Consider the following 72,089-nt stretch of genomic DNA (forward strand, 5'->3'; position numbering starts at 1 on the left):
GTTCTAGCGTGCCTAGGGGGAAAAGACATGGTCCCGCGGGCTCCCCTACCCGCCAACACCAGAAAATATAGCCAGTGGGTGAACATTAATGGGCGCCGGGCCGAAGCCCTACGTGACACAGGGGCCAGTGTGACGGCCGTCCGCTGTCACCTGGTAAAACCAGAGCAGATCCTGCCGAACATTCTCTGTCCCGTCCGCTCAGCCGACAATTCCGAGAGTCTATGTCGGATGGCCTGCGTCCCCTTCGAATGGGGAGGGGTCTCCGGCATGTTGAAGGTGACGGTCCGGGATGATGCCCCCGTGGACTGTCTCCTGGGGAATGACCTTGAGAGTTCCCCGTGGGCTGCCGTCGAAAGAAGAGAGCACCTGGGGATGCTGGGCCTCCCGGACTGGGCGTGCGTAACCACCCGGTCCATGGCCGCCCGTGCCATCCCCCGACCAGAAGAACCAGAATGGCCAGCACCTCCTCCCCCGATCGCTCCAGTAGAGGACACCGACTATACCGACCCCCCAGAGCCAGCCCCCGAAGGGGTCGCCCAGCCCCAGGACCTGCCCGGCCTGGCTCAGTGGCGTCAAGAAGGGGGGCCCACCCAGGAACAGTTCCGCCAGGAGCAGAAGACCTGTCCCTCCCTCGAGGGACTCCGCCAGCAAGCCATCGCCCAGAGCGCAGGGGACTCCACCGGAGCCCATTGGGTCTATTGGAATAACGACCTGTTATACAGTGAACAAAGAATCGCGGAGTTAGGGGCCAGTCGAGTGCTGGTGGTGCCCCTCCGTTTCAGAGACTTCCTGCTAAATTTGGCCCACGATGTCCCCCTGGCTGGACACCTGGGCCAGGACAAAACCTACAGTCGCCTGGTGACCCACTTTTTCTGGCCGAGGATGCGAAACGACGTCCTCAACCACTGCCGGTCCTGCCCCACGTGCCAGGCCAGCGGGAAGAGCGGCCGCAAGCTCAAAGCACCTCTGCAACCCTTCCCAGTGGTCACCACCCCGTTCGAGAGGGTAGGAATAGACATTGTGGGGCCCCTGGACCCCCGCACAGCGCAAGGACATCGGTTCATCCTGGTACTGGTGGACCACGCCACCCGCTACCCCGAGGCTGTGCCCCTGCGAACTGTAACAGCTCCGGTGGTCGGCCGGGCCCTAATGGGGATCTTCTCCCGGGTGGGCTTCCCCCGACAAGTCGTCAGCGACCGAGGCACAAACTTTATCTCGAAATATATGAAGTCCCTCTGGCAACAGTGCGGGGTCACCTACCGATTCACAACCCCCTATCATCCTCAAGGGAACGGACTAGTTGAGCGATTCAACCGCACACTCAAGGGAATGATTGGGGGATTGGAAGAGCCCCTCCGTCGCCAGTGGGATGTACTACTTCCGTGCCTCCTCTTCGCCTATCGAGAAGTTCCCCAGAAGTCCCTCGGTTTTAGCCCTTTCGAACTCCTGTACGGGCACCCTGTGCGAGGGCCCCTCAGCCTAGTCAAAGAAGGTTGGGAGATGGCCCCCCTAAAGAACCCTCCAGACGTCTTCAAGTACCTCCTGGCACTAAGCAATCAGACCCGGCGATTCAGGGAAATGGCAAAAGCGAATCTTGAGGCCAGTCAGGAGGACATGAAAAAATGGTACGATCAGAATGCCTCCTCCGTCGAATTCGAACCTGGTCAACAAGTGTGGGTGATGTCCCCCACCGAACCATGTGCCTTGCAAGATAAGTGGACGGGGCCCTTCAAAGTGGTCGAACGCAAGAGCCCCGTCACCTATCTCATCGATATGGAGTCCCCCCGGAACCCCCTCCGGGTCCTCCACACCAACAGACTCAAACCCCACTTTGTGCGCTCGGAACTCAGCCTCCTGATGGCTACAGACAGTGGGGCGGAAGAAGACTCCGAGCCTCTCCCTGATCTCCTGAAGACTCAGGAGAAAGACGGTTCCGTGGACGGGGTCCGGCTCTCCGATGCCCTCACCCCAGAGCAACGCCAGGGCTGCCTGGACCTCCTGCTGCAGTTTGCTACTCTGTTTTCCCTCACCCCAGGGATCACCCCCTGGTGCTTGCACGATGTGGACACTGGGGACAGTCCCCCTATCCGACACCGGGCCTACCGCGTACCAGATCGGGTGCGGGCCTGCATCCAAGAGGAAGTGTCCAAGATGCTCACGCTCGGGGTCATCGAGCCCTCGGACAGCCCCTGGGCCAGCCCGGTCGTGCTGGTCCCCAAAGCCGCTGCCCCCGGCACCACTCCTGAACTCCGATTCTGCGTCGACTATCGGGGCTTGAACGCTGTCACCAGGACCGACGCTCATCCCATCCCCCGAGCGGATGAATTGATCGACCGCATGGGGGCTGCCCGCTACCTCAGCATCTTCGACCTGACAGCGGGCTACTGGCAGATCGGTCTCACACCCCGGGCCCAAGAATGGTCCGCCTTTTCTACCCCCGATGGCCACTACCACTTCAAGGTCATGCCCTTCGGCATGAAGAACGCCCCAGCTACTTTTCAGCGTCTAGTGAACCAGGTCTTGGCGGGGCTCGAAGAGTTCAGCGCCGCCTACCTGGACGACATCGCTGTATACAGCCGCCACTGGTCCGACCACCTCCACCACCTCCGAGAGGTCCTGCAAGCCCTCCAGCGGGCCGGCCTCATGATCAAGGCCGGCAAGTGCCAAATTGGTCAGGGATCCGTGACCTACCTCGGACACCAGGTGGGAAGCGGTCTGGTGGCCCCTCTGCAACTCAAAATTGCTGCCATCCAGTCCTGGCAACCCCCAGTCACGCAGACCGAGGTCTGAGCCTTCTTGGGACTCACCGGCTACTACCGGCGGTTCGTGTGGGACTATGGCAGCATTGTGGGGCCCCTCACGGGTCTCACATCCAAAAACCACCCGAAGAAGATTAACTGGACCCCCGACTGTCAAGCGGCCTTCGAGAAGCTGAAAGCCGCCCTGTGCACCGCCCCTGTGCTCCAGGCCCCCGATTACAGTCGGGAATTCATTGTGCAAACGGACGCCTCCGACCACGGCATCGGGGCGGTTCTCTCCCAGCTGAACCCCGAGGGTCTTGACCAGCCGGTGGCCTTCATCAGCAGACGCCTCCTGGCCCGAGAACAGCGCTGGAGCACAATCGAGAGGGAGGCCTTCGCAGTAGTGTGGGCCCTCAAAAAGCTCCGGCCCTATCTCTTCGGTACCCACTTCCGGGTGCAAACCGATCATCGACCCCTGCAGTGGCTAATGCAGATGCGGGGGGAAAACCCAAAACTATTGCGCTGGTCCATCTCCCTGCAGGGGATGGACTTCACTGTGGAACATCGACCGGGCCAAGACCACGCCAACGCAGATGGCCTGTCACGCTTTTTCCGCCTCGACGAGGAGAGTCCCCAAGAGGATGGGTGACTCTCCCCACCTTCAGCTGGGGGGGACGCATGTTGGACAGGCCACATGAAGGGCTTGCCCCCTCCCCGCATGACAAGGCCCAAGCCCCGGACTCCCAGGTGTTACCCACAAGGGCAACCCGCACCCCGTCTCCCAGCGGAACTCCTGCCCCCGGACAGCCATGTATCATGGGGCCGAACCACTATCGGCTCCCCCGGCCGGATCAGCCGCCATCTTGGACACTGCGCCACGAGGCCGCGTGGCCTCAGCTCGACCCTAACCCTGGGCCTGGCCGGCCCCGACATCCCGGCACCACCATCCACCCAGGAGGTGAACGGACCACTTGGCAGGTCAATGGGAGAAAGAAGTGTCGATGGCTCTCCCCCGCTAGGTGCCGATCGCCCTCCAGCTCCCCCAGGCGCTGGCTCCACCCCCTGCTGGGTGTCTGGACTCCCTCATCCCGGACCCCCCGACCTCCAAGTGCGAGGGTCCGGACATCAAAGGGCGCCAGACCTATAACTAGGGCAGCTCCAGAGCAGGAAGGCAGTTGTATCCTGGAGTCGAGAGACACCGAGAAGAACTCAGCCTTGACGGACTACTGGCGCTGCCGTAGCCCTGCCTTGTGAAATATCGTCCTGCCTGCTGGCGCTGCCGCGGCCTTCTGCATCATCCATCCTGGTCGGGACCTGCTGGCGCTGCCGCGGACCGTGTAACGACCACCTTCATCGGGACCTGCTGGCGCTGCCGCGGACCGTGTAACGACCACCTTCATCGGGACCTGCTGGCGCTGCCGCGGACCGTGTAACGACAACCTTCACCGGGACCTGCTGGCGCTGCCGCGGCCCGTCCAAGCTAGAACACCGAGCTCGAGGATTGTGAGCTATCCACCATACCATCTCAGCTACCCGATTGGTAACCAGACTGTCCCGCTACCCCCTTTTCCCAAACCAAGAGACTGGAATCGAGGGGACCCCTGAGTCCAGACTTCCTTGTACCATTCCATCGTACCTTAAGAAATCACCTATAAAGAACGTTAAATCTTATCCTTGTGTGGTGTATATCTGTGGGGGGGAAGTTATTCATCTGTACGATCGCTGGAGACGGCTCTCCCCGGAGACCTCTCCCCTTGTCCTCGGCCGACCCTCCCGGTCCGTCTAACAGTGCCACACAATCAATGATCCTGGATCACACTGTGCATCACAAGCTACACAAGGATTATGGACAGCACCTCAAAGCAGTCACATGCCCCAGCCCACTGACGCAACCTCAGCAGAGTACACAGACACACACAGGCGCAGGACAATCACCTGCCATTGCCAACTGCGGGTACAAACCTCACTCTGCCCATGTGCCACTAGACTGGGGGGTGTCACAGGTGTGGGGATGGCTCAGAACAGCAGTCACACAGCACTGCTCCCTGCTCACATCACATGGGCAGGGTATATCCATCCCTCATGCAACTGGTGTGCAACACTCCCCATATGTACTCACCCACATGACAGGGGACTTACACACACACACCAATGTCCAGGGGATGAACACATCATTTGGACACTCACAGCACAGGTACACTAAACAAACACACATCTATGGGTACTGTCACCTGTCACACTGGGGGGACCACAGAATCACATCAGGACTGTAGCAACAACATTCCCAGGAGGAGTAGCCAGGCAGAATGTGGCATGCACCATGCATTGATTGTCACAGTAAGCACAATGTAAGTGAGGAGTGCACACAGGAACTACAGCATACTCTGCATGGGAGACATGAGGCCTTCCCCACCCTGGGACCCACTCTAAACAACATTGCATGTCTGTCACACAGGGACACAATGCCAGAAGTCACAGTCACAAAAAAGGGGCATAGTCTAAGCTAGTGGAGTCTGCACTCACCTGCTCCCCTGGTCGACCATACAGCATGGTGTACTGTGGGAGGATCACATCCACCAACGCCATATTCTCCTCCATGGTGAATGGCTGGGCCCTCTCCACAGACCTGGACATGGTGCCAGAGGAATCACGAGCAGCAGCAGTGTTGTGGAATGAAAGGATGTGCAGGCAAGTGCTCTCTCATGGGACCTGGCTGCCTTGTATCTGCCTTGCTGGCCTGTTTCATTTACAGGAGTACAGAGTGATTGGTCAGTCACATTAGCATCCTACGTTTCCTCCAATCCCTTTAAACCTACCCCAGTGAGTGGCTTTGCATGGTTTAAAAATTGAGCATGATGTCAAGTCAACAACCACTTTGCAACAAAGTATATTGTTTCCAACCGACTTCTGCTTGCCACCTGATGCAATAATTCAAACTTTAAACTCGGTCTCCATGACAACCAGCATGCATTTAGGCCCTTATACTTGTCCCTCATGTGTCCCCTATGTTATTTCAATATTTATTTACACACAGGTACTGTCCGTTCTATGGCCCTAGGGTACCCCAAATGCAGAGATACGGACCGTACACGCGTGTGTAGGGTCCCTATCACTATGGGAGTGCTGGTGTATGCGTACGCCATAGTGATTTGGACCGTACACGCGTGTGTAGGGTCCCTATCACTATGGGAGTGCTGGCGTATGCGTACGCCATAGTCATACGGACCGTACATGCGTGTGTAGGGTCCCTATCACTATGGGAGTGCTGGCGTATGCGTACGCCATAGTAATACAGACCGTACACGCGTGTGTAGGGTCGGTCCGTATCACTATGGCGTACGCATACGCCAGCACTCCCATAGTGATAGGGACCCTACACACGCGTGTACGGTCCGTATCACTATAGTGTACGCATACGCCAGCACTCCCATAGTGATAGGGACCCCACACACGCGTGTACGGTCCGTATCACTATGGCGTACGCATACGCCAGCACTCCCATAGTGATAGGGACCCTACACACGCCCTCAGAGCGTATGTACGGTGCGTTTCACACCTGACAGTGGTGACAGGCGGCACACAGACAGGAATAGAGCTGTCATACTTGGTCAAGGCTGGACATCAAGGCATTGTCTGTGCAGTACTACATGTGTCGGGCACAGGTGGGTCAGGCTGTTATGTGGCACTTTACTCCTGAGGTGTGAAGCAAATAAAAGTATGATGAGCTGTGTACACATGTCATGTGTGATGGTGCCCTATGTGCCACACATCCCCTTCACTCTTTTGACATGTGTGCATGTAGTACAGACTTGTTGAGCCATGCCTCAATGGCATGGCACAGTCACCGACACCCGCAACTGTCCCCTGATGCCAGGTACACGGAATATTACCCCTGACATGTGAATGCCCGCGTTGCACGCTGTAACTATGTCATGTGTGTGTCATGTGTTCCCATAGGTTTGCTGTAGGTGTTTGGTCAAATGCATCTGCAGTTGCTGCAACCAACATGTGTCTGTGTGTAGATGGGCATGGCACACTGTTACGCACACCAGCCCACATGTGTAATCCGACGTAAGGTGTGTATGTATGCATCGACACGGAGTTTCAAAACAAGGACATATCTGCATACTCTCAATGTATGTGTGATCAGTCTTGACATATACTCCTTCATGGCAAGGTGTGTGGTCTGTCCTTTTTCTATGACATGTGACCTGTGCCTCTAGTGTTCCGCAACCTGTCTGTACAATAAACATCCTTCTTCTGCACATATGTGGATGTCTGTAACTCCTGTTATCCGTCTGCCTGTTCACTTACACTGGCCCACAGCTAGTTCCATGGCATGGCATATTGAGGTTGAGAATCAACGTTTGTAGCTGGCTCTTGGTAGGAGTGTCACCTGCCTGGCATACGTGTCCAGGGCATATTGCACAGACCTGACTCTGTATGTAGCATATGTGTATTGCCTGTTGAACATGTGCTCAGTACATTGACATTGGTGGTGTACTTTACTCACTCTTTGTTGTCCCTTCAAATTCACAGCAGGGCTCAGCCTCTCCATCGACCAATTCCGGACTTGGCTAACCTGAGGGAACATGACTGTATACGCCGCTACCGCTTCCCCCAACATTTGATTGAGAACTTGATGACACGGCTGGCACCACACCTCCAACCGCTACACAGGTATCCTACTGCACTGACACCCAAGATGAAGGTGATGGCAGCCCTACATTTCTTTGTCACGGGTACCTTTCAACACACCATTCCTTATGTTGGTGGCATGTCCCAAACCATGTTCAGCCGTGTTCTGCATGATTTTTTAGAGGCCATGTTGGATCACCTGGATGAGTTCATAAAATTCCCAACTCCTGAGCAGTTGACAGGTGTCAAGCGTGAATTCTATGCCCTGGGAGGGATGCCCCATGTCATTAGGTCCACAGATGGAACACATGTGGCTTTGGTACCACCACAGGCACAGGAGGTAGCGTATAGGAACCGCAAGCATTACCACTTCATTAATGCCCTTGTGGTGTGTCTTTCCAACATGGTGATTTCACATGTCTGTGCTCGTTTTCCAGGATCAGCACACGATGCCTACATCATGAGGCATAGCAGGATGCCTGAAATGATGCTGCAGCTGCGCAACGAACGAGCATGTATTGTTGGTGGGTATACTCTGGCAGTCTTGTATTTAACGTCATCTTCCTGTCTTACTGCTTCTCCTGACCCACTTTTGTCCATGATGTTTCCATGTAGGGGACGCTGGCTATCCCAACATGCCATGGCCTCTCAGCAACCCCAGCACGGCTGCCGAGCACCGCTACAACAACGCCCATGGGCGGACCAGGCGAGTGATAGAGAGGACGTTTGGCCTCCTGAAGAGCCGATTCCGTTGCCTCCACAAGACCGGTGGCACACTCCCATATGCACCGGTGAAGGTCTGCAAGATCTTCCTCATGTGCTGCATGCTGCACAACATGGCAGTGGAGAAAGCTGTGCCACTCATCCTGGATCCAGATGAGCAGGACCATCCACCCGTGGAGGATGAAGGGCTTGGTCATAAGGCAAGTGATGTGGAGGAGGAGGAGGCGGTAGAGGACATCCGGAGTTGGCTCATACGCAACTTCTTTGCTTAGTGGTGAGTTCCAGTGTCTGAGTGTGCACGCATTGGGCCGTGTTTGGCATGTGTTGCAATGTGTGTGTCCATCTGCATGTCTGCCGAGTGAGTCAGAGGTGTGTTTGGATGTGTCACTCGAGTGATGGTGCAATAGAAGAATGTTTTTCCAGTCATCATTGTCACCTAGCATGTTGACAACCTTATACGTGTCGAGTACATGCACATGCATGCGGATGTGCTTCTTTTGGCTGACTTCTGGTGTGTCTCTCATCCACAGGTACTTGCGCATGCTGTCTGCTGGTGGCATTGTTGTGCTCCTGCTATTCCTCATGAACACAGCAACATGTGCTGAATCAGCGTTACATGCACGGACAAGTTTGAAAATCTCCTTAGGGTAAGGGATGCAGCACGGCTTTTTGGTAGTGGTATTTGTTTTGAATGTGTGTGCACTGCTCCTGTTCATGTTTGGATACTTTACATACATGTAGAATCACCATGGGGCACATGACATGGAGCTGAATTCACCTGAATTGATGGTCAGACTTGGTGACAGTCATCTGTAATGGGATTGTGGATTGTGATGAAGCCATCGATGTGTGTAACACTGCCCTCGGAAACATACGGGTAGCACCGGGTTGACATAGTGTGTGAATTCCCCATTAGACGCTCAATGGTGTATAGCAGCCTCTCCGTGAGCAGCAGGGGGTGTTTAGCTGTAACCCATCACTTGTGTGCCAGTTCTATGGATTTCCAGCATCTGTGGTGCAAAGGGGGGTGCCAGTGTTGGTCCCACGTGTTCATCCACATGACCTGTGTATGTGTTGACAGAGTTGCATTAGCATTCCGACACACATGACCAATAAAGGTGTCCCTCTGCCTCCAAGGTGCCTCATCTCTGTCAATGGTGGTCTGTTGCCACTGTGCATGCGGCATGTCTGGCATAGTTCTCAGAGATGGTGCATATGAGTCTATGTGTAGAGTAGCAAGATGCAAGCTGTTTGTCAGGGATTAGAATCTGTATTTTGCATGATGTCCATGGCTGTGTAGGTATTGTTGTATGTCAGTCTCCACGACGGCCACTGTGCTGCATGTGCATCCATTGTGTGTGTGTGTGCCATGTTGAACCAGACATTCCTTCCTTGACATACACCTTTTGCATAGTTCCTTCCTGAGATCCTTGTCTTTGTGTGCTACTTGTGGCATTGTTTTCTTGACATGGCGCATGCTGCTGCAGGCCCTGCAGCAAGGGCACCCAGTGTCCACGCAAACGAGCTGGTGTTCATCATGGATTGCTTGCTGACATGTGCTATGCTGATCAGCAGCATCTGTGCCTCATGCTGCAGCACACTCTGCATTATGCACAAGATCCCCAGTTCCATCCACCTCAAGGCAAGAGAGACCATCCCCCAGGTCAACTACGACATCCGTGTCTAATCCTACCCTGCACTCTACGGACATGTGCGTTACAACTCCCATGATACTTGTCCACATCCAGGGTGCATCTGCACAGCTCTGCTTCTACATCCTGTGACCAGGCCACATCAACGTCCAACAGAGATGGGGGGAATGGATCACTGCCAGCTGCAGGATGACCTTCTCAATCCACGCACACACTCAGGATGCAGCCCACAACCACAACACAACCTTGTGCCACTGTGATCCAACACCCCATTGTGCCATCTCCATGCATCCAACCTTGGCCGGCCCACCATTCTCCACATCCACCTGACTCAAGCATGCAGGACATGGTTCTGCCACGTGTCTACACATACCTGGGAGTAGCACCCCAGGACACTCCACATGATCCCTGACCTCTGCGCATGACTGTTGCTCTTCTAAATAGGTCTGTAGGCACAGTTGTGCGGGCACCCCCTCAGCTGGTTGGGCCCATCACGGCTGAGTATGGTGCTCCATGTCTATATTGGATGATACATTGTGACCCATGTGTGTCCTGTGCCAGACTCAGACCCCAGGGTATGGATGGTTGGAGTTACTTCTGAAATCAGGCATGGTTTGACTTTACAACACACACATGTAGTGGAATAATGCAAAATGACGGCATCATCTCGTGATTGTGATGATTTTTATTTGTGGTGGGGTACGTGTTTGGGGGGATGACAAGAGGTGCTTGGCGGGAGTGTAGAATCCAAAGTTCACAGAGGGAGTTGGTATCCTTGCCATTGGAAGTCATCAGAGTCTATGCCACAGTCTTTGTCAACATTGGTCAGACTGTGGCCAGCAAGGCCATGTGGCAGAGAATGTCATTTGCTGATGTGCTGCTGTTGGGCCACAGGGCCAGGTGCCAGTCCAGGTGACCTGGGAGATGGTGATGTTCCGCTGACTCTCACGGTCTTTTGCGTGGACGACCCACCTTCCTGCGGGGACCCTCAGAAGCAGGCCGTGACGATGCTTGTGATGCTCCGTCGGATGAAACCTCCTCCTCCTGATCCCTCCCTGTGGGTGGTGATGTTCTTCGTCTGGTGGCACAGGGAGGGTTGCCCATGTTTTCGGCAATCCGATGGAGTACACGGGTCATGTCCGTTTGCACCGCCACGAGCTCAGCCTGTCTTGCCTCCATCCGTCCTTGGTGTCGCTGTTGACAGGCATGTTGCTCGGCCTGCAGGGTCTTCATCTCCTCGAGGGTCCCCTTGATGTCTGTGAGGGTGGACGCAATCTGGACCATGCCCCTGGCGTCACGCCGGTATGTGTCCAGGATGTTGCTGACGTGTGACATTACCGGTTCCTGAGCCAACTGGTCAGGTTCGCGCCTCCGCCGTCCTCCACTCCCACCACCCCTGCCCACTTGTGCCTGGCCTGCCGTTGTGGGCACATCGGGTCTCCGGGACCCCTGAGGGATGGCATTTGCGGTGTCGCCTGCCTCCTCCTGGGTGCCCGGAGAACCTTGTCCCTCCTGGACAGACTGGCTGTGTTGTTGTGTGCGGGCAGGGCTCCTGGGTGTCTCCTGGGATGTGGCAGGAATGGGGGTGGTGGTTGGCACAGTTGTACCTGACGCAGGTGCTGCAGGTGGTTGGACACCAGAGGGGCCAGGTTGGTCTGGGTCATCCACGGAGTGGTGAGAGTCGTCGCTGCCGGTGGGGTCCTCTTCACGCAGAGCCTGGTCCTGTGAGTCTTCCCCCCCCAGTGTTGGGGGGAGATTGACGACGTTGACCTGTGTGTGAGAGAGACAATGTTAATTGTGTTACATGCGACATCCATGTTTCATTCATTTTTGAGTTGGCACAGTTCCTCTGGGTGGTTGGATTTGGCTTGCATTCCTCTCACAGTGCACTTGTGCATGGGTATGTCCCTTTGCCACAGCTTTCGACACTTTACCTATGTGTGACACTATCTTAGTTGATGCATCTTTTTGGAACGCAGTCAGCAGTGTAGTGAGCGGGCGTAGCAAGCCATGCAGAGCCGCCTTACGTGTTGCACTGTACGTGGCCAAATGGTGTTTTTTCCATGCTATTTGAGAATGCAGGTAGGTAACTTAAGCATTTGTGACAGGGTTCTGACAAACACAGTGGGTGGGTATACTGGGTGTAAGGTAGGGGTGGGCGGAATTTGCGGAATTAACCTTCGCAAATTATCGCGAGAATGTTTAAAATTATCGCAAACAAGCAGAAATATCGCAAAGATGCGGAAGTTTTTTTCCGGCATGTTCGCGAGATTTTCTGCATGGTTGCGGGTCGCCAACTTACCCATGTGGTTGCTTGCGGGCGCGGCCATCTTGTTTTGAGTTGTTCTCGCGGTGCATGATCGCGAGAAGAAAGACGTGATCGCGCGACGCATGACGTCACTGCGGGCGCGAACTGTCGCGAGACAGCGCAAATGGCTAAAAACAATACAACATCTCATGGAGAACGCGACCGGATCAAGAAAACTTGTCGGCGAACGCAGGGATTCAGGTAAGGCGATCGCGCGCGCGCGAGAATGTATCATTTTACAGCGCGAGCAAGAAACAAATTATCGCCAAGCTGCGGAAACCGGAATTTTTGACATTTTCGCGCTCTCCGCGGAACGCAAAAATGTCAAATTATCGCAATTTCCGCGAACGGAACGAAATTATTGCCCAGGCCTAGTGTAAGGTTAGGTTTGTGCCTGCAGCACGGATGTACTCGTGCACAGATTGACACATGGCCCAGTGTTTATCAAAGGTTGAAGGGGGGTTCACGCACTGCCAAACCTTGTCTACATGCACACAGTCCACCTGCTGACGAGCAGACATGGCCTCACCACCCAAGGGTGATTTGGTCTCCCTCTGTCTCCCTTTCTCCCTCCCTCTGTCAGCCTCCTCCCTCTGTCCGTCTCCCTCTGTCTCCCTTTCTCCCTCCCTCTGTCACCCTCCTCCCACTGTCCGTCTCCCTTTCTCCCTCCCTCTGTCAGCCTCCTCCCTCTGTCCGTCTCCCTCTGTCTCCCTTTCTCCCTCCCTCTGTCACCCTCCTCCCACTGTCCATCTCCCTCTGTCTCCCTTTCTCCCTCCCTCTGTCAGCCTCCTCCCTCTGTCCGCCTCCCTCTGTCTTCCTTTCTCCCTCCCTCTGTCACCCTCCTCCCACTGTCCGTCTCCCTATGTCTCCCTTTCTCCCTCCCTCTGTCAGCCTCCTCCCTCTGTCCGTCTCCCTCTGTCTCCCTTTCTCCCTCCCTCTGTCAGCCTCCTCCCTCTGTCCGTCTCCCTCTGTCAACCTCCTCCCTCTGTCCATCTCCCTCTGTCTCCCTTTCTCACTCCCTCTGTCACCCTCCTCCCTCCTCTGTCTGTCTCCCTGTGTCCACCTCTGTCTCCGTCCCTCTCTCTCCCCCTCTCCCTCCCTATGTGTGTCACCCTCTGTCACTTCAGCCCAGCTTCCTGGGCACACACAGTTTGCAGGTCTTTCAAAGGCCAATGGCTTGTTCATGTGGGTTTGTTTCTTATCTCCGGGCACCCATTGGGCGGAGTGTCTGAGTCTGCGCTGCTGCTGTGGCGGTGTGTGCTGACACTCTTTCAGAGTGATGCGTCTTCATTAGCTGCTGTTATGTGCAAATTGTGCCTTCATACCCATGTCATCCTGCAATGCTGCCACCATTATCAGGCAACACAGTACTGTGTGGGGACACACTGTTTGTATGGCTGTGCCCTAGGCCATATGGGCTGAGGGCATTGTTGTGTGCTTCAGAGTTGCTCTATGTTAGTTTTGAGGCGCAACCTCCCGGCTTCGGGGACATCCTGTCTTGTGTTGGTGTTTTGTGTGGCCTGTGACTTGGCATGGCCTTGCTTGGGGCATGGGGCATGGAGGCGCTAGTGGCATGTGTGTGTTTTTGGAGTGTGGTTGTGTACGGTGCTGGCTTTGGGGGGGTTGCGTGCATGATTGGTATTTTGGTTGTGTATGGCGTTCCCCCATGTGAGGTGAGTTGTTTATGTACTCACCAGGCTCTCGGACTCCTTCTACTCCGTCTACTCCCACCGGCGGCAGCGTGGCCATCACCTTCTCCTCCCAGGGATGGTAGTGTACCGGTCTGCGGGGCGGCCCTCCTCCAGTGATGTTTCCCTGGTTGTGATCATCCGTCATTTTGCGGTGGACCGTCCTCTGCAGATCGTACCACCTGGCTTGGCACTCATGCCTGGTCCTTCTGGTGGACCCAACAGCATTCACAGAATTGACAATCCTCTCCCACATGGCTGATTTTTCGGCTATGCTGGTCCGTCTGGCCAATGTTCCAAAGAGCTGTGGCTCGACTCTGACGATTTCGTCGACAAGGACCTCCAGCTCCTCCTTTGTGAACTTTGGATTCTTGTTAGTGGGCATGGTGTAGGGTGTGGGTGTGGATGGTTGTGGGGGTGTGGGTGTGGATGGTTGTGGGGGTGTGAGTGTGGTTGTGCAGGTGTGTGTGTGTGAATGTGATGGGGGTGTGTATGTGATGGTGGTTGTGTGAAGGCGTGCAAGTGTAAGGTGTATTGATGGATGTAGTATGGTGCAGTGCGTTGTCTCTGTGGTCTGGCAGTAGTGGATCTGTTGCAAAGGATCATGGTTTGTGTGTGCTGGGCCTTTTTATTGGTCCATTTGTGGGTGTGGCTGTGTTTGAACTTTGGGTAGGTGTGTTATAAGGAGTGGTTGTGTTTTGGGCCTCTGTTTAGCTGTTTGGCAGTTGCAGGTCAGTGTATAGGATGTATTTGGGCTTGTTGGACATATTTTGTGGTGTTGTGTGCATCGAATTGACTCTCCTTGTGTTGTTTTGGTTTGTCCTGGTTCAGTACGAGTGTTTTTAGCGTCTGTACGGTGCGTACATGGGCCATGTTGTTGTACAGTGCTGTCCTTTGCTATGGCTTAGTACTACTCATACATGCGCGATGTTGGGTGAGGGTGCTGGTGTAGGGGCCTGGGGTAGGGTGCGTACAGACACGGGCAGGGTGTTGGTCCGCACCGTCCATCGGTGGTGGTGTTTCGCACTGTACATACAGGGGGGGCTGGGTGTATGCTCCGTACATACACGGCTGGGGATATTCTCCGTACATACACTGGTGGGGTGTGGGTACGCTCCATACATACACGAGTGGGGGTACGCTCCATACATACACGGGTGGAGAGTTGGTACGCTCCATGCATACACGGGTGGGGGTATGCTGCGTACATACACGGGTGGGGGTATGCTCCGTACATACACTGGTGGGGTGTGGGTACGCTCCAATCATACACGGGTGTGAGTACGCTCCGTACATACACTAGTGGGGTGTTGGTACGCTCCATCCATACACGGGTGGGGGTACGGTCCGTACATACACTGGTGGGGGTACGGTCCGTACATACACGGGTGAGGGTACACTCCGTACATACACTGGTGGGGTGTCGGTACGCTCCATACATACACGGTTGGGGGTACGGTCCGTACATACACTGGTGGGGTGTTGGTACGCTCCGTACATACACGGGTGGGGGTACGCTCCGTACATACACTGGTGGGGTGTGGGTACGCTCCATTCATACACGGGTGGGGGTATGCTCCGTACATACACTGGTGGGGGTTTGGCACGTACATCCGCGCCCGGGGGGCGTTTGGCGCGTACATGCGGGGGCTGGGGGTGTTCGGCGCGTACATACGAGGGCTGGGGGGGTGTTCTGCGCGTACATACGGGGTCTGGGGTGGGGTGTTCGGCGCGTATGCGGGCACAAGTCTCCATGGTTGCTATAGGAGTTCGGTCCGTACGGTGTTTTTTCCATACGGTTGTAAAATCAAAAGGACGGGACTGATCGTACTTGCGCGGTCCGACTTCATTTTTCCGATTTGTACGGTAAATCATCCGGGGATGTGTCGGACACATTTTCCGACCCGAGGACGTGTGGGGAAATTTTCCCAATGCGAGTCGTATGGACTTTTTCCCATGCAAATCGTACTTGCCAGTTTGTACGCTACTTGTACGATTCGTACTGAAAAAAATCCGGATACGGTTCGTACGGGGAATATTTTTGACGGATCGGAATCGGCACCTTAATGTACAATTGGCATGCCTGGAATAGGTGGGCTAGGTTGGCTTAGTTGTAATTTAGTATTCTGGAATCAGAATGGAAGACTGGATTACTGTTGATAAATAGTAACTGAAGTAGTCGAACTGCAAATCCCCCGATATTACTTGTTGACCAGATGAGATCGGTCAATTTAGTTATTGCAATTGTTGTTTACATAAGTGTTTTTTGACCGTTGTTGAAAAATATTGTATTTGTTTGACACCATCCATCAATGTTTGTCTCTTTCTTATATCTTTCCTGTTCATCAGTAAACAGGGGCAGACAGACAGGGAGTGGGCAGTCGGCGGGACAGTCAGAACACCACCAGGAGGACACTGCTGAGGGCTCCTCTGCTGGCCCCAGTAAGTCTTCTTGTTTTTAATAATATTTCTTATTCCATAACTTTTACTGCCCCATATTTTTCACGAACTATTGTTTGTTTCCAAATGCTATTTTTTTACCACCAATTATCCTTCGATCTGTACGGTTTCAAAAATCTTATCCCTGCCTCCGCTATGATGACTCTCAGTACTACTACTACTACATACTATCAGTCTGTCTGTACTGTAGTAGCTAGTCTTGCCCAGTTGGCCAGTGCCACTCTTTATGTGAAAGGTTGTAATATAAAACTCATATTCACCAGTAGCTCGAGCCATTGAGTCCAATCCTTTGGGTCATCGTCTTGTACTACTTTTACTCTTATTGATCTTGAGTCTTTGTTAATCTTGAGGCTTTGAAAATTCACAGCAACAACAGCCCTACCAGATTTATTACTATTTTGATATGATAGCCTATAGGACATACTACTGTTGTAGGGACCTTGCACATACACAGACATTTGCACCAGAAAATAGGATGTTGGTGATGGTAGGTTGGACCTTCTTAGCACACCTCAATCAGAAATTCCGCACCCACCACAATTCCACTGCTTGACTATAGCACTGTCTTGTCATAACTATTAGGTCTCGGAACCCTCCCCCCAAGATACCCAACAAGTAGACAACCCAGAACATAACACACCCAACCTCTCAGTCGTGGAAGCAATGCACATGCACACCCTTACTTTAATTTGCTCACTCGTGTAAGTTAGTCCACACCAAATACCACCAAGTCTATGTAAGTTCAAATTGTTTATTTCAAATTGAGAGCTCTGTACACTGTTTTATTATAAAATGTAGCACCAACCGGAAAATCAATAACATTAAAACAATATACATTGTTACACTTATACAGTTGGGGATTAAATCATGATAACTGAACAGTGGTGGAAGGCAGCACCACCATCCCCTAGGAATTTAGTTTATATAAATTTATAAATGAATATGTGAGTGAAGGGACCCCTCACCTTAGAAGAACCTAGTACTGGTAGTTGTTGCATCATTCAGAAGCTCTGGTTCGTAGAAGGGAATCTTCCGTCTGTAATGCGAAAAATGAAATGGTGTGCGTTAGTATATTGCAACTTGCAAGCATTTCTCAGCCGTGCCAAAAAGTGTAGCATTTATGGATAAGCAATATGGGCTAACAGTAACAGTAGTACACCAGTACTTCCTAAAAAAGTGGCTTGTTAATGTTTTTGTTGACCGCTTGTACGCAGCGCGTAGACTAGACAGTAGCAGTGTGAGGCAGGTCATGTGGGCTCAAAGGTGTCTTATACAAGAAGCTGCAAGGTAACGTCACATGTGCAAAAATAAAAGACACAAAGGTAAAATGGTAGCATGGCTAGGGCTAATTAAGCAAAGGCTACAATGATCATATATAACTATTAGTGTCTACTCTACTATTACCTGATTTGTACTAGTGATGTATGTTAGTATTATTAACTCATTTTTCAACCTTGCTACTGGTCAATAGGGGGGAGGTGTATATGACGCCTAATAAATGTGTAATGTTTTCTAGGCGCACTACCGACCACCATTGCCGGGGCCAGCGAAGGGGACGCGGAGGGCAAGGATGTGGCAGTTGCTGCAGATAGCAACGGAGCAGTAGGGGGAGTGGCAGCACCAGTGGCAGGCGGTGGTAAGTTAGATTCATAATCCTTAACTATTGTTGAACTTGACAGTACACTCACTGCAAGGGTGTACTGTATGTATATGTATACTGTACAGTTGTGACTTAGGGCCCCATTAGGATGGTGGGCGTATTGCCCCCGCCGGGCCGGCTGGAATTCACTGCCGACACCGCAGGGGCAAACCTCCCGCCATCCCTGTAGACAAAATTCAGACCCCCCACATGTCGACCAGGCGGAAAAGGGTTCAATATGGCAGTGGTGTCTCTCTGAACACATCGCCAGCCATTTAATCTGCATTTTGGAATGCCTTTGCGTGGCGGCATTGCCGTCCGCCACGGAAAGGCATGCAGACATTGCAGAGTATGCTTGGGGGCCCCAATGGAGGTTACATACCTATGCTATGGTACCCCCCCACCTTTCAAAGCAAAACGTGACAGGCTCCGTGCAGGGCCCGTCATGTTGTGCTTGGAAAAGCAGCACAACATGTATTTTTAGCATTGCTTTCGGCAACGCCAACCAGAATGTAAAAAAAATAGGATGCGCCCGCCACTGTCCAGGCGCATCATCCTAATTAATTGTCCCCACGGGACCCCCACCCTTTTTAGCATGAGGATGGCGGGCGGACAAAGTACACCCGCTATCCGATGTCGTAAGTAAGTATGAGTTGTTGGTGACGTTTGAAGAGTGAACTAGAAGACTAGAATTCCCTTTAATTGGCATAGGAGCGGGAGTATTGAGTAACCAATGGCCTCATCTATCTGATTTCAACTCCGCTTTGAAAGTTTTCTGGAGAAGAGCACCTGGTGCACTGTTCAACTAAAAAGTGAAAGACGGGTGGAAGGAAGAAGGACGGGCGAGATTTAAAATGTTATGTACTACTGTGCTTTATAGTGCTACTCTACCATGCCACTATGTGTATAAATAATTAACTTGTCTTACTGTTTTTCTAAGAGTATATTTTACAATTGTCTTGTTTTTTTCTTTTTGATACACAGCTACTCCGAAACAAAATCGAAAGGAGTTGGCCGCCAAGGCACGGCGCTGGAAGCTGGAGGCCATCCAGCGGTAAAACCGGCGGCTGGTGGTCTTAGCCGAGGAGGAGGAGGAGACTGCGGCAGCAATTGTTGAAGACTCCTCCAGTGCCCCGGGCCCCAGACACTGCCCTCCAGCGGTACGGCACCACTGTCTGGCGGCTGCCCGCCGCCACCGTAGTGCCATCTCCGGTGCCCCCCCCACTGTGGCTACAACTGCCATGCCCTTAGACGCCGCGTCGCCTCTTTAGAGGGCCAGATGCGCCAGATGCGTGTCCTCCTTGAGTCCCGCCCCACCACTTAGTCCCTGCCATCCTGTTCTGCCCCTTTTTTAATTCTTGTTTGGGTTGGTGGGTGGGAACTTGTTTGGGCATTACGGACTTTTTTCTCCGATGGACATTGGTTGGGGTTAGGGAGGGGGGTGGGTCAGCTTTTGTGGGTTTAGTTTATTTTTGTTAGGGTAAATTAAATATATTTTTCTATGTTACATGCAATGTTGTTAATGTTTTGTAGGTGGGGTAACTGTTTTACATCACACTGTTTCCTTGCTGGTGCATGGCCGCCCATAGCCTGTGTTTGATTTAAATATTTGGCTGCCTGTATAAGACACAAACAGATAGATGCGACACACCTCACTCATTGACTTGTCCTTCTAGTACTTTCAGTCTGTCCTCTAGTCTATGCATTCTTTATACTGGTGTGTGAAAATGAAATCATTGACAACATGTCCATTATTAATTCTGCCTCCCCTAAATTTCTCTCTTACCGGTGCTTGATTTTTATGTCCAACTGTGGCCCAGCACTGGCTGCATGGTGAAGATGGTTTCCTTTTTCATACATGCCATGATTGGGGTGGTGGTGGTGGTAGCATAGTAGTAGTAGTAGACACTGGCAGGGCGGCAGCATTTGCAAAAAACAGAAAAGGAGACAGTTAATCGCCTTTGAGAGACTGTTAGAGGAGTAGTAGAATGAAGTACAGTACAGAACTTACCGAGCAACAATAATATGCTCAAATATTTGACAAAAAAACATAATGGTGGTTGGGACAGCCTACTAGACAGAGTTACAAACTATAGTTGTGTCGAGTCACTTGACTAGGCCTACAGCCTAACAGTTAGTGCTGTATATGAGGAATGACAACAAACAAATCCAATCAATGCCGGCAATTCATGCTGAGGTATATGTTCCTTTGTTAAATAAAATAACCTCTGAAATATCCTACTCATGGGTAGGCAAGCAGAAGAAGATCATCGCTCTGCCTTGAAATTGAAGTAGTGTTGCTTTCACCACATCCGCCCCAGCAAGTGTGTGATTAAGTATTGGTGTACATTTAATTTAGTTACACCTCGACAATAAGTCACACAGCCCGGGGGAAGAGGGTTAGGGTTTGTTGAATGGATGGGAAGGGGGTTTTTGGGAAAGGTTTGACATGGAAAAACAGTATGCATACATAGACAAACAAACGACAATCATTGAAGACTACCATATCCAAATGTTGAGGGATAAAAAGGCAATGCATGCATGATGATGAGAGACCCGGATTACATACACTTCTAGATCTTGTTCTGTTCCAACAATAACTACGCCACCAGGTGGAAGTAGCGAGAATGACACCGCCATAGCTATAGCACAGATTAAATACGTACCAAAGTACCGACAACGAATGGGTGAACGCTGAATACATTGTTTTTCGGCGTAGTTATTGTTGAAAGAAGAAGCCCGTTTTTTCACCACGGGAGGCTAAGTAAGATTAGTGTGGAAATAGGAGTCTACAAGTATTCTAAGAAATTCAATTATCCTATGACTTCCCCAATTCATTAATTGTACGACGTGATCCCCATCCTTGGAAAAGCAAAAATCCCAAGTTTGGATGTAAATTCTCCATCCGCCATATGTTCTCACATACTGGATCCTATGCGGATGACTGTATGTTTAATATCGTCCCCAGAAATACAGTCCTGATGAGACCCGGTATTTAAAAGTGGGTCGAAACGCCGTCGACAACAAAAATAAGAGACAGCCTTGACTGAATCACTGTATAATGTATATAAACTGTCCTTATAATTTTTCCAATAACCTCTGATATCGTTTGTTTTTTCTTTGTTTGGTCACAGTACAAAGGTTATGGTGTTTTCACTGGGGCACATTTTGCACTGTATATGTAAGAAAGAAAAGTCTGTATATATGAAATGTTTTTTATATGTGATTTAAAAAGTGTACATTAAACAAAGTCCTCGGCTGAGGCTTTTAAAAAATTTTTTTTCTAGAAATAATTTTTATGAGGGTGTATTGTGATTAGTATTAATTTACTCATATTTTCGATTCTCAATTTTTCTTGAATTACGTATGTGAGATTAACTCATGAACAATCATTATGGTTGTATGAAATATTTAAACAATTTTCAAATGAGTTCCTTGTGAATATTGTTTGAAGTACTCTGACTGTGAAGATCGGCCTGCAGTATAAGTACAATTTTTATGACAGAACAAGAGTAGAAATATAAATATTACTGACTTCAGTCATTCTTTATTGTGTACAGAAAGATAGATTACTAGTACACTTTGACTTCACTTTGTGCATAACAAACAAACAACGAAAACACAAAGACCAATCGCTCTGAGTCAGGTGTCCAATGCATGCCATTACTTGTCATTACCTGTTCCTTCTCATCTTAAGTTAACGGGCCGTCTATTTCGCCATCATCATGATAGACGGGTCTGTTGTGTCAATCATACTCATTGCGCAGATTGAGTGAGTCCCCTTCCTGTATTGAATTAAAAGCAATGTATCACCTAGCTGTAGGAGAAGTACAAATTTAATATTTGCAATAAGGGGACAATTGAATTTACCTTGCGTTAAGTTTAGTGTGTTCTGTAGAAAGTTGATTAGTGGCAGTGCACAATTACATAAATTCATGCACAACAAACACAACAAAATCTAAATCATTCAGTCTGCGACTCTGCGTCCAATGCATGGCATCAATCATTACCTGTTCCATCTTATTTTCAGTTAATGGCCAGTCTCTCTCGGCTCTGAAAGGAGGATAGCTATAGTAGTCATCTGATTCATGCTCCACTTCTTTTGGAAGGACTACGAAAGTTTGAATTTGTTGTTACCATCATCCAATCATCATTCATGAGGGAAATGGAATTGAGCAGGAGATTCAGTATGAGGAGCGGAGGAGCTGGATTCGGAGGACTGTACTGTCAAATAGCAGACACCTGAAACTTGTATATTAAATTAGAAGAGTAGAAGACGGTGGTAATGGATTTGTTGTGATTCACAAGTTTATAACCGGAACGAGAGACACATAAACAAAGGGGTAAAAAAGGGAGGAAGACAGTAAGTGCGAGCCTAATTGTCAGGGAAGTATAGCTCATCCTCAAACTCTGGGGGTTCAGCCAGTAGTAGGTAATCATCTGACACAATACTTCCGTCACCTGAGCCGCTGTCCTCATCTTCCTCCATTGCTTCATGTATTGTGTAATTCGGTGGTATGAAGTGCTGATTCATTTTAATCATTGTTAACCTCTCCACGTTTTTTGGCGATAGACTGGTCCTTCTCAATGATACAATGGAACCAGCAGCACTGAAAACACGTTCGGAAGAGACACTTGCGACAGGGCAAGCCAGATAGCTTATCGCCAGCCTGCTGAGCTGTGGCCATTCAAACCTTTTCCTATACCAATACTGCAATGGGTTTTGATCAATGTACACCTCTGTTGAGTCGTCCAGATAGGCCTGGACCAATGTTCAGGGTTGCTGCTGGTAAGCTTTCGTGCTGTTTTTTCTGTGCATCAGCACTGTGCTTATTAAAGCCTAACTTTAGATACCAATCCTGTAATGATAATGATTGTACTCGGCCTAATGATCCAGTTATTGTTTCTGTGGTCGATAGTGATGGTGAGTGTTGTGATTGGGATCCAAACGCACTGCCCTAAGCCGACGAAGTTGCACTAGATCCTGCATGGCCTGCTTCAGTACTTCTTGTGGGTTGATCTTGCGGGCTTTTAATTAGCTGCCGTTCGTTTTCCAACTTCCTGGCTGCTTCAGCTATACAACTTTTGTAGCGGGCAACATCAATGTCGGAAAAAGCAAAGAATGTCTTCAGTGCTAATTTTGCACGTGGATCCAGAATTTTGGCACAAATGTAATGTTCTTGTGACAAAATTTTATTTTGTATCCTTACATTTTCAGCTAAGCGCCGGGATAAGCTCTCCATCAAGTCATGGCCCTGCCTTCTGTCCTCTACACCTTTGTATGATTCAGACACATTATTCAGCTCATGCTCTAGCATTTGCAATAATGGGATAGCTTGGCCCATTGTACAGTCCTCCTTGCTGACTTCACGTGTGAAGACCTCAAAAGGAGACAGCATCTCAGTCAGGCATTTAATTAGGGTCCATTGATCCATCTCAAGGTTTATGCCTTTAACACTAGCATCCCCGCTTCTGTTCCAGACATATTCATGGAGTGACCTGTACTGTTCGTACAGACGATCAAGCATGTAATACGTTGAGTTCCAACGTGTTGCCACCTCCTGGATGAGTGCCTTGACTGGCATCCTTTGTTCATGTTGGTTGATCCTCAGCTGCTTCCGAGCTTTAAAAGAATGGCTGAAATTAGTGCATTTTCTTTGGCAGATGGCCAGTAAATTGCTGACTATGGGTTCTTTTTTAAGAAAGTCTTGAACTATAATGTTTATGCAGTGCGCCAAACACGGAACCCTGAAATAGGAACCAAGTTCCATGGCCTTAAGTACATTACTGCCATTGTCTGTGGCAACAAAACCAATACCAAGCCCTCTGGGCCGCAGCCATTCCAAAACCTTGGTGCAAAACTCGTGTAAAATGTTTTCAGCCGTATGAGATTTCTCCATGGCGAACATGGCTACAGTTGCATATTTCCGAGTACCTTAAAAAAACTAAGCTGTGTCAACAACATCTCGTGCAGATAGCTTATCTCTAACCCCCACAAAAGAGATCCAGTGTGCAGTGATGCACATGTAATCTGTGGCTTGGCAACTGGTCCACATGTCTGTTGTCAGGTGGATATTGTGCACAGCACTCTGCTGCAAAGATTGTCCAACCAATTCCAGCACATCATGATGTAGTGCCGGAACAGCAATTCTTGCGAAATAGGACCGGCTGGGAACCTTCCATTTAGGGCAGATGGCAGACACAAATTCAAGAAAACCCACCCCTTCCACAAATAAAAAAGGAAGAAGATCCAGCGCTAACATTTTAGCAAGCTTCGCATTGTACAATCGTGCTGTTGGGTGGTTGCGTTGGAACTGCCCCTCCAACCTAAACATGCTCTCAATGGTAGGCTGGATTACTTTCCATTGTGGTGCTGTTTTCATTAACCCACTAAGGCTCAACGACACAGATTGTCTCATTGAGGTAATCGGTCGCCTTGGTGTCTCACCCTGACTCTGAGTATGGCTCTTACTGCGGTGCCACTCTGATGTTACTGAGGAGGATGTGGGCGTTACCACTGCACTACTGGGGACAGGGCTAGAAATGCCTCCCTCTTCTTCACCTGCCACCACAATAATATCGCTCCCAGATTCATCCTGACCAACTTCAATGGGTTGAGTTTTTCTACTTTCTTTTAACTTAAGTAGGTGATCCTCCCACACGATAGTGTGGTGTATTCTTAGATGACTTGCTTGTCCTCCGGTACCATAGTTTGTACCAAGTTTACCACGCTGGACACCTTGACAACAAATTGAGCAGATAGCAACGTTCTCCTCCTTGGTGCTAACAGCAAAGAAGTCCCAAACTGGGGAGGATAACTTTCTGGCATTGCTGGATGTTCCACTTTCAACACCAGATGAACTGGAGGGGGTGCTTGAAATGTGACCCTGTGCACCTAGACTGTGACTTTTACTACCACTATCTACTGAGATGCTTGATCTGGATGTAGGTCCCTGCCGGGCCTTGGAAAATATGGCAGCTGGAGGTAGTGGTGGTGTAACCTATGTTGGTGATATCCGTGCTACATCCCGCTCAGTAGCAGCCTTTCTGGATAGGGTGAGAATGTTGGTCTCCAATCCCTTTGGGGCGGGAGTAATGTGCGTGATGACTGGCTCGTCTTCATCAACATCATCACCCCCCCTCTTCTACATCTACCTCCATAACTCTAAGTTTTTCTGGGACCTTCCTTTTCAGAAGCATTGTCTTGTGGCGTATATCACTCTCAGACTGAGCTGGTGGTAGCCAAGTGGCATCATGATCATCAGAAGCGGGGCTTGAAGAAGAAGATGATGGACTAAGCCTCCTTTTCCTTGCTGGTGGTCTGGAAGACAATAGATCTTCTGAAACAGTGGTTTCACTTTGCTCCACTTTGTCTGCAGGAAGCTCGATTTCCTGAAATGCCCCTACGTCAGGAGCAACAACTACTATGGTTGGCTGATGCGGCGGCTGCTGCTGTTCTTGTTGCGGCAGCTGCTGCTGCTGTTCTTGTTGCGGCGGCTGCTGCTGCTGTTCTTGTTGCGGCGGCTGCTGCTGCTGTTCTTGTTGCGGAGGCTGCTGCTGTTCTTGTTGCGGCTGCACACTGATCTGCTGAGTTTGCGCCTGCGTTAAACCTGATTGTGTACTACTTTGCGGTAATGACATTTCTTCAACATCGCTGCTCGTTAGTAGACTGGCTACCTCTGCGACACTAAAGCCCTTGGGCCTAGGTTGGTGGGGTTGGACCGCTGTGCTGCTCCGGACAACGCTGCTGCAGGCGTAACGTTTTTGGTGCCAAAAAAAACATTGACCGGCACACCACCAGTCGCGGTTAATGGCACCTTTTTCAGTTCCTTGTTCTCACCGGCAACTTTCTTGGTACTGGACCTGGTACCTTTCTTTGGGGCCATCTTCTTCAGATGTCAGGCAGGATGCAGATGCACAACAAGTTCTGGTCACACGTGGACATGATGCGCAGCAGGACTTCTGTCTGGCAGGCAGTAAAACAGGTAGCCGGGGGATGCTGATGACACCTCCTACTCTGTCTTTTGTGCACCTAAAAGCAAATAAGCCAGGAGAAGAACATCAGTGAAATGTTGCATTTGTTGTTGTGGTTCAGTTACTTAGTACTGTACTAGTGCAAACAAAAGATAGTCTAGCCATTTATGACTTTTTTTTTTAACTAGGGCTATGTTATACTACTGTGTACAGCCACACACTACACTCTCAGGAAGGATAGGAAAGTTAATAATAATAACCACCAAAATAAAAATGTAATGGAAGTGGGGTGGACCCTATTTGCCAATAAATTATTTGAGCATCTCAGCATCCATGGAGCTGCTGCTGGCAAAGGGGGTAGATGGATGGAAGCAGTAAGCCAAATAGCCAATAAGAAAACCATGCAGGCCTATGGCAAAAGCAGGACACTAATAACTCCCAGTCCAAACACAAAAAAAGGCCACCACCCACATGGACACTCACAAATCACAAACAAGCCGGGGGCCTGGGAAACACCCTGAGCTGACAAAAGGCCTATAAAAGCCAGGTAAAGGATGCATGCTAAAGCACACTGCTCTGCCTTTTTAATGCAACAAAATGTAAATACGAACATTCACAGGCCCCAAAAAGGTCTGCAGGGTGCATGCATTGCACAACAACACACCAGTGACCAGACACATACAACAAAAGCATGTCTTTAAGACAACCAACATCAGAAAGGCCACCCCCAAAAAGCACACTTCCTCAACTCAATCCAATGCCATCCATGCCCTAAATGAATTCTAAAATGAATTCAACAGACCACACAGAAAACACTTGATTAATAAAGATGTGGCTACCTGCTCTGATCCTAGTGGATGAAAGCAGGCCTGTTGGCAGACAAGGCCAGGCAAGCTTGCAGGCCTAGTCTTCAAAATGGCCACCAGCCACATGGCCAGGCCCAACAACATCAGAAAGGCCACCCCCAAAAAGCACACTTCCCCAACTCAATCCAATGCCATCCATGCCCTAAATGAAATCTAAATTCAACAGACCACACAGAAAACATTTGGTTAATAAAGCTGTGGCTACCTGCTCTGATCCTAGTGGATGAAAGCAGGCCTGTTGGCAGACAAGGCCAGGCAAGCTTGCAGGCCTAGGCTTCAAAATGGCCACCAGCCACATGGCCAGGCCCAACAACATCAGAAAGGCCACCCCCAAAAAGCACACTTCCCCAACTCAATCCAATGCCATCCATGCCCTAAATGAAGTCTAAATTCAACAGACCACCTAGAAAACACTAGATTAATAAAGCTGTGGCTACCTGCTCTGATCCTAGTGGATGAAAGCAGGCCTGTTGGCAGACAAGGCCAGGCAAGCTTGCAGGCCTAGGCTTCAAAATAGCCACCAGCCACATGGCCAGGCCCGCCAACATCAGAAAGGCCACCCCCAAAAAGCACACTTCCCCAACTCAATCCAATGCCATCCATGCCCTAAATGAAGTCTAAATTCAACAGACCACACAGAAAACACTTGATTAATAAAGCTGTGGCTACCTGCTCTGATCCTAGTGGATGTAAGCAGGCCTGTTGGCAAACAAGGCCAGGCAAGCTTGCAGGCCTAGGCTTCAAAATGGCCACCAGCCACATGGCCAGGCCCAACAACATCAGAAAGGCCACCCCCAAAAAGCACACTTCCCCAACTCAATCCAATGCTATCCATGCCCTAAATGAAGTCTAAATTCAACAGACCACCTAGAAAACACTTGATTAATAAAGCTGTGGCTACCTGCTCTGATCCTAGTGGATGAAAGCAGGCCTGTTGGCAAACAAGGCCAGGCAAGCTTTCAGGCCTAGGCTTCAAAATGGCCACCAGCCACATGGCCAGGCCCAACAACATCAGAAAGGCCACCCCCAAAAAGCACACTTCCCCAACTCAATCCAATGCCATCCATGCCCTAAATGAAGTCTAAATTCAACAGACCACACAGAAAACACTTGATTAATAAAGCTGTGGCTACCTGCTCTGATCCTAGTGGATGAAAGCAGGCCTGTTGGCAGACAAGGCCAGGCAAGCTTGCAGGCCTAGGCTTCAAAATGGCCACCAGCCACATGGCCAGGCCCAACAACATCAGAAAGGCCACCCCCAAAAAGCGCCTTCCCCAACTCAATCCAATGCCATCCATGCCCTAAATGAAGTCTAAATTCAACAGACCACACAGAAAACACTTGATTAATAAAGCTGTGGCTACCTGCTCTGATCCTAGTGGATGAAAGCAGGCCTGTTGGCAGACAAGGCCAGGCAAGCTTGCAGGCCTAGGCTTCAAAATGGCCACCAGCCACAAGGCCAGGCCCAACAACATCAGAAAGGCCACCCCAAAAAAACACACTTCCCCAACTCAATCCAATGCCATCCATGCCCTAAATGATGCTTGAAAATGAAATACATTCAAAAAACACCAAAAGGAACAGTTGCTTTATCATGCACACACCCATGAGGCCATGCCCATGGCTAGCCCCGCCTACTACTACTACCACAACATTTAAAAAAAAAAAGGAATGATGATAGTTATCAAAAATAAATTGTAGTTACAACAACTGCAATGCCCACAATCAAACAGACTCAACAACCACTTACTTGTAAAATATCCTATTCCAAAAATCCTCAAATCCAATTGCAATGATGCAGCAGACAAAAAGAGTGATCTTTCCAGCTCCAAATCCAAAGGCAGAATGAGCAGGAGATGGACAAAGCACTTGGAAGAGCCTGCTGGACAGGAACAGGAAGTTGGAGATTCTGTGTCACTTCCTCCCTCTCCCCACCTTTTTAAAAAAGGACTCCTTGCACAAAAAAGGACAGCCAAATGTCAATGTGAGGAGTTGTTTTCATCCAAAATCAGCAGTTGCAGAAGGTTTCATGCTGCTAGAGCTGATATTCCTCTCCAAATTGAAAATTTTACATGTTCGAGTTCTCGAGCTTCACATTACCTCCGCCGGCATGTCAAAAATGACATGATCGCGTTCTCTTCGTCCCTGTCGCGTTGGATATGATGTGTTCGGGGTCTCTTTCTCCTGTCCGCGTTCGATTAGACGTGCCCGCGTCCTCACCCTCTCGCTCGCGGTGTAGAATGACGTGTTCGAGATCTCAATCTTCTCATACTCGCGCGGTGCATGATCGCGAGAAGAATGACGTGTTCGCGCAACAAATGACGTCATCGTGCGACAATGCGAGCGCAAACTGTTGCGAGACAGCGCAAAATGGCTACCAACAATCCAATATCTCGTGGAGAACGCGGGAAAACTTGTCAGCGAACACGGGGATTCAGGTAAGGCGATCGCGCGCACGCAAGAATGTATTTTTTTACAGCGCGAGCAAGAAACAAATTATCGCTAAGCTGCGGAATGCGGAAATTTTGACATTTTCGCGCTTTCCGCGGAACGCGAAAATGCCAAATTATCGCAATTTCCGGGAACGTAACGGAATTTTGGCCCAGGCCTAGACATGACATATTGGTGTGAACATGAATGTTTATTGCACATTCAGTGGAGTTTTGAGGCTGTAGCAGTACAGGGCCATGCAAACCCCACTTCACATTGTTGGCCCGGGGAGGGTCAGCCAGAGTTCTTCAGGGAATGACAGGTACATCAGAAGAGGAGGAGTTCAGTCCGCAGTCTGATATCTGTGTCATTGGTTACCAAACAGAATATGGCAGTCCATGACGAGGTCCAAGGTGAGTGTTGCAGAGTGCATCGGGGGACAGTGGAAGGCGATGATACAGAGGGCAGGACCAAGCAGAAACAGGCCATATGGCGGAGATGAATGCTACTGCTTTCTTCTCACCACCAAGGCAAATTCATCCGCATCTTCGTCCTATGCTGTTTCATGTGCCTCACATGTGGGTGGTGGTGTTCTATCTCCAGCACTGTGTGGCAGTGACACCTCAGGGGATGGAGGTGGAATGTGTGCTGCACTGTGTGGCACTGTCACATCAGGGGCCAGAGGTGGAATGTGTGCCGCACTGTGTGGCATTGACACATCAGGGGCCGGAGATGTGGATGGAGTGGTAGTAGCAGCATGCATCAGCGCCAGGCCTTGTGGCAGCAATGCCATGAGGAGGGTCTTTATGGCATTGAGGGACCCAGCTACCTCTCGCTGGTGTGCAGCTGTGGCAGCCACTATTTCCACCCGCGTCCGCTCCATGTTCTCCATGAGCCTCCACATGAGTCCCAGATCCCGGGCGAGCTCGCTGGAGCCACTCTGACTAGACAGTCATTTTTGTCTCAGAGTCAGGACCTGGCGATGTCAACCATGGTTCATTGGAGGGCATGGAGCGGACTGTCGGTGTTTGTTAGGGACTGTGAGTGGTCCCTGATGGGACTTAGACACCCACGTATGGCACCTAGTTTGTCTGCCATGCGGTCGAACCCCACCTGCACCTGTTCAGCCAGCTTCTCCTGGGACCCCAACACATGGCGTTGGAAGGCTAGGTGTTTGTCGTGATGGTGGGTGCTGCCTGCTGTGTGTTCTGTGCAGGGGGTGGGTTCTCCTTGTAGCAGCTGGGCTGCCCTGCTCCTGGTAGTGGGCTGCAGCGGCAGTCCACGAGCTGTTGGATGGCATCGGAGTCAAAGGTGTGGTGGTCCTCTTCATCATCAGAGAAGAGAAGTTGGGACTGCTCTGCAGGAGGTGTTGAATTTCCCTCTGCAATGTGAAGGGGAGATGCAGTTTAACATTGTGTTCACATGTATGTCGACACATTGTACATGTTTACATTCAGAATGAATGACAGTGTACATTGTGAGGAGCTACCTATATTATGCGGGACAGTGGACATTTCGACAACATCACGGATGTGGGTTTGTACTTGTACTTTGTCAACTCACATTTCCCTGCGATGCCATATGTGATTGGCCAGTTTTTGCACACAAACGGCACCAGTTGTGTCCTCTGTTCTGTTGTGGACGTGTTGCGGATTCTGTCACATTGTTGTCAATGTTGATGTGCTATGCATGTGATGTGTGTGTGCTGCATTTTGGGGGAGTCACCCCTGCAGCTCTGATTTGGCTGCCCCTTATCCCTTACATGCAGTGTGCCTCTGACTTCTGACCTCTGACTTCTGTGCTTATACAGTGCTGAGATGTTGCATACTAGGTTGCATTGGTCTCTTGGTGGCAGTTGGGGGTCTGGGGCATAGTTTTTCCGCAGATGTGCTATCCTTAGTTGTGCATTTGTGCCAGTGTGCCCTTCTGCCCCCCTTCCCCCCAGTCCCTGGTTATTACTCACCCTGTTGCTGTTGTGTCCGGTCACGTTGAGCAGTGTCCGGGCCCCCAACTCTTGCCACCGTCTACCCACTGATGACTGTGGACACCATTTACTCCATCTCGTCCAGCTCCTCCTGTGGCGCTGGGCTCCCACCTCCAGTCTGCTTTGCTGCCTTCCGGTTGTTTGCAAGTTTCTGCTTGGTTTTGTGCTTGACATCATTCCAGCGCCTCTTGACCGCTTCCATTGTCCTCTTAAGCACTCCGACTGCATTCACCTTGTCCACGATGGTCTGCCATATTCCATTTTTAGTTGCCAGTGACACAGTGGAGGTGACGAACATTACTTGATGGTGTTCTCTCACCTCCGTTATCAGGATCCTTTTCTGCTGTGGACTGAACCTTTCCTTCCTACTCTTTCTTGTCCTTGCCCTTCCCTGACCCCGAGGTCCCAGGCTGGTCCTCCGAGGGGCTTGTGGGGTTCTGGTTGTCCTCTGCACTTGCTCCGGCTGACTCCATTGGGCTTCGCTGTTGTTTGGCTTTTGAATTTTTTTTCCCCAACTTGTATAGTGCATTTTCCCACATGTCGCGTGGGGATTGCAGGCCTGTGGTTGGTTTTCGCTGATTATTGTATCGCGATTTGCGTCATCGCCGCTTTTTTCGCATTCGTGTTTCGCATTTTTGCAGCATTGCATTGATTTTAATGCGTTCATTTGTCACGTTGTGGTGGGTCTATCGCATGGTGCCGTCGTGTTGAGAATACCACGTTAACACAGTGTTATTTTCCCACGATAGACTTCGCTGTGAAGAGTTGCGTTAAGCTACTTTTGTGGTAGTTATCACACATTCTTGAGAATATCGCCCTCAATATTCTCTCTGTGCACCGAATAATTTGCATGACATGGCAATATACATTTAGACCTCCATGCACCTTACTTAAAATGTTCATGAAAGCATGGGTTTGGGCTGCAGTTAAGAGGCAAACTTTGTCTGAGAACATGCAACATAATGGTTAATGTTACTGCAAAAATGTTTAGGTACCTTCATTTGTTGTTTCCTCTTTGTGTTATATAATGTTATTATGTCAATCTTTAATATTTTCACTTATTTGCTTTAGTCTATGTGGAAGATTTCAGGGCTATATGCTAGAGATTGAAGGAAGGTTAAATGTGAGTGATATATGTACACGGTTAGATGCCATCTGCATTTGCACTTCTATTCCCTGTTTACTTTTTTCCTTGATGACCTTTAAATGTAATATGTGCTTATTTTTTAGAGGAATGTAAAGGCATCTGCTTATGTGGACTGGGATCTGTCTGTTTGTGTGGTGTGAGTCAGTGTGTCTATGTTGTATTCTCATTTAATTGCTATTTTTTCTTTGCTCATGGTGTGATGCTCCTTGTTCAGATTATGTAAAATGTTTCCTGGTCTCAAAGGTGAAATAAAAAAAATGTTGCGAATGCATGAATGAATCAAAGATATTTGTTGATTTGATGGGTCATAAAGAATTTGAAAGCAAAATGGAAACACATATTTTATAGAAATCATACATTGTGGTTTAAGCAGTTTACAATGGTTCACTGAAATAAATGCTAGAAGGCAATTGATCCTGAAGTTGCCTCACAGCTAGTGATGGGGTTTGTGGAAACCCTTGATGCACATTTCATTCATTTAACTATTCATGGGCGGTGGCCCTGAAGGTACGGCTGTTGCTAATTCACCTTAAATAAATGAAAAGACAAGAGGCATTTGGCGGAAAACGTTGGTTTAATAATGCTGCAGCCGGGAGATCCTGGACAGAGTGTGACTGTTCAAAGTCTCTCTGTGTACATTGTTTTGGACGCTGATATATACAGCTATTGAGGTACAACAAATCAGTTTTCTACATTCCAAAAAAGCATCTCCGTTGTAAGTCAACAAGCGCGGGCATCTGAGGACACAGATGGCTCTCAACCTCAGGGCGAGCTAGTGTGGGCCAGTGTGTATGTGTCCAGTGGCGTAACAAACCTTGAGGGGGCCCCCCTGCAAAGCACATGGAGGGCCCCCCCCTCCCCCGGCGGCGCAGCCCACCATCTACCACTTTGCCCTACCACCCAGAAATCTAGCATATTTTGATTTGAAACCTCCAACATTTAAATGACATGCTTCTTTATTGTCTTTCTCTAAGTTCTAATGAGAAAGTGGGAAACACTCTTAACATACAATCTATGCCATTTGTAACAATACTGTCAAAAGCGGATTATTTAAATGAGGCAGCAATCAGAACAATGCCAAGGAGTGAGCCTATTGTCTCAGGAACTGCCTATGGCTGAAGAACAAAGAACAACTATGAAGGGTCTGAAATAGAATTGACAATACCTTGAAACTTTGAAAGACCAACCCAAACCTGCAATTCCATAAAAACTCGACTGACAATATACATGAGAAGTTCACAAGCCACAACTCCGTATCCTGCGAAAGTCAAGAGAAATAGACTGGTGAATTATCTGCATGCCACACACTAGCGAATGTCAAGGGTTGTGTATGATAATAACGTGAACTGAGGAAACAATTTCAATCATAATGTCTTTATTAGTAAGCACTGCAAAACAGGCAGGCAAACAAGGCTGAGGAAGAAAACTGTTTGGATGCTTCAGAACATTGATGCAGATGTTTGTCTGTTTTAATTTATCATTTCTGTAGTGTAAACAATGCTAAATACAAGATTTAAGGTACACGTATTACAGACAAGTGCAAGCTACACCATAAATAACACTGCATGTAGAATAAAAACAAACCATATCAGCAAGTACCTAATAACAATCTATACAAACTGTAGTTGGTAAAGCGAAAGAAAAAGTGCAAAATAAAGCAATCATCAGTCCAGCAATATACAAAAATCAAGCATGTTTTGTAAAACAATACAACTTTCTTCTTGCATCAAGGTGAAAATACTTTCAAAGTGCATGGTAAAAACAAGTCCAGCAGCTTCCCTCACAAGGACTGACCTGAACCACCAGACTGGGACTTACTTCATAACAAACAGAGGCCTCAGACCACAGTGTGTCAACACTGGCGGTATTTGCAATGTACTAAGAGTATAGACAGGCCTTCTAAATTACAGATTCACCATTGCCTCCAAATGGCTCTATCGTCACCTGTGACACCGCCAGCCAGGCCTGGATTTTAAGCCAACAGCGCCTTGCATTCTGGGAGTTGTGCTGTGACCATCTAAGTAAGGGGTTAAACATTCCAGCATGCAAAGTGTTGTTGGATAAAAGCTACGAATGGACACGACATGGTGCCAATGCCACTTGGCAGCTATGTTTTATACAAGCACAAGGGGATGTTTAATTTCCTCAACACAAGCTGCAGAAATCTGGCGTCAAATAGCAGACACGTTGTGCGGAGAACCCAGAAACGTGCTGAGTTTAGCCCACCTGTATGGACTGGAGGTGTCATTCTCTAAGAGATCCAGTGGTAAAAGCCCACAGTTGTCTCTAATGCATGTTAGTGCCAGGCAGTGGTTGAAGTGGGGGGAAAAAGTAGGGGAACTGTGGGAGGAGAATCAGAGGGCGGGAACAACCAATGGATTGGGTCAGTGGGCGGAGTGAGAGGTGTGGCAGAAAGAGCAAAATATCCCAATTTTTAGTATTCGTTTCCCATTTCACTAACCGGTTACAGCTTATTACATTATTTAATTTAACCAATAGATACACATGTTTATTTAAGGTTAAATATGTGTTATTGACATTAAAATACATTCACAAAGTGGGATATGTTTCCAATCACAGAATGTCCCAAATATCCTTAAAAGTGGAATCGCAAGCCATTTGTCTCCCAGCCATGGAGTTTCCGTCATCAGCATGTCTCCCTTTTTCCACAAGAGCAGTTCAAACATAAATGGCAAAATATCCTAATTTGCTAAATTTTTCCACATAACTATGGCTTTGCCATATTTGCCACATAATACATCATCTGCTGCATAATCTGACGATTTTAACTAATACATTGTTTATAGCTCAAACACATCAAAAGTCACTAAAAAATGTGACTTGTACTGCTGTGAAGTGGAGGGCCCTTTGCAAAGGTTGACTGGTCACCTTTCTCATTGCTGCAGTTGTATGTTCCACTAGTACTAAGATGGAAAAACCTTTGCAGAGACTGTTAGCATGTGTAAAGATTTCAAAATAATAAAGTATCAGAAAAGTACAGCACCACTAATACCAGTGCAGGGTGTCAGAGCACTTTGCATCACACATATAACACAGAGACAATCATTCATATGTGTGTAAATCACTGCGTAGGAAATGTTACATAAGACAAAGCAGTAACACAAACTCAGAATTAAAAACATGATACCATTGTTGGAGGTTCTCTTTAATAATCTGAATTGATTTCTACCCAAATGAACCCTTTTTTGCAACATTAGGATAATCGAGGACTGGGGAAAAAAACATAACGCCCTAATTTATACCTTGGAGTTTGCATGAAGCTCTTACAGGACAGTTAATAGCTCACTGTTCTATGTTAGGATTGTAACTTATTAACTGCAAGTGACAATAGGGTCTCTCTGACAAGATCAGTAACCCACCGACCTATTTACATTATTTGCACTTTTTGATCTGCATGGCACATGTTCTTAGCAGCATGCACATTACACCTCTGCCATTCCTTTTCATGAGTCAAACCTTCCAATAGACAAAACACCATCTTTCTCTACTAAGAACATTAATCACTGGAGTTATCAAGACATTTTTATTGTTTCCCAAAAATGTTGCAGGCCAGGAAGGAGGCAGCAGGTGCTTTTAAAACCATATTATACTTACAAACACGACGCCCCCACCTGAAGTTAGCGCCCGGTGCGGTCACACTGCCCTAGATCCACCCTGCTCAAGGGTCCTGTGACCTCAGTGACAGAGTCACTGCCACTCTATGGTGTGCTGCTTCATAGGTCTGTCCCCAAGACTGGAGGTGAACTTCATGGATAGTGGTGGACAGGCCTTCAAGGTTAATCCACACTTGCCACCACTAGGGTCCAACTGCTGGTGCTAAGACACCAGGGCTTTTAAGATCTTGTGGCGCCTTCTAAGGTGTAGCACAGGAATGTGCTCCCTCAGGAGAGTGGTCTGGGAGCCTGGTCATTAAGGCTGAACTGGTTCACCAGTTCCACTTCAGCATCTCTGACCAACGCGCCACATCCTCTCCCCCACTGAACACCATACTGCCCCACTGAGAGAAACACTGCACTGACCCGCTATAAACACCTGGATGTGACTCAATTCTAATTATGCAATAGACAAGAGAAATATGCTGCCTAAAAAAAATTAACAACATCCTAGAAAAAGCAAACACTCATAGGGAATGCAAGATTAAGTAAAGCATGTGAAATGTAAGCAGGAACAACATGGTTACCTTTTTCCTTTTACACTCATTATTCTGAAATTAGTGAGTGCTTTTGCATGAAAAGGTAAGGCCATGACTACAGGGCCTGGAAGGGACCCGTTTCAGTGCCCTTTGCTTATATCCTTTCAAAACATAGGCAGTATGGTTTAAAAAGACCACATTTGTAACCATGCAATCGCTGTACACATTTTGTTTTCCAATTCACCCATCAAGCAGGTATTTCAGTACCTCTAGGCAAGGTGCACTTTCCCACACAGGGAAAACAATGTTGTTCAAAGAAAGAGGAGAAAACAAAAGTATCTCTTCACTGGCAAACACTGTAAAGTGGCGTTAATGTGTTTAGGTGTAAATAAATCAATCTGGCCACCTTGCAACCACTCTGTCTTGCTTTAATTAGTTATTTATTTTTCACATTTGGAATGATTTATTTCTCTCCACCCGATGCTGCACTTGTGTCAGAAAAAGACAACGTTTCCAGCAAAAATGTTTTTCTTTTTTGGATGCATTTCACAGGGGAGCAAATAAACGAAAGGAGGAAAGAGAGGGTAATACCCGTTTCTTGAAGTCTCGGTTTTCACTAACTGAGGAGCGAGACAGAAAGAGAGGGAAGACTCGGAGGCTTAGAGGCCGTCACCTTGGTGTGCGCGCACAGTTTAATTTATTGGGACTTGGGGAGGTCGTGCGCGCAGAAGCACCATTTGCGAAGACTGAAGAGGCTTGCTTGCAGGCGTGCCGTCTCCCTCCGCTGAGAGTGAGGGGGCCCCTGGAGCGTGGGGGCTGCGGGGGCCTGTGTTACACCCCTGTATGTGTCTAGATGTCTGGCATGAGGAGCAGGTGATCACTATGGGGGTCATTACGATGGAAGACGGACTTTAGTCCGTCCGCCATCCTGTCGGGGAGTGGGACCGCCCGCCTATAAACCGGCGGACCCGCAGAGGGTATTAGGATGCCACCGACACCCCAGCGGTCGCATCTGCTATTTTTAACATTGTGGCAGGTGCTGCTATCTGCAGCATCCGCCGTAAGGTTAAAAATACAATGTTTATATTTCCCTGCACTAAGTGGCAGGCACCACGCGGTGCCTGCCACATGGGGCAGGGAAAAGTGCCAATCCATACTGCCCCTGCCCATTGGGGGCCAGCAATGGGACCCCAAAGTCAATCCCCACCAGCCTTTCCATGGGGATCCAGCATCCAAATCTGGCAGGCGGTCCCTGCTAGGCACCGCCACCATTCTGAGGATGCGAGACGGGTCCGACAGGCAATCGTAACGATTGCCTCTGTCAGACCTGTGGCAGTTGAGCTTTCTGCCTGCCAGCACACCGCCCACCATCACAATATGGTGGGCTGTGAATGGCATTACGATTGCGGTTATCCCGCCACCGGCAGCCTGCCGGTGGTGAGTTCACCGCCATCATAATCAGGTCCTATGTGTGGTATGCATGTCATGTCCTGATTGGTTGAGTGTTTCTATCTACATGTGGTATTGAGCTTTGTGGTATTTTTGGGGAATGCAAGCCTTTGGCAAGTGGATTTTACGTGGGCCAATTTCCTCTGACTTGTTTGTGGTGCAACAATCTATCTGTGTGATCGATCAGGGTTTTCCCCTGGGAGAGCATTTGTCTTTAGTTTAAGAGAGGCCCCACCTGTGACCAGGTATTCAGTAGTCGTGGGTGTGGGTCGTAGGACTTGTATAACCATATATCGCTGACTCAAGGTTTATGGGGAGGTCACCTTAGGTTTATCCAACAGCAATGATGTGAGTTCATTAGAACTCCTGAAAATAATATGGCAGTCACTGGTATAATTTTTTTTTTAATTCTTTTTATTAAACATAAAACCAAGCTTCAGATAATCATCCTATACATGGATACTATATAGGATAAACATTTGTCACCGGTATCCCAGGGCATCACACATGTCTAAATCAATTACAAACTGTTATCATCTATACACTAAAGGGGTATATAAACATCTGGTCATCCTGACAGTTTCTGGAGCACTCCTTATGACATAATCCATTGGCCGCTGTACTTTGCCCACACCCCCCATATATTTTCTCCTTTATGTGGGCAGAACCAACTCTGATAAATCACTTGCTCCGCCCCTTGGCTCCAATCCAAGTCTTTCTTCCAGGCATTCAATGTGGGGGCCATTCCTACCCCCATGCCTGGGCTATATTCCTCTTGGCCAACCCCCCTGCTGGGGCCAACCGAGTCTTGGCCCATTGCAGCCACGTTGTCTCTCCCGTTACTCCCAGTATGTGCCATCTTGGTTTAAGCAGGACATCCTCGCAGGTAATCTCCCTCCCATAGAGGAGGCTGTTCCGTAAATTTAGCCTCCCATCCTGTCATCTTGTTTGCCTTATGTCACACGTCAATGACTGTTCTAGTGTGCACCGGGAGGTGTCAATTACCTATTCTTCTCCGATACAACTCTGTCAAGTATCTTCCGTTGCACATTGCTAGTTGGCCCAGTCTATGTGCCGGCTCTTCTAGCGGTGAAAAGACCCATCTGTTAATATTGACGAGTTGGGAGGCCCAATAGTATTTTCTAAGATCAGGGACGGCCAAACCTCGGTCATATACTCCTCTCTGGACTTTTCAAAGCGCAATCCTGGGGCTGCTACCCCCCACCCCCACAGCAGCGTACGCTGTTCGGACTCAACCAAGTGGAAGAATGTGTCTTGTAGCCAATACAGAGTATTCTGCACGACATATAGCAAACATGGGAGGGCCATTATCTTGAAGAGAACAGCTCTGCCAGCAAGGGAGACAGGGAGCCGTCTCAAGTAGGCAATGTCATCTCTCAGGCGATCTAATTGTGCCTGCAGATTTAGGCGCAGGAACTCCTCTTCCGATTTTGTTATCCATATGCCACTGGTATAATTTTTATGCACATCCTTAACACTGTGCATAAAATGGTGATAAATATATTGACATTACATCGGTATTGTTCTTACTGGTAATAGTATCGTTATTTGAGCATGGATTATGACATACATTGAAATTCCATTGACAGGTACTAGATTGGATGTTCGGGCACAGGTTATGACATACACTGATATTGCATTTATTGGTATTGCTGCAGTTGACCCTGCACACATCACGGTAATCATTGACATTGTATTCACCCATTCCAGCGCAGTATTAGGTCTGACCCTATACATCATTATATATTCACATTGTCTTAGATTCTTAGGCTTGAATCTTAAATAGAGAGCATGCCTCAATCTTCATCTCTTATTTTGCATTTTGACTTAATTAACTTCACTGATTATTAAATGACATGCCTGAAATTTCATTACATGCCGTCAGCAATTCTTTCTATTTTTCTATCTCATAGTAGGAAAATGTTTCATATTATTCGACGGAAGCAGCAAACACAAAGAAAGAAATTGTGAAGGGCTTCGTAAGATGTGAAGACAAATTACCAACCAAAGGCTTTTTCAGTCATCTACTTGGATTTATATCAAGAAAACACGTGCAGCCATTATACTGCATATTTGTCATACTTAGGAGCACTCAACTTCGCCTCTCTCGGCAGTGGAACACTAGGACTCGGAGTCTGTGTTGTTTTATTGAGGCGATAGACGTGTTTTAAATTGATGAGGCTATCTAGTGAGTAAATATAGCTTACACCTGTTCTGTCTATCCCTCTCAATTGACTCCACATGATAACTTCAGAGAATGTGTTGCAGCTGGAGGCAGGATTGGCGAGAAGAAAGCCAGCTGTAGAATCAAGAACTCATGAAAGAACACAGAGGAAATTAATTTTTAGAAACATAAATGAGCAGGAATTGTTATTTGGCTTTTATTTTGGCAGGGTTTGCACAGACCTGCCTAAAAAACAAATGCAGCATGGTAATGTAAGGTACAGGCATATTCAATTCTTGTTCAGGACAGTTTCCAGTTTGTTTTTTAATTACAGCAGCAAACCAAATGTCATGCTGTCTGTGATTAGGAAATTATGTAGATGTATGAGTGGGTCATCAAACCATGTTAAGAAAGTAAATATTCTACTATAAGAAGTATCAGTGGCCTTTTTGGCATCGGGCATCCACCCTCGTTGTGATGAGTATTATTTACCATTGGTATAATGGAAAAATGCATAAAGATGCTTGGTTCAGGTTTGATACTGTTTTCCAGGGCTGTCAAAATCCTAGCCCTGGCCTCTGGGGCCACACACATGTACCTTCCTATTTGTGACTCGTTGCAGTGTCACAGGTTTAGGTAGCCATCTAGTGCCCTGGGCTAACCATGAATCATCCTATCACCTAACTCCCTCCCGTCTCGTCACAAGGTGGAGTGGAGTTAGGAGCCTTACTGACCCCACTTTACCCTGTGACGTGTTGGGATAGGGTATGAGTGAGTGTGAGGGAGTGACAGGGGAAGAAATTGAAATAAGCGAGAGAGAGTGACAGGGAGTGAAATTGTGAGTAGGAATGTGTGAGTCAGAGTGTGTGAGAATATGTAAGAGTTAGTGAAAAACAAGCATTTGCAATGCAATCGGTCTCACCTTTGGGACCTGATATGTATTTAGCTATGCAGCACATTAGCCTGGGTGCTGAAACATCTACTATTCTTTAACATGGAGGGAAAGTAAGCACCAAACTGTGGAACACGCCAGGTATGGGAACACAGAGAGAGAAATACTGCCTATCAGCGGGAAACTGTATTGTCCAAAGCTCTGTTTTTAATATAAAATCAGCCCCTTCGGTGGTCACATCACTGAAAGTTTTGAAAAAAATATTATTGTCTACGGGTGCTCGTGTAAGACAAGTTGCTATGACCTGGAATCTAGGGAATGCTATATGAACTGAATAATCTACAGTTTGTGTTGCCATCCTCATAGGCATAAAGCCATAACCCAACAGTCACTTTACATTTGGATTCTATTTTAGACACATTCATGTTTAAATTTGGCATATTGTTGGAATTAATTATGCCTAGCTCTACTGTCTTAACTATCATGTATTACAAGAGGCCAGGAAATCAGCTCTGTACAACTTCCACGTTCACTGTGTGTTCTATCACCACAACTCTTTCATACAAAGTGACAAGTAGACACTCCACTGCTGGAAAAATCTCATTTGGATCCTGTTAGCTATTTAAATCACTTATTCATGGTGAAACAGAGTACAAGGAACAAGTCCAACTGTAGCGCAACCTGAAACACATTCTCTTATTTTACCAACAATTGAGATTTGGTCCAGTACAGGCATGGTTACAGCACTACTAAATTTCAAATACTAAATATTTTTGCCTTTAGGAGAGATAATGGTCTAAAAGATGCTTATTTGAAACCTAGTAAGGAAGGTAGAAACCTATGAAAGCCTTAACTAGTATCAAATCCTTCCACACTCGTTACCGCAAAATAGCGATAAGTATGCAGTACCACAAAAAAGGTGCTTCGTTTTCATCCAAATTATTTAACAATTGCATTTAGATACTTCCTACAACTTTCTCAGGTGTGATGTATTACTTACCTTTCAGCTTGAATATGATAAAGGCTATGACTACTTGGTGTACAATATTAGATAGAGGGAGCAACATCAGTTGTAAACTGGAAGGTAGTCACTTTAGACATAGCCTTTAGTAAAGCAAAGAGCTCAATCAGAACACAACGGTATCTCACCATGGATTTTTAACAAACAAAGTCCGGGTTGGTTTCTTGCCCATAAAGTAGGCTCGCAAGGGCAACTCAGATTTCAAATGACACCATAACACATTGGAGACAAAGAAACCTTAACCCCTTCGCTGCTAGGCCTTTCCCCCCCCCTGTGCTAAGCCTTTCTTGGGCTATTTGGGGTAGTGCGCGCTTAGGCCCCTGTAACTTTTTGACCACATAAGATATCCACGCCATATTTGCGTCCTTTTCTTGCAACATCATGGGGATTCTAAAGGTACCCAGGGTTTATGGATTCCCCTGGAGTGGTCCCAGAAATTAGCCAAAATACAGCAACATTTTATTTTTTGGGGGGAAAAATGGGAAAAACGGGCTGCAAATGAAAGCGTCTGGGTTTTTCTCTGCAAATGGTATCAAGAAAGGGTTTGTGGGGCTGAAATCACCAATTTCACAGATTTTAGGGAATGACAAACTTTTGTCAGAAAACCAACATTTTTCACACAGTTTTGGCATTTTTCTGGGACATAGCCTATTTTTGCTATTTTTTTGTGCTTTCAACTTCCTTCCAGTTAATGGTAGAAATGGGTCTGAAAGCAATAATGGATCCTGGAAAGCTATACATTTTTGAAAAGTAGACAAAATTCTGAATTCAGCAAGGGGTCATTTGTGTAGATTCATCAAGGTTTCTTTATAGAAACTAACAGTTAAATGTAGGAAGAAATGAAAATTAGTTGAAAAAAATAGCCTTTTATGTCAACGTTTTTACCTGTAACTTCTTCTAATTATGACAGCTCTTTGAAAGCAATATACCATTACATCCGCTGGACCTTCCTGGTTGAGGGGATATATAGGACTTGTAAGTTCACCTAGAACCAGACGAACCCAGAGTCAAAAACTGAGCAGCAATTTGCAACGGTTTTTTATTATGTTCTGGGTATATAGCAATTATTGTGGGAAAATGTATACATGGAAAAATCGGTATGAAAGATACCTATGTATTTCTGAAATGGGAACAAATTATAGAGTTTAGAAACAGTACATATTTGCACATTTTCGAAATTGGGAATACTCATACTAGCATGAGAATTAATCAAAATGACTTCTTCTTTACACAAAGTCTTTCATTTGGAAGGCAGAAATGCATCAAAAATCAATAGGTCATAACAGTTGCTTTACAAATCTGAATTACCCCAAGTCTCCCAATAAAAATGGTACCTCACTTGTGTGGGTAGGCATAGTGCCCACGACAGGAAATGGCTCAAAGCCCAACGTGAACACACCACATTGTCGCCTCACTACGTTTTGGGCCCTTGCCTGTCGCGGGTATTTGGGCCTCCCACACAAGTGAGGCATGATTTTTATGAGGAGACCCGGGGGAACGCTGGATGGTGGGAAATTTGAGTGAGCCCGGTGATGCCACAACTTTCCCACACAAAAATGTGTGAAAAAAGTGACTTTTTCATCTAAAATTGAGGTTTGCAGGGGATTCTGGGTAAGGAAACGTTGGGGGATTCACGCAAGCCATACCTCCCTGGAAGCCCCCAGGTGTTTAGTTCTCAGAAATGTATGGGTTTGGTAGGGTTCCCTAGATGGCCGCCAAGCACCGGGCCAAAAACCGAAGTGACCCCCTTGCAAAACCAGGTGGTTTTGAGATAGGCAATTTTGATTTTGCCTCACTACGTTTTGGGCCCTTGCCTGTCGCGGGTACTTGGGCCTCCCACACAAGTGAGGCACCATTTTTACCGGGAGACCCGGGGGAACGCTGGGTGGTGGGAAATTTGAGTGAGCCCGGTGATGCCACAACTTTCCCACACAAAAATGTGTGAAAAAAGTGATTTTTTCAGCTAAAATTGAGGTTTGCAGGGGATTTGATGGGCACGGAAACATTGGGGGATCCACGCAAACCTTACCTCCCTGGAAGCCCCCTGTGTCTACTTTTCAAAAATGTGTGGGGTTGGTAGGTTTCCCTAGATGGCCGCCAAGCACGTGGCCAAAAACACAGTTGACCCCCTTGCAAAACCAGATCGTTTTGACATAATTAGTTGTTTGTTCCTACAGCGTGAGAATTTCGGCACAATATTGCAAGGAAAATGTGACAGACATTTTGAGGTTTGCAGGACATTGTGGATACAATAACTTTTTGGAATTCACAAGAGAGACATCACCATGAACTCCCATGGGTTTACGACAATATCTACAGTTGGTGGGTTATTCTTACATGGAACGTACACCTTGGCAGAGAAACTAAAAAGTCAAAGATTCCTGCACAGCCATCTATTCCTCAAACACACACACATACTGGTTGGATTTGGGTGAGGGCGAGTGATGGTTCAGTAGATTAAAGAGATTTCACAAAAATGAAATGCATTGTCAATAAATAAATGTACAAAAAAATGAACCAATGACTCGCAGCTCGTGAGCTGTAAAGCCACAGCAAGCCACCAACCACTTTACAGGCCATTCACACACCTTTCATACGTGATACACACACGACCATTCACACCACCAGGCACAAAAACAACACATTACAACATTCACAAAAAGGGACAAGGTACACCCTGCTTCAGAAAGACAAATACACAGCCATCTAATCCTCAAGCACACACACATACTGGTTGGATTTGGCACGAGGGTGAGTGATGGTTCAGTATATACAATTGTATAAGCAAGTGATTTCACAAAAATGAAATGCACTGTTAATAATTGAAAGGGCGAGAAACTAAACCATTGACTCACAGCTCGTGAGCTGTAAAGCCACGACAAGGCACCGACCACTTTACAGGCCATTCATACACCTTTCATACGTGTGACACATACAAAACAGTTCACTCCGCCAGCCGCGGGCCCATCACAATACAACACTCACACCAGCAGACAGCGCCATTCAAGGGCCCATCACTTTCACACACCCACATTCCTGACACAGCAACCACACAAGCTGATGGATTGCGCGGAGTGGCACTCAGCTAGCAGTGTGTGTAGTGACCAGCAGCAAGTCACTACTCACACACCGCCAACACGAGCGCCAGTCCACGCACACCGCTAGCCAAGCGCCAGTCCATGCACACCGCTAGCCCAGCACCAGTCACGCACACTGCCAGCCAATCGCCAATCCACGCACACCAGCCGATCGCCAATCCACGCACACCGCCAGCCAAGCGCCAGTCCACACACACTGCCAGCCAAGCACCAGTCCACGCACACCACCAGCCAAGCGCCAGTCCACACACACCAGTCAAGTGCTAGTCCAGGCACACCGCCAGCCAAGCACCAGTCCACACACACTGCCAGCCAAGCACCAGTCCACACACACCACCAGCCAAGCGCCAGTCCACGCACACCGCCAGCCAAGCACCAGTCCACGCACACCACCAGCCAAGCGCCAGCCTACACACACCACCATCACATTTAGGATTTTTTTTAGACAAAAATAAAAACACAAACAAATTGAAAATAGATACAATCTACTAACACAAAATCTGAAATTAAATACGTTGCACTAATGCCAACCTTGAAACAGAATACATTGTTTTAAAGAATACAGACCAGACAGTTCACTTTACCACTCATGTATGCTCCCAAAAATTATTTTGCGTGTGGTACACTCTAAAACAAGCAGGGACACACAGCCCAGGGTTAGAAGGACACTCGGGGCAGTACATACGAGTCTCCTTCCGCGTACCTCTTCGCCAACAGACTCAACATCTCCTAGTGAGAAAGTCTTTTGAGGATGTGGGAAGAATGAAATCAGGAAAGTGGCGATCTTTCAATCAAGCCACATCCTCCACGACTCCAACTCTAGGAACACTTGCCTGTTCAACAACAACAAGGCTACCTATCACAGATTGCTGAAAGTGAACAAAAGTCAACTTTGATGCAGGAGAACACTCCTTGAACACAACAAAAGCATTGAAAGTTGCTAAATTAAAGAGATGGATGGCCAACTTCTTATACCTAACGTAAGCTTTACGAATAGCAGTGTAAGGTTCCAACCTCTGATCTACTCTATCAACACCACCCATGTGCTTATTGTAGTCTAAGGTGCACACAGGTTTGCGCACTTGAGTAATCTGACCCCAAACAGCCACAGGTGAAGTACTCTCATCATGGATGGTAGTCAGCATGTACACATCCCTCCTGTCCACAAATTTCACAGCTAGTAGTTCATCACTACGCAAGGCACTGCACTGTCCCCTCTGAAGTTTTCTGCAAACAAGCTCTTTTGGATAACCTTTACGGTTAGAGCGGATTGTGCCATAAGCAAAAGTGTCCACTTTGAACAATTCCTTAAACAATTGCACAGCAGTGTAGAAGTTATCAAGGTACAAATGGTGGCCTCTGTTAAACAGTCCTCTAGCAAGATCCCACACAATTTTCTCAGAAACTCCAAAAGTGGATGGACAACCAGGGGGGTCAATAGTGGAATCCCTACCAGTGTACACACGGAAATTAAAAACATATCCTGTCCTACTCTCAGACAACATATACAGCTTAATTCCATAGCGTGCCCTCTTGCTAGGGATGTACTGCCTAAAAAACAAATGGCTCTTGAACAAGACCAAAGACTCATCAATAGATATTTCTTTCCCTGGAGTATAGATCTCTGAAAATCGATCTACAAAGTGATCAAGAACAGGCCGAATCTTAAAAAGACGGTCACAGTCAGGGTGATCTCGTGGCAACGCCAAAGAATTATCAACAAAATGCAGCATCCGTAGCAAAAGCAAATACCGATCACGAGTCATAACTGCAGGAAATATGGCAGTTGCCATCAAGGGACTGGTAGACCAATATGAAGCCATGGACGGCTTCCTTATCAAACCCATCAATAAAGGCAAACCCAAAAACATCTTCATCTCTTCCAAATTTGTGGGAGTCCACCGGGTAGCTCTAGAGTGGGGCCTAAGTTTGTCACTGTTGTCCCTCAAAAACTGTTCAGCATACAAATTAGTCTGCTCAACAATCTCACCCAAAAATACATCATCCATAAACAATTTTAAAAACTGTATAGGCAAAAAATGTTCACAATCCACTCCACACCCTGCATCACCACTAAAGGCAGGCAACACCGGCTGCACCATGTTTGGATCAACCCAGAGTCCAGCACTTCCAGTAGGAAGCCTAGCAGCCTCAGGCTGCAATCCAGCTGCCTCTTGCACCATCGGCACAGCAGTATCCTCCTCTAAAACAGGCACTTCATCCACACTGAGAGTAGCTTCATCTGCACTGAGAGTACCTTCATCATCCGATGATTCCATGTGGAGAGAAAACTCACTGCCTGAATCTTCCCCTCCCTCCTCTCCCTCAGACGCACTGTCAGTCTCATAATCCTGCTCAGAGGAAGATTCAAGAAGCAAACCAACCACCTGCTGAGCAGTCATTCTATGGCTAGCCATACTGCTTACTGATAAAAGTAACTTGTCAAACAAGTCAACAACAACAAACACTTTGTAAAATAAGTCATAAACAAAATGCACCTTTATCAGAAATACCTATATACTCCAAAACGATACCACTCACTTGCCAGAAGCAGATAAATTCACCATCACCTACTCTGCACAGACACAGTATGGATCAACAATATCCCACTAAAAAAGAAAGAGAAAAGACAATTACACATAAGACTATGCACATTGCAAAGAATTCCTTGCATAAAACACTAACTAAATAAGCTGCAATTATGACACCACTTACAAAAAAATTTATTCATACATGACAAAAATACTAATTTGGAGTATATACAACAAAAATGTTTTTCTTACCAAAAAAATGCAACTACGCAAAATGCAGAACACCACTGTCGAAATCACGAACAGGAATCAAAAGCTTTACACTAGAATAAAAAGGAGAAAAAAACATTATAATCACATATGCAAATAATGCACCAGTCCACACACAATCCACCAGCCAAGCTAAGGGGTAGGTGGGCCTAAGAGTATAAATAAAATATTCACCTCCGTAAAAGGGGAGCAACCCTTGCCCTTGAGGCCACTCCCAAACACAAAATTTAAAAAAAAAAAAACAGGAGGCTAGTGGCTTCTGCCCCCCTTGAGGGCAGATGGGCCTTAAAAACATACTGCTATTCAGCAACCCAAAGAGGGCAGAAATGACCACAATCATCCTCCCATAAAAGGGAGCGACCCTTGTCCAAGGGGGCACTCAACAACAAAAAAATCCCTGGTGGTCTAGTGGGCTCAATTTAAAAAAAAAACATGGCCATCTGGCCCTCTGCGGGGCAGACACAGCCACAAAGATTGACCCCAAAGGAGAGCGACCCTTGCCCAAGGTGTCACTCTCCACAAATAACTCCCTGGTGGCCTAGTGGGCCCTACATTAAACAAGCATTTGCAATGCAATCGGTCTCGCCTTTGGGACCTTATATGTACTTATCTATGCAGCACATTAAACATTTGCTGTTCTTTGACATGGAGGGAAAGTAAGCACCAAACTGCGTGACACACCAAGTATTGGAACACACGGGGAGAAATATTGCCTTTCAGTGGGAAATGGTATAGTCCAATGCTCTATGCTCTGTTTTTAATAGAAAATGTGGGCCTTCGGTGGTCATATCACTGACAATACAAGATTTTAAAAAAATATTATTGTCTATGGGTGCTCGTGGAAGACAATTTCTATGGACTGAAAACTAGAGAATGCTGAAGTGATTCTGGTATTTACTGACCTCTGCTAGTCGTTTTCTATCAAAAAAGTTAAATAGTCAGTTGATTAGAAAGAAAAGTCCCTAAGCGGAAGCAGACAAGTCCTAGGGCTGATCTCCAAAGCACACAAACCAAAAAAACATATAAGTAAATACTAAAGAATATACAAGAGGTCTCAAATGCTCAACCTAAAAATGGCAAAATCTGCCCCCCCATGGGGACAGACAGCCAAAATCATGGGGACAGACAGCCAAAATCATAAGCCCCCAAAGGGGAGTGAGCCTTGCCCAAGGGGCCACTCCCCCAAACAAAACATACATCAAAACAACAAAACCTAACATCATAGGCATACTAAAATGGCCCCCAAAGGGGAGTGACCCTTGCCCAAGGGGCCACTCCCCAGTACATTTATTACATTGGCCCAGTGGGCCGAATACATTTTTTAAAATTTAAATCTGCCCCCCCAGGGGGGCAAACAAAGCAAAAATGTAGGCCCCCGAAAGGGGAGTGACCCTTGCCTAACGGGTCGCTCCCCAAAACTACCATGGTGGGCTTCCTAAAATGCCCCCCAAAGGGGGGGTGACCCTTGCCCAAGTGGCCCCTCCCCTGCATGTTCACAAAGTGAGCCAATTTGTGACGCAAATTTAAAATTCTGCCCCCCCCCAGGGGGCCAAACGAAGCCAAGACATGTGCCCCCAAAAGGGGAGCGACCCTTGCCCAAGGGGCCGCTCCCCCAACCAACACACTGCCCAAATTATTAAAACAAAAAAATCCCTGGCACTAGTGGGCATTCCTGCTGCACGATCGCACGATCGCACGATCGTGCAGCAGGAATGCACAAAAGAGGCATCGAGGGAAAGGAAACCCTTTCCTTTTCCTCGATGTCTCTTTCGTGTTAAATCCCCCCTCCCCAGCCCCAAAACTAACCTCTTAGATCACCGATGCGCAGGAAGCTAATGGTTTCCTGCGTGTCCGTGATCCAAGGGAACCCTCAAAGATGTCAGCGCGCCTCGCTCGCTGACATCATTGATGACGCGGGTGGCAGGGGGGAAGCAGGGGAAGGTCTTCCCCTGCCTTCCCCAGGAAAAAAAAACCAGAGCGGCCGCCCATGGGGGAAGCGCCAGCTCTTCCCCCGTGGGTGGGTGTCATGACGAGCTGGGCTCGTCATGAGCACACGGCGACTGTGTGCCATGACGAGCCCAGCTTGTCATGAGCACCAAAGGGGTTAAGACATCTATGAACTCTTAATAGGTGACGTGAAACGTTACTTCAAGACATGACTGATAGTTATTTCTTGACAAAGAGAATGCGAACAAGACCAGCTAATTCATAGCATCAAGTCGGAATGGGGGAGCTCTGAAACTGTGTTGTCAGACAACAGGCACCAAAAGGAGAGGCATGGGTGAGGAGACAGAATGCTCTACACCATACCATAACATTGTTTATGTCATATTTACTATCAGAGAGCGAATATTTCAACTCATTTCACCTCCCTACTATCATCCATTTGCTGGACTTGGCCCCTTTTTGCAGGGTCATCCCTGAACTTTTTGCCTTCCTCCCGGTATTTTTTCTGGCCTGGTGTTGGTGGTTTTAGGACTCTGGGAACTTTATCAATGTTGTCCAGTATAAAGTGCATGTGCTCTCTATAGTAAAACATGGTAATATTGGTCTACACCTGTTTGGCTAATTTAATTTACCCGTCAGCCCCTTGTAAAGCGGTATCCGAGATACCCAGAGCCAGTAAATTAAATGCTACTGGTGGGCTTACTGTGCTCATTGCGCCACCCACCAAAGAAGCCTTTCAAAACTGTCTCAGGCCTCTGCCTTTGCAGGGCCTGCATGCACAGTTTACTGCCACAGTGACGTGACACATACAATGGGTGCAAAGTCTGTGACTCCCCTTTTACTACATATAAGTCACCCCTAAGGGAGGCCCTAGCTAGCCCTATGGGCAGGGTGCATTGTAGGTAAAAGGTAGGACATGTGCCTTCACTGTGTGGCATGTCCTGGTAGTGACAAGCAGCCATTTTGGTTTCTCACTACTTTGAGGTTGCCCTCTCATAGCAATGCATTGGGAATTCCCTGATAAATGCTTCAGTGGTAATTCCTGATCTGAGAGGAGTAGAGTGGTCAAGTTTGGTATGTTTGGAATAGTAGTAATAAATGCTGTGCAATGTTGAATGCATATTTATTATCACTGTTTCAGAAATGCCACTATTAGAAGTGGGTATTTCTGTGTGCTATGTGTCTCTGTACCTGCCTGATGTGTCTTGCATGTCTGGCTCTGGAGTGACAGGGAGTGGGTGAGTCAGCACTAGGCTGAATAGGCCAATCTGCATTTGGAGTGGTGGGAGGAGTAGCATCTGGGACTAAATGGGACTGTGCCTGCCTCCCACAATGCTGGCCCCGCCCCCATGTGGTGTGTCTGGGGCCAGAGCCTACACTGACAAAGGGGGCGGTGGTGCACCTTTAGAGAAAGGTGTGAGTGCCCCCAGAACTGGTTTGGGGTCGGGCGCAGAGCCTTGTGCCAGGGGAGAACAAAGACACTAAGGGGTATAAGTATTGGGCATGAAAAGGCTGTTGGTGCTGACTTGGAACGTGAGGCTAGCAGGCTGCTGGGCTGCCAGGAGGAACCGCCTAGGGACTGGACTATTCTGGGGGCTGGGAGGAGGACTGCCCCCCCTGTTCTGATGCCCCTGGTGCTGGCCTGCCTGGCTGCTCCCTGCCTGCGTGTCCCCAAAGCACTCTTTCAGGAGTGCTGTTGTGCCCCTGGACTGGGCAGACTCCTGTGCTTAGTTGCTTGGCATGCTTAGCCTTGGACCTGGGCTTGGAAGCACTGTAGGAATCTTGTGTGCTTGAGCCCCATGGCGTGGCCTCAAGTTGGGATAGAGCGTGGTGGTCGCTTTCAACTTGTTTTATTTTGAGCCCCCCGAAGTGGTCCCAACCTGCAAGGGTGTGGCGGGCGCAGGGTATGCTCGCACTGTGAGGAGACCACCTGCAGGAGCCCTGGGGCCGTGGAAGTGTATGGTGGGCACTTCTCAGCTGATCACCAGGAGCCCGAGAAGGGGGCTCTAATCTTACACGGCAGGCGTAGTCGCACCGTGGAGAGAGCCGCAGGAGAGACCAGAAGTCAGACAAAGTCAGACTGACAGTTTTTGGAGTTTCCCTCCTAGAGAAGAAGCCAGGCAGGAGCAGTGCCTGGTTGTGGTGGAGTCTCAGGTGGGAAACTCGCGCCGTAGAGGCAGGCCCATCCCATTTCCCAGCAAGGAAGATTTGGGCCACCAGGGCCAGCCACCGATGGCGTGGTGCGAACAAGGAGCCGTGTGAGGCATGCCAGGAGTCCCTCAACCCATAAATGTACACAGAGGCAGCTTGGGTCTAGGTGGGGAGAGTAACCGCCACCCCACAACCTCTCACAGGTGGCCCTGTGACTTTGCTCATTGGTGGTGACCCGTGAGGTCTCACTGGGGCGGCTCACTGGAAACTGGGGCCACAGAGTGGTGGAAACAGCTGCAGGCCGGGAGGGAAACCCTCAATGGAGGCCCCAGTCCTGCATAGGGAAACGGCCGTAGGCTCTGTTAGGGCAGTGCACGAGGGCTGCCCTCTGAAGTTAGGGTGAGCTACCAGATGTTATCTATGCGGGTTTTGTAGTATATATCGTAGCAGCTCGGGCCCGGATGCTTACCTGTATGTGGCTTGCAACATATATACCATACTGGTACCGCATATGCCTAAGGTGGCTATGGTGTGCTAATGGGATGTATGCACTCTACAAGTGTTACTAATAGTGCACTACTGCTGCTTAGGTTCTGTGCCGAGTGCGGTGTCACCAGCAGTTACTGGTTGTTTTTGTTATGCCCTGGTGTGGTGATGATGATATGTATCATATTGTACCATTTTATCCCTGGGGGGGCATGACAGGCTTATGGAATGTGCATTTTGAATATAATATCCCTGTGTGCCATGATACTGATAGGGTACACTGCCCATGATGATGCATAATGTGTTTATTCCGAATGTGATGATGCATAATGTGTTTATGCCCAGTGTTCATGCATAAGGTGTTTATGCTGAGTACAGTATCTCACCAGTAGTTACTGGTTGTTTTATCTTTTACTACCGGTTCTAATGGTTCTGACAGTGGCCAGATTGGCCCTGTCATGTATATAATCCCCTGTGAAGTATTGCATAGTGCCAGTTGGCACAGTCAATATTTGTGATTATGATCTAATGTGTTTATGAGTAATACAAAGGCTATTTTTTGTCATATAACCTTGTGTGGAGTTTCTTTTTTAGGTGTGCCTAGTGTGTCGCTGCTGTGTGTGTGCGTGTGTTGCATAAACGCTTTACACATTGCCTCTGGGATGAGCCTGACTGCTTTGCCAAGCTACCAAGGGGGAGAGCAGGGGTTATCTTTAGTGTGTAACTCCCTTGCCCTGACTAGAGTGGTGGTTTCTGCCTGGCTTAGGCGCAAGCCCTAGCCAACGAGAATTCTCATCTCTAACACCAATGAAGTCAGATCTGATCCGGTAATAAAACATCACTGAGGATTGAAACATAGCGATATTTCTCCCCCTGCTGGCACCAACAAATCTTCTACAGGCAGCTACCTTCCCCAGTTGTACAAGATGTTCAAAAACAAAACTGAAAGCTCACCCAGAGAAACTGTTAAAGGAGATCCAGCAAGCAGAAACTATTTCTCCTACAATTCTGGAATACACTCTAACCCTCAGAGAACCCTGGGAAAGTCCAAGCGAACGTTTATTAGTTTTTTAAATTATGACACTACAATATACTTGAAGGTACAAGACAATTGGCTGAATAGAGTCCTGCCTTCAATGGTTAACCCCGATCAGAGAGCATCAGCAGTTAACTTGGAAATAACCCCTATATATTGAGCAGTGAACATGACACTAAGGGGTCTATTAGCATGGCGGGCGGAGGCACCACCGCGGTGCTGGTGGTGGCAGAAATATTTTTTTTCAGCACGCCAGCAGCAGTCCTCACGGCTGCCACATTGGAATGTCCAAACAAAGCCCATTTCCCGACCACTGCGGTGCAACGTGAACCACCAGCAAAGTACGCCCGCTACCGCGGCGGTGGGAGCCAATGGAGACTAATCACCGTGCGGAATGACGTCCTATCTGCTGTACAAATCAGGATGCCCCAAACAGCCAGTCGCACCGCAGAGGAGAAACCGCCCAACCAGAGACGGCGGAAGCTCGACAGCGGAGCGCAAAACCAGAGTCCCGGTCCCTTCCACCCAGTCCCAAGCATAATGGAACCAGCTCTACACGTCTTCCCGGTGCTGTACGTGATACACTACCAAGTAGTTATGGACCGTCGCAGACGACGACGCAGGTATGCAATTACACAACTCCACACACAACCACAACACACAACTCGTGGGCTGCAACAGGGTTCCTGTCCACACCGGACACCCTGGTCGGAACAGGAACACATCCACAAGTGTACCCACACTTGTCCTACCTGTCACCAAATCACCCCTCCGCATCCAGGACACCCATCTACCGTGATATTGATACAATGTCCAGGTCACATCACCACTGCGGTGAAGACGCAGAAAAACATGCGCACAATGCAGAAGGCAGGGCCTGTGCCAGGCATGGGCAGTGAACTAAGATCATAGGGCCACACCTCCATCCTCCACACACTAGGACCCCCCTCAGACATGAAGGGACATGCCATGTGCCCCTCCTGTGCCCATCCTGTGCTCCCCATGCATTAAAACAAGCCAGGTGATCCCATACCCTGCACCACACACCAAGCAACTAGGGAGACAGCCCGAGCAGGTGTGGCTGCAGAGAAACACACTGCACAGAAGCACAGAAGCACAGGGCCAGGGCAACCCACACACCAAAACAGCACCACACACATGGCTAGAAAACTGAGTCCACGCACAAAATGAACACACACACAGATAATGAACAGCACTCCACTGGACACACAGCCTGCCAAGTCACACAGACTTAACCCACACTGACACACAGCCACATACACAGACTACATGCCAGCAGTAATGGAGTAAAACATATAGGAAAGCTAAAGTGACATGCACACAAATTGAAGGAAAAGGAGCTAACTACCAACCATGTGTACACCACATGCAAGACAAGAACACCCTCAGCCCATCAAATCACGCATGGCTGGCACAGTGAGTGAAGTCAAACCACAGTCACCTCAGTGCAACAACTCAGGGAGACAGCAAGGCACAGGGATGAAAGGAAGGGTATGAAGTCAAAACAGTGAACAGCAACATCTCTGTATCCAACTACATGACAGGAGTATGTCAGCAGCACAACACACAGGGCCCATTGCAACACTCCATGACTGTCAATCACAGTCCCTGGGTGGTATCCACAAATATCACACACACACAGGGATGCCAATCAATCAATCAATCAATCAATCAGTCATTTGTTAAGTGTACTACGTACCCATGAGGGTCTCAAGGCGCTGGGGGGTGGATGTGGGGCCGCTACTGATTGAACAGCCAGGTCTTCAGTATCCTCCTAAAGGTCAGCAGGTCTTCGGTCTGTCGTGGGTGTTCCATGTCTTGGCAGCGAGGTGGGAGAAGGATCTCCCGCCGGTGGTTGTTTTTCAGATGCGCGGGACGGTGGCGATTGCCAGAATCAATGTCTGCACAAAAACAACAGCCAAACACATAACACAACAAAAACACACACAGAACCACAAGAAGACCAGACATGACCTGTGCAGCAAAACTCTGGAAAGGCAATGGGAACACAGACAGAACAGGAGTGCACAACCCCATCAGTCAGGAACAATGCACAGACAACATACCACAACACAGACAAGACGTGCACCATCACAAAACAATCATGGACACAAACTGGGAGAAATGGGTCTACAATAACACACACACAGATATACCACACCACCCATCAAGTCAACATGGTGTCACAGTGTACCACATGCCTGCACATGCACAAGAATGACAAGAGACAGCTTAAATATGAGAGGAGAAAACACCAAGGACGCACCTAACACAAGCGCAGGAACTAGAATAGACCTAAGTTCATGTGACATACACACAAGTAAGGCACACCACACCAGCAACACAAATCTAAATGAAACACACCACACCAACAAAACACACAAACTGACATGCAAATAGTACACCACACACAGAGCATCTGTCAGCTGTAAGAGACAACACAGCCCAAACACTGCACACAGCCACATCAAACACACAACAGATGCACATGCCAATAAATCACATTGCAAACACAGCAGGACATCTGGGGATGTGCACCAGGCAAGGACAAGGCAATATACAGCCACAGCACTGCATGCACAACAAGCAGTGTGTGCACACCAAACATACCAGTCACACACAGATATGAGTGACATATCATGAACACCCACAACAACAGCCAAAACAGCACACAGACAACACCACACTCAGGAAGTGAAGCAGTACCTCAGCAAACACACATACACCTAACCCAACACCCACAGATGCACAAGTTTGGGACACCAAAGTGGAAACAACCTAACCAGAGGACTGTGCAGCACAAACTGTTGAACTGCATATGAACAACCATGACTGCTAAACGGTACAAGAGAATCACATATAACCATGTGGCAAAATGTCCAGAGTGGCACATTGCACCTGCGCAAAGATCTGCACCACAAAGCACAGTGTCAAAATGAAGTGATGGGAAGGCACACACACAGGCAACCGAAGGGGACAGCTGACATGAAAGTGAAGTGGTGTGTATGCAATTAGTGGACATGGCAGGAGTGTACCATACACAAATAGATGGAGTGCAGACTCACAATGGCTAGGCATCTGAAGCACAAATAGGGGATGGTATGACACCACATCCCACATGCCATACTGGAGGCAATAAAGCCCCATGTGACAGCAATGCATGAGAAAACACACCCACAATGTCAGTGTGGCTAAGCAGGTATGCACAGTGACCACAAACAGCATCAAGACACATGGATGATCAACAAAACACAACACTGACTTGCCAGTCACATACTCTGCATAATCACAATTGCCAATAACAACTGCAAGGACACAACAACACACTGAACAGTGCACAACATAAAACACACACATGTGTATGCAATCACAAGCACATGGCTGAAAAATCACACAAAACAGGCACTCTACTCCTGGGTGACACATGTGTGTAGTTGACTTTGCAGGGGAACACACACATCAACACTCCAGACAAATCCACCCCCTTCACACTGCACACTTCTAGACCACCCAAGTGCACACATTGAAAGTAACTCATGTGACTAGGATGCACAGGCAGGGGGCAAACAGGAGCGAACAACAAGGCCAGTGGCCAGTCCAATGTGCAGAGTGGGCCCATGAGAATCTGCATAGGCAAGGGGAAAACAGGAGTGCACAACAAGGCCAGTGGCCAGTCCAATGTGCAGAGTGGGCCCATGAGGAGCTGCACAGGGAATGTTTGCGACTGTACCCTGCCATGGTCTGCAACACAGTCAGGGGGATAAGAACAGGCAGTACAGGCACCGCTGTAGGAGAGACACGTGTGTGAGGGTGACTACCACTCAGACTTGACTGTCAGTTGGACTGGGAGCTGGCTGTGTGTTGGGGAAAGTTGGAGGCCTGGCCCGGGGAGAGAGAGGCCCAACTGAGGTGGAGGCATTAGTGGCTTGGGAAGCCAGAGTGCTGCTTGGACCAGGTGGTGTAGTGGCACATGGAGGTGGAGTCACGCTGCCGTGAGACACAGTGTGGGTGGGAGATTGTGGAGGGGTGCCTTTCCACTTCTTGGGGACTTGAAATGGCTTCCCTGTCTTGGGATTAATAGGAAGTGGTGTGGACACAACAGGCACACTCACCACCAAAGCCACATCAGGTGCAGAAGGTGACTCACCCTCAGGGGACATGCTGGATCCTGCAATTCGCTTGGCCTGGCCTTGCCTTAGCACCTCCATCCTCTGTTTACCAGGTGTTCCCCCTACAGTGACCTCCTTCCCCTTTGTTGTGGGTGAATCTGCCTTTGAGCTCTTCTTAAGTGTACTCTTAGCAGGCACCACCTTCTCAGTGGGCAAGGAAACTGTCTGCTTGTCTCTGCGAGATGCTTTTGGGACAGGAGAGTCCTTGGCCGGGGATGCCTCTGAGGCTTGTGAACTTGAGGTCTGCTTTTTGGCTCTGTGGCCCTTGGTGTTGCCGGACGGGCTTTTGTCAATGCCTTCTGGGGTGGCTTTAGTTTTCTGTGGGGATGGTGTCTGTGCCCTGGATCGCTTGGGCTGCTGCTTCTGTGTGCTGGGTGTGCTATATCTTGACCTTGATGTCTGTTGTGCGTGGTCACACTCACTTTCGTCAGATGTGGCCACTGGCAGGGGGGTGGACAATGGGACAGGATCTGGACTTCGAGATTTTGCCAGTTGAAGGGCTGCCTTCACTGCGGAGGTCAAAGACTGGACAGTCCGGTGTAGCCCACCCATGTCTGAATGTATGCCCTCCATGAAAGCAACCACCTGTGCCAACTTTGTGTCATGGTCTATGACGGCATTGAGGAGAGCTGTCTGGCCCACACACAGCTGGCGCAAAAGGTCCACATGCTCAGTACTGATGGAAGCAGGAGGCAGGGGCAGCGGTGCCTGGGATGAAGGACACTCTTCCCTTCTAACTGGTGCGAACACGAGCAGCACTAGTAGAAGTAGCTGGGAGGGTGGGCACTGTACGCTGTGTGGTGGACGAGGAGGCAGAGTCCCCGTTCCCTGTGTCCGCCAACAAAGATGCGTCACCGCCGTCATCAGATGACGTAGAGCTTTGTGTCTCTGGCTGTGATTCCTCCAGCAGACTCCGGACCCCTCCAAGGTGCTGGTAACATCTGTGTCACTGTGCTCGAGTGCAGCTGATGTGCTTGATGCCTCACCACTGGTGCACATCCCCTGTTCTTTTGTGCCCACGGGAGATGCTGCATTATAGAGAGATGTAAGGTCAGTTCATTGGCATCAACAGAACAAACATATGCAAACAAAACATCACTGAAGATGATGAAATCTATATGTTGGACTCCACCCTGTGCAATAACATTGTGCGGCCTCAATTTTTACTCAAGCAGTGCATGTCAACAAGCAAACCAGGCATAAGTGAGCCATGTGATGACCACACAGCAAAATATACTGCCGGTAGCTCTGTTCAAGCCGGCACAATAATAGCTCTGAGCACACCTAGGACCCTGATGGGGGCAAGGATGAACCCCACAACATGTTGCCACTGTCATATCTGGATGGAACAGAAGAGGACAACACAGATACAGCCTCCAACATAACAGTCCACAATGGCCATGAGCTCATGCCATCCACCATGTTGAACTATGGGGCACAACTACTGTTGCTCATTGGCGTCAAATGTCCAAGCCTCACAAATCTGAGGTCATGTAATGCACGCTTTGATGAAAGCACACTCAGAACAGGCACACTGCCGTTCCCTTCCATGTGATTTACCAGACTAACCCAATGTAGACAATACCTGAAGCCCACGACTCAGAATGCAATGTAAATGGCCAGTAATCTAATTACATTAGGAAGTACAGGCAGGGGAAATGCATGACAGCTGCACCCAGCACAGAGGCCACTTACAAGCCACTGCATCACACTACCAACATCACATAGCCCAGCCCTGGCCCAGGCTGTGTGCAGAGGCAGCCACTCGCAGCCAAAGTCACCCTTCACAGAATACTCACCCCTAGCTTGCTGTTGATGCTCCTTCAAACGTGCATCCAGATCAGGCTGTGTCACGGCCAAGATGTGGGCCATTAGTGGTGTCATGCTACGCCACGCCAACCTGCCAGTCTGAGGGATCAGCCCCAGTGTCATCTCGGCCACGTTCTTGCCCAGCCGGCAGATGTCATCCCACCTCTTGTGACAGTGGGTGCGCCGTTGGTTGGAGACACCCAGAGCCCGCACATTGCATGCAGTGGCCATCCACATGTCCTTATGCTGGTGTACTTTGAGCTGCAAGCATGGGAGACAAGAGGGGGAACACATCAGTGACACCGTGTTATGTACCAATATCTCTCAGTACAGTAGCATAATACTGACTCATCACAAATCCACAGATATGTCTCACAGAGTCAAGCATGCATCTCACATTGTACATCAGCATGGGAGAACCACACGTAAATGCATGCAGGTGTGGGGATGGACACAGCACCTGCCCATTTCTATACACATGCAGGATGCAAACACATAAAGCCATGTGTAGTCTGCCCACATCTACAGTCCATTTTTAAGTAGAGCAAGACATACATTGCATATCAACATATGTTTGGGGGTAGACTCCCTGTGTCCAACACTGCGCAGCCCTCAATGTCCTTGCCCTGTGAATGGCTCACTGTGTCATGGATGTCACATTGAGGGACATGATCTCACAAACCCACACCCTTCTCACAAGGCCGGTCATGTGCAATCTACAGGGCTGAGACGGCTCATTGATGGAGAGTAAGGTAAATTAGACACATGTCACACTCTGTACATTCAGTGATGTGTCCTTGTCAGATTGGGGGGTGACTGTGCAGGCCAGGTGGGCTCACACTGAGAGGGACAACAGGGACCCACACAGCCATTCACACAAGCAATCACTGTCCTGACTCCTGCATTACCAACTTGCAGCATCACTGTATGGCTGACAAGACATTACATGTACCTCAAATCTTGATGTGCAGGCAGGGAAATGTGTGACAAAGGCTACACACCCCTTCCCCCTGGAGAAAGCATGCTAGGCAGTGCATGACAACACCCCACACTCTCAGGCACATAATGCAGCATCTCAACCTCATGTGTACCCCCCTGCACTCTCCCTCACACGGTTGAAGACTTACCACGACATTTGGGGCCCCATATAGCCTTGGATACTGTGTGAGCACCTCCTCCACCAGGACCTCCAGCTCCTCGCTGGTGAAGGGACTGACCCGGATCTTCTCAGTCCTCACCATCACTGTGGCCAGGTGACAGCAGCTGCTACAGTTGGTGTTTAGGGGTGGCAGGCAGCAGTCCCTGGAGGCAGAAGCTGTTGGTGTTGAGGGGTGGCAGGCAGCAGTCTCTGGAGGCAGAAGCTGTTGGTGTTGAGGGGTGGCAGGCAGCAGTCCCTGGAGGAAGAAGCTGTTGGTGTTGAGGGGTGGCAGGCAGAAGTCCCTGAAGGCAGAAGCTGTTGGTATTGAGAAGTGGCAGGCAGCAGTCCCCGGAGGCAGAAGCTGTTGGTGTTGAGGGGTGACAGGCAGCAGTCCCTGGAGGCAGCAGTAGCAGCGGCAGGTGAGGGGTCTCAGGCAGCAGGCACTGGAGGCTGTGGAAATGTGAGGCTCTCTCCCACACATAAATAGCCCCCTGGGGTAGTTTCTGTGGTTCTAATCTGTTGTAATTGGTGTTCCATGTCAGTCTATTTCAAATGCATCCAATGAGCGGCTCCACGGAATCAAAGCACGCCTACCACGATTTTCAAAATTGCGTTAGGCTACCACGATTGCGGTTCCCATTGGCTGTAAGGGCATGGTCCATTGCGGTGACACACCGCAGGGGTCAGGCGGGCACGACCGCAGCGGTGCATCTTTTAATTGCATCCAATGACCGGCCCCGCAGTAGCGGAGCACGCCTACCGCAATTTTCAAAATTGCATTAGGCTACCGCAATTGCGGTTCCCATTGGCTGTAAGGGCATGGTCCATGACGGAGACACACCGCTGGTGCGAGCCGGTAGCTACCGCAATTTGGGTGCCATACATTGACAGGAGTGACGGTGATTTGAGTGGTGGAGCATGCCAACCGCTATTTGGCAATGCTCATATGCCGATAACTACTGCGATTGTGTCTTGGGCATTGGTGGTGACACACCGCTGGTGCCAGGTGGTAGCTACCACGATTTGGGTGTCATACATCGACATGAGTGACCGTGATTTGAGTGGTGGAGCATGCCAACCGCCATTTGGTAATGCTCATATGCCTAATACTACGGCGATTGTGTGTTGGGCATTGGTGATGACACACCGCTGGTGCCAGGCTGTAGCTACCGCGATTTGGGTGCCATACATTGACATGAGTGACCGTGATTTGAGTGGCGGAGGATGTAACCGCCATTTGGCAATGCTCATATGCCTATCACTACTGAGATTGTGCCTTGGGCATTGGTGGTGACACAGCGCTGGTGCCAGGCGGTAGCTACCACGATTTGGGTGCCATACATTGACATGAGTGACCGTGATTTGAGTGGTGGAGCATGCCAACCGCCATTTAGCAATGCTCATATGCCTATCACTACCGCGATTGTGTCTTGGGCATTGGTGGTGACACACCGCTGGTGCCAGGCAGTAGCTACTGAGATTTTGGTGCCATACATTGAAATGAGTGACCATGATTTGGGTGGTGGAGAACTTTGACAGCACCTATGGACACATCATGCTGTGTCAATGGCCAATGGGCAGTTCTTAACAGTGCAGAGTGGCCACATGATTAATGGCACATAATTGTGCACACAATGCCAATGTCACATTCAACCCACTGCGGACTACACATGCCATGTTTGTGTATGTGATTTAGTACATTGGCATGTACTCCCTCACATGTCACTTGTGATATTGATGGGCATGTACACAGAACAGTGTTGTTATGGACTCTCAAATGTGTACACATGTCAATGTGTGAAAGTGCTGTGACTATCACAGTGATGTATGTCCCAATGTGCATATTTGAATGTCTTATTTTCTTGGATCATGCACACACGTGTTGTTTACCCTCAGCCTGTGGTCAATGAGATGTTGATGTGTGCCATGTTCAACTTACAACTGAAGGTGTGGGAGGTACAGCAGCTAGGTATGAGACAGTAGTGTTACAGTTTTACACATATGCTGGATGAAATACTTTCAGGCGTGCTCATGCTAGATATGGACATAGCCCTATGTGCATTCTCATAGTCAGATGTTGTTTCGGAGGTACTTGCTGTGTGAAAGGGAACAAGTGTACGAGTAGTGTCGCTGAAGGTGTCCCTATATGTAAGCTGCTCTGTAACTCAATTGTGATGACAGACATTGTTGGCGTTGTGTCAGTCAAAACGTAAGATGTTGTGCAAATCTTATGGTGTATTGCATTGACATGTGTCCACTTTTATCTCAACTAGGAGGAAACCAAATCTGCCTTGTCCCTTTACAGTGCTGGCAGACATGGAGAATGAGGAGATCATCCGGTAATTCCATATGGATAGAGCCACCCTACAGAACCTATGTACTTTGTTGGAGCCCCACCTGCAGCCTCGCAGAACCTATCCAACAGCGTTCACACCACACGGTGGCCAGTGCAGGTGGGATGTCGCAACCTATGTTTAGCATAGTGCTGCGTTATATCCTGTCCGCCATGATGATCTACAAGGACAGATATATCCATTTCCCCTGGGAGCCTGAATTGGTGGCTGTGAAGGGAGATTTTTTGCCCTTGGACACATCCCCCATGTTGTTGGTGCCATTGATTGCACACATGTTGGGCTTGTTCCACCACAGGCACGTTAGCACATCTATACGAATCGTAAAAATTTCCACTCCATAAATGTGCAAGTGGTGTGCCAGGCAGACATGATCATCTCACACGTGTGTGTCAAATTTCCAGGCTCAACCCATGACTCATACATCATGCGTAACAGCATTGTACCATAGCTGATGGCTAATCTGCTTCCTGAGCGTTGAGTGTGGGTGAGTATGCATAGTAAAATAGCGTGCTGTGTGTGTGACATGCTGTCCTCTGCTAAAGTTACATTACAGGGTTTCTCTGTGTTCCTCACACCTAGGTGACTTTGCATATCCCAACCGTCCTTGGTTGCTGAGCCCACTGCCGAATCCCAGAACACCAGCTGATGTCCGCTACAATGATGCCCATGGGAGGACACATCGTGTGGTGGAGCGTACTTTTGGTCTCCTGAAGTCACGATTTCACTGCCTGGACAAGACCAGAGGTGCACTGATGTACTCGCCCAGGAAGGTGTGTCAGATTGTAGTGGCATGCTGCATGCTCCACAACCTAGCCATTCGCAAGGAGATTCCTCTAATCCTGGAAGATGATGAGCAGCCACGTCCCCGCCTACAAACCAACCCATGTCCAGTGACGAGGACAGTGGAGAGGAGGAAGGTGTTGACCTGTGTCAACAGCTCATCCACCGCTACTTCACTTGAAGATGAGTGACAGTGTACAACGGACCCATTGTCTGATGATGTTGCTGTTGTTGTGAAGGTGTACGTGAGCTTTGTGACTGCCGCCAGTTGTTGACTCAGTGGTGTCTGATAATGTTTCTGGGACAGGGTAGTTAGGAACATCTACAGGATGGGTATGTTGGCACTTGTTGCTCATTGTGATGTGTGCATGTTGGCTTAGCTTGATGGTAAGTGTTGTGTGATGTCTGTGATGCCACACCCAGACTAGTAAGTAAGTAAGTAAATTTTATTTGCACAGTTACTAAAAACCATTGCAATTCCACATTTTAAAATAAAAAAGAAAGTAAAAAGCAAGTGCATACTGTACAATTTCCAACGTAAACTTGATTATCAATCTAAAATGATAAAATCTTCCAGGTTTAGTTCTTCAGTAACCCATTTCCATCACTGTGGTAATTATAATAATAATAAGCAGTGTATTATATGTAGTTCATACTAAACAAGTAACTACAGGCTAAGTTAAAAGACAAGTTCCTGCATCCTTTTCTCCACCTCCTTCACAAATTTCACCAAGTTGCAGTTTAACTGCAAATCGTCGGGGGAGAAGCAGGCGAGCACGGCATTCCTTCGCGTGCGTATTCCTCATTGATTAAACAAAAATTTCAACAAGCGTTTTCTTGCTTCTAACAATTTCTCACAGGAGCATAAAAGGTGTGGCATGTCCTCAATTGCCTTGCCGCACAGCCGACATAGGGTGTCCCCTTTATCCCTCTGCCAGTGTGGAAAATGGCATCTGCAAGGAATCAGGTCCATTCTGAGTTTTAAAAACTTCAGCTTTAAAAATCTTGAGTAACCCAGATTGAGGTAACTCTGTTGGCCTTGATTTGAGTAGGAGTTTAAGACAAACCACCCATGTGACCTCCTGGCAACTGACTCCTTATCTTCTATCCATGAAAGGTATTTTGTTGTTTTCTTTAACAGTCTTTTGATAGTGGAATGGTTGGTGGAAGTATTCCACAACTCCTTTAAGCCTAGATTCACCAGGCTTTTGGCCAGATAGTTGGCAGCTTGCGATGCTTGGTTCCGCTGTAGTTCTGACCATAGAAGGCTATTAAGGGTCCCTTGTTTTGCCTTCCTGATTTTATCCCACGTAATTATGTATGCCCCCTGTCTTGCAAGCACCTGTTTGTGACCTCCAAACTCTAACCTCAGTTGAGCCAGGGATGTGTATTTGGGTAGACCAAAAATAATCCTGTATGCTGATGTCACAGTTTTGTCTAGAATTCCTGCATCTCTTCCTCTTTGAACTTCACTGCCATAAGTAATGGTAGGCAAGAGTTTTGAATGTATGACTTGTACCATGGGGAAAAGAGATGGGCTGGTAAGTTTTTCATTTAGTTTTTTTAACGAGACTGCAATAGCAATGCCTTTTCCTCTGATGCTTTCTTTTTGTAAAATAAACTGTCCACTACTATCAATTTTGACCCCTAGATACTTGTACATGTTTGTGTCCTCTAAACGGTTTTTATTCCAGAACCAACTGTTCGATGTCTTTCTTTTTTTGTTGATTGACATTGTTTTTGACTTATCCAGATTTATTGTCAATTGGTTCTCATCAGAATATCTTTTTGTTGCATCAATAAGATTTTGCATCCCTATTTTCGTGTGACTGATTAAGACCAAATTGTCTGCATATAGTAACACCCAGACTAGTGAATCTTGTTCTGTTGTATTTTCCTAGGTCCCTTCAGCCTCTCCTTGCCTACATACATTCCATATTCCTGGTACATTGTAATCATGGTGAAGACTGCACATCCAGGAATAAAGATAGAGCAGAAACAACAACATGTGTGTAAGGAGTATTTATTTGCAATGGTGACATGTGAGGGGGGAACATTTACAGTGAGGTGATTAGTGAAGCAGTGAGTTGACAGTTGTGGTAAATGAGATAATCGAGTAGACACCACATTGATGTGGTGACCCAGTCCAACAGACACATGCCATTTACAAGGCAATGTGGGGAAGGACAGTCCAAAAAGTCAATGCAGTAGTGAAGAGGGTTGCCATCATGGCTGGCTCCGTGACTTACGTTTGGCAGGTGCTTTGCCATGGGAGACTCCCAGGGATTTCTTGGGACAGCCCCTTTGTCGCTTGGCAGGGGCGCCTCTGCTGTAGGGCCAGTGGGGTCTGAGGACTCACCCCTCTCTGAGACCGCAGGGGAGGATATTGAACTGTCATCCTGCAGCCCACCAGGGGGAGGTGGAGGTGTTGTTTGTGGTGCAGACCTGTCCCTCAGTACCGCCACTTGCTGGCCCAAGAGGTCCTCAATTTGGCCCATGCGGATGTCGATGGACCTCATCAGCAGGATGAGCTTGCGGAAAACTTATTCGGACCGGCCCGTTCGTCCCTGGGCCTGTTCATAGGCCCCAATTACTCTGTTAATTTTGGCCAGGGCTTGGGCCCCAGGCTCTGGTTGTCTGTGAGTGACCCTGCCCCTCCCACCTGCCCTGCTGCCACGGACCTGTTGCATCACCAATGTAGGCACCCGCATCCTCTCCCTGCCCTCCTCAGTTGGTGGTGTGGGGTGGTCATCATCTGGGACAGGGATAGTGTTGCAGGCAGCACTGGTGGTGGTGGCGGCGGAGGACGCACAGGCCGTAACAGCAGAGGTCTGCAGATTGGCGTTGCTGCAGATGTGGCGGGGGATAATGTTGTCCTGGGACCTGTTGCACGCTGGCACACCAGATGGGCCGGCTCCGAGCTCCTTGTCCTCTGTATCCCGGCAGTTAACATCTGAGAGTCTATGTTCCGGGGGGGGGGGAGACTGGCTCAGATGGGAAATGGTCATTGTAGTGCACACTAGAAGCTTTGTTTTAGCTGTGTATTATTCACTGTTTGTACACCACACAGTTGACTAATCATCATTAGGGGTGGGCGGAATTTGCGCAATCGCGTTACGCAAATCTCCGCGAAACGGTAAAAAATCTCCGCGAACACGCAGAAATTCCGCGAACACGCGGAATTGCTTGTTCGCGATACTTTTTTCCTGTTCGCGATTGCTGTTTGCGTGCTCGGGGTGAAATATCTCGCGAACACGCATATTGAGAACGCGAACAAGCAAAAAATTTCGCGAAGTCGCGGAACGCAGATTTTTGGGCAATTTCGCGTTCTCCGCGGAACGCGAAATTACCCACATTCCGCAAATTCCGCGAACGGAATTTACCGCCCAGGCCTAATCATCATATTGTTTGTATGCGTACTTCTGTGCCTCCTGAGATGATGTTGAGGTACACGCATTACTTGTCCATGGTGTGAGGTGTCAAAATATTCCATGCACCACGTGCATATTTTGTGATTACAGGGACATGTTGCCATCTAGGGACTGGTGCAAACAACAAGATTTCCTGTGAAGCCTCTTTGTTGATTACTCTGCCCAGGCAGACGTTACATCTGGGCATGAACTGGCCATTGTTATCTCATGCATACCTTTGTCATGTCATGTGCATATCTGAATTTGTAACACCAACCATGCTTTCTTTTTTTTCATATGGTCCTTGTTGCTCAGGCCCCATGGCAGTTACACATGCCTTTCAGTGCTGTGCATGATTTTGCACAGACTTTCTTCAGCATGTTAATTGGTGTGTCACACTTTGATTGTTGTGAAAGTTTAATTTGCTTAGCTGTCTGCACACTGTGAGTGGTAATGGTATTTGCATGTATATTTGTGCGATGAGAGGGCTGGTGTTGTCATATGGCACCATGATTTTTGAGAGGAATGGCTGAGTGCAAGTAGTGGCTACTTATCTGTTATGTTTTCACATTTGGGTGGGATTTGTGACACATCTGTGTGTGTGTGTGTGTGCGTGTTGTAGGCTTCCATCCTGCTCAGTGCTGGGACAAGAAAGCATAATATGTCTGACTACCTGTTAGTTTGTAGTGGAGAGTAAAATGGCTGACGCATGCATCTGGGTGGGAGAGAGTGCTACATCTTGACGGTCTGGGGAACAAGGGTGTCTGGTGTGAGTTCTTGGGCAGGCCTCCCACCCACAGATTGCCCTCCCAGGGAAGAGGTCTACACACCTGTTGGGTGAGTGTGAACCATTCATTGGCTTCCAAATGCTTCTGGGTGGGTGTGGAGTGCTACATCCTGCTTAGGGGTGGGGCAGGGGGCCTGGTGGGAGTTGTAGTGCAGTCTTCCCACCCACAAACACCCCTCCCTGTTCAGATGGCTACCTACCTGTTTGCTTGATGTGAGCAATGCAATCTCTGCCACATGCTTCAGGGGGGGGGGGTGTGCTCCATCCTGCTCAGGTGTGGAATAGGGGGCATGGTGGGAGTTGTGTTGCAGGGCTCCCACCCCCAAACAGCCCTCCCAGGGAAGAGGTCTACCTACCTGTTAGGTGAGTGTGAACCATCCAATGGTTTCCAAATGCGTCTATGTGGGTGTGGAGTGCTACATCCTGCTCAGGGGAGGGACAGTGGGGCATGGTGGGAGTTGTAGTGCAGGCTTCCCACCCCAAACAGCCTTCCCAGGGAAGAGGTCTACCTACCTGTAAGTTTGGTTGTTGTGATACAATGGCTGCCACATGCTTCTGGCTGGGGAAAGTGCTCCATCTTGCTGAGCTGTGGAACAAGGGGGCCTGATGGTAGTTGTGGTGCTGGCTGCCTGTACACATGCAACCCTGGGAATGTTGCTGGCTCCCTTTTGGGTGATTCAGATGAAGCGTATGTAACATCTGTGAGACCTGTGTTGGGCATTGTGGTGCTGATGGGTGGAATTTGGCCTTGGAGGTGTAGCTTTGTTGTTGTGCAAGTCAGTACATAGTAGCCTAATGGTGTGCATTTGTTTGTACTTACCAGCCTGCACTCCCCCGGGTATTCCTGTGAGACTCTCTGGATGCAGTATGGCAAGCACCTTCTCCTCCCGTGCAGTGAATGTTTTTGGTGAAATGGGAGGGCCACCACCAGTCCTCTGAGCCAGCTCACGGTTCTTGCTCCTCTTTTCTTTCACAACCCTCTTCAAGTCATACCACCACTTCATAATGCCCTTTTTTGTTCTTAGGGTGGTCCCTACTGCATTGACCGTATCGACTATCCTTGCCCACATCTGTGCTCTTGTGGCTAATGGTGTCTGTTGGACCAGGGTACCAAACACTTGTGGTTCTACTCTTAATATCTCATCTACCATGACTGTCAACTCACTGTTGGTGAATTTGGGCATTTTCTGTGTTGCCATGGTGTGTAATGTGCAAAGGGGTTATAGGTGCAGGGGTGTAAGTGGTGGTGGTGCTGTGTGTGGTATGAGTAGTGATAGTGTGTTGATTTGCCTCTCCTTTGTGCTCTGGTGTTGTGGAGTATTGCAAAGTATTGTGGTCAGGGAAGAGGCTGGTTTTATACTCAGCTATGTGGGTGTTTCCACATGGGGTATTGCTGTCAGGTGTGTTGTGTGGGTTGTCCTGGAATTTGTATTTTTGTAGTTGCCATGTGGTTGCGTCATCGGGGTGTGTTATGTGTTTTTGGGTGCATGGCTAGTTTGCTGTGTGCACTTTGTGGCCTTGTTGTGTTTTTTTTCTGTCGACCACCATATTTGTCACGGAGCGTCCACAGCCGAGGCTTTGATGCAGCTCTTCCGTCGGCTCTCCCATTCATCACTGTTGCCAACCGTGGCGGTTGGAAACAGCGGAACGTACTGTGGTCACATCGGGGATATCCTAATTTTCCGTGCGGTGTGTCCGCTGTAATGGCGGTGGGTTGGTGATTTTCCTCTGCGAATCCAACCGCCGCGGTCGGATTTTGGCCTTCTCTGCCTGCTAAGGGCGTTTTTTCTTTGCCTCGTTTCACCGCGGTTGTTTTTTTGGGGCGGTTTATCCTAATTGTACCTCAGGTTTTTCTGCGGTCCCGGCAGGCAGTTGATTTGCACTACCATAGCGGGCAAGATGGTTTTCTACCCACCATCCTAATGGGCCCCTAAGTCAGAGCAAATTACACGTATTTAAGAATACAGTGAACATAATGGTTGCCAAAAACATGATTGTCAGAATGGATGCAAAAATACACGTTCCAATGCTACTTCTTAAGTTTTCACCCGCCTATTTTATGCCCACTCTCGAGAGGCACACAATTGGCTCTGCCTTGTTGATGACAATATGATTATTAACATTAGTGTATGCACACGATTCTTCAATTCTAGCCAAATGGCCTCATCCACAAGATTATGACCTTGACCGTGTAGACATGGTGTTTAATCTGGAGAGCTAATCAATTGTCATCATTCAACTCAGAAGTTAACATACACTTAAGAAATTGCATTACAGGGAACAGAAAAAAGCAAATATTAAGTTTTAGGGAGTCATTGTAGACCTTCTTGACTCCAGTGATAGTGAGCAAGCCTCACAACTATGGCACAGCAATCCAGCTACATCAACAATTCTTTTTCTTTGAACCACCATTTAGCCAAGCCCCAGACATGTTAAAGCTACTGCTGCCAGGCCAATGTGTTTTTGGAACTATAATAATCCATAGCACGTTTTTAGTACAATAGTGAAAAGAGATCGCTTGACTTCACAGATTTTAAGCTCAATGGCACATAACGTGGCAGGTATCATACAGCAAAAGGAAGAAATGATGGATTGAATACTGAACAATGCAAACATCCCCCCAGTCACAAAGATCTGGGTTTAGCCCATTGTTCTTTTGCTTGCCACCCCAGTTTGGACCCAGCCATATGCAAATCAGTCTTGACCCTGTTCCTCACCTGCCCCGAACTGTCAAGCTAGGTCTTCCCTGGACTGGAAACAAGCATCCCGGCATTTTACTAATCAGCAGCAGTGAGGTTGCTAAATTTGTACCTCCCCTAGTGCTAAATTTCCGCTCCCGGTGCTGGCTGAGCAAAAGCCATTTCTGCCAAGAGCAAATGCGTTAAGGAATGCCACCTCTAGAGCCCAAGCCAGCGAAGAAAATGGGGGAAATCCAGCAGCAATTATTGAGCAGGCCCCGGTGGCATATGCTGTATGTGTCCCTGTTTAATCTGCCGACACCACAGCACATTCAACAGCACCAGCACCTTGTCTGCATTCCGTTCAGAGAAGCAACCTGCATGAGGTGTGGGGATGTTTCTTATTTTCTTCCAGCTAGGCCCAACACAAGGGCATCATTTAAAGGCAATCAGTCCTCCTCCTATTGAGTCTCATCCAAGCTGGCAGATATCTGGAGCCCAAAGCCTAGATGCCAGTGCCGTAGACAGGAAACAAAGGCACCCAGATAGTTGTCAACTTCATGAGCGATTAAGAGAAACTGTGATTTGGAGCCTAATTTTTGACTTTGTTCAACCTCTGTATTTAAGAGACATGTATGCACTCTACGAATGTCAGATGCATCTGTCTGTAGGAGTAATTATACTAATAACAATTTAGAAAGCACTTACTTTAATTTCTTGAATAGCACACCTCAATCCAATGTAGGGTATCTGACTGTTTTACACCACACAAACCTTATACTGAGACAATGAATCATACAAGTGTGTAAATCAGTGTACAGAAAATATGATTTAAGACTACAAGGGTTGCAAAGAGTCACATGTCACCCATTCTGTGAGCATTCTGTGTTAAGAATGGCTGGTCTTGAGAAACACAAAGTAGGATTTAGAACATAACACAGTGGTTGGCGGTGTCTGCATTTAATAAGGCTTATATATTTATCAGAGGAACCCTTTTTAGAAACCTTAGAATTATGAAAGGTATAGAAAAACAAAAAGGTTCTAAACCTATGTCTTGCAGTTTGCAAGCAGCTCTATGGTGCCGGTACATTGCACACTATGCTATGTTAGGCGAACTGTAAATTATGAACTCAAATAACAGAAAGATCACTTACAAAAGCAGCAAACCACTGAGCTATCTATAGAAAATACATATCTGTGATCTGCATGCCAGAGGTTGTGCTTTGCAGGAGATGCATTAACACTCTATGTTACATTATAATGAGTCAAAACTGTGACTCGACAAAGCTCAGATCTCTCCATCAAGTGCATTATCACTAGAGTTCGGCACACAAAGATCTCAGCACAGGTGCCTTAGAACTGTAAGACGTTTTAAAACGCAGCCCGCTTGTGAACCATTAAGTGAGCCAGAACAGATTTACTGTCACACTTGTCCTAATCGCCAAATTCTTTATAACAGAGTTTAAAATATTTG

The sequence above is a fragment of the Triturus cristatus genome, chromosome 11 (genome assembly GCF_964204655.1).
Source record: "Triturus cristatus chromosome 11, aTriCri1.1, whole genome shotgun sequence".
In the NCBI taxonomy this organism is placed as follows: Eukaryota; Metazoa; Chordata; class Amphibia; order Caudata; family Salamandridae; genus Triturus; species Triturus cristatus.